The sequence below is a fragment of the Mesoplodon mirus genome (assembly GCF_964341445.2).
Source record: "Mesoplodon mirus genome assembly, chromosome: 4".
NCBI classification, from domain to species: Eukaryota; Metazoa; Chordata; class Mammalia; order Artiodactyla; family Ziphiidae; genus Mesoplodon; species Mesoplodon mirus.
The window spans coordinates 112,779,571-112,851,659 of NC_138979.1; the positions used below are offsets into that span (position 1 = coordinate 112,779,571).

Sequence of the window (72,089 nt, forward strand, 5' to 3'; positions counted from 1 at the left end):
GGCTGCCCTTACCATCTTCTTCACCTAATTTCTAATTAATCTTCAAAACTCAGTGCCGGTGTTGTGCCCTCCAAAAATACCTCCTCTCTACTGTATCCACACAGTTACCTGTAGTTTCCTTGATCACAGCTGTAAGTGCTATTTATATTTGTTAATATATTGTGCATTGGTCCATTTACCTGACTGTCTCTTTCATTAGATCACAAGCTCCCAAATCAGAGTAGCCCAGTATCTGGCCCAATAAACATACACATAGAGGAATAATTCATTCAAGTCTATGGTTGAAGCTCACATACCAAGTACATGGCAGTTATTATATCAGATTTTCATCTATATTTTCTCCTAAGGAAATGAAACCGTAAAACTTCAAAAAACTGAAGCTTCAAATCAGGAAGGAAGCACCAACTCATATCAGGAAGTGATCAGTTCCTCAAAACTGTGTTTTGAGTCTCACTGTTTCTTTAAGTAAGCTTACTCTCCCTGCATTTACAGTGTTATTGATACTAATTAAACAGCAAGTTTGAAAGTCTAAGAGTCTCATCCACACTGTCAACAGGAAGTTCATCTTCCAAGCCCTAGTCTTCTCTTTCCTAGGGTTCAGAACCCTTCCCCTTCCACACGCAGGCAGCCTTGCACACCTGGGAGAAGAACAACAGACAAAAGCCTCTGAGCCTGGGACTAACTACTGCTGCTGTTCTCAGCGGGAGCCCCAGCGTGGAGACCTGGTAAGAGCAGAAGCCCCCAGGGCTGGGGAGAGTGGCCAGTGAAGATGGCTGGGAGATCCAGGTCAAATAGATGGAGGGTAAATATTTCAGGAGGGAAGAGACAAGGTTTCTGACATGGGGACCATCAAACGCATGAGTGCAGGACAAAGAGAAGAACGAGATCTACCAGTCAGAGAAAAGATCGTCTTACCTCAAATTCCTCCTCACTGGGCTTTAGTTTCTTTAGAATTGTGAGACTCAAGTGAGAAAGAAGATGGTTAAAAACAAACAAACAAAAAAGAGCCATGAAATCTTAAAAGGCAGAATAAAAATCTAAATGGTTATGAGTGATAATTTTGCTCTTATTGTTTTTACTACTACCATTATTTTCTCTCTCCTGACACAGAAATGTTGGGGCCAGGTCTTCAGGGATGCTTTCCTCTCCTCCTATTGCTGCTGGGACTATGGTGGTCAGTGTGTCCACTTTGTGCTTTGCCTAAGCATCTCACCAAGGCTCAATGGTTTGAAATTCAGCATATACAGCCAAGGCTTCTCCAGTGCAACAAGGCAATGAAGGGTGTCAATAATTATACCCGGCACTGTAAGCCTCAAAACACCTTTCTGCACAACTCCTTCCAGGACGTGGCTGCTGTCTGTGATTTGCCCCACATCGTCTGTAAGAATGGGCTACACAACTGCCACCAGAGTCCAAAGCCTGTTAACCTGACTCAGTGCAATTTCACTGCGGGGAAGTATCCTGATTGCCGCTACCGAGATGATACCCAATACAAGCTCTTCATTGTCGCCTGTGACCCCCCTCAGAAGAGCGACCCTCCCTATCATTTGGTTCCTGTACACTTAGACAAGATTGTTTAAAGTTTCCATCATTTTCCCTCTCACCTGGCACAAATTCTCTTACGACCTCTTCTGATTTTTCTTTTCTTTTGTTGATTTTCCTGGTTCCCATAGAAGGAAAAAGGAGGGTATTGGAAAAATTAGAGTGATGAGGATAGACCAGAGTTGGGACAAAAAATATGTAGGATTCTTTTCTGCTTTGGAGCTCTAGGTTTTGAAGGAAGATAGTAGGGGAGAGGGCAAAGAAGGGTCCAGGCCTCCATATTTTCAGCCTTAGAACTTCGGCCAACTTTTGTTGTATTGTGTTCACAGAAATAAAACCATGTTCTGCTGCATTCTAACGAGTGTGTGTATAAGTGTGTTTGGAAGTGTGATCCTTTTCACATCATTGCCAGCCTGGAGCTATCTAGGCCTGCATTTGCCAGCATTCCAAGGAGAACGATTTTGGCCCTAGGCAACCTTTGAAGTTATTTGGCAACCTGGGGCCTCTGACACTCCCTCACCCCTGTGTCTCTGGGACTTTGGAGCAAGAAAGTTCTCCATCCCTTCAAACTCTGCTCATGGCTTTACATATTTCCCTTGAAACCATTGTCTATGGTTGTTTGGAGGTGGCACTGATCCTCAATGTTGATGGTATTTTCACAGATTCTAACGCTGGTAATTGAAGCATCCTAGATCTTAACTATTTGCCTCTATAATTAATCAGATAGTTTTAAATATAAATAGTAGTAGGGATAATAATCCACTGTAGCCTTAGAGTCAATTCTCCCATTATCTATTGGAATGGACAAAGAGAAAGCATAGATCAAGGGGGTTAAAAAAAAAAAAGTACTGGGACACTAAAAACATTCTTGCCCTACTCAAATAGTGAAATATCACAGAAACATTGGGGCTTTGGAAGAGGTATCTGATTTAGAGATCGAAGGACTGGGATTAAGAATTTAGGTCCTATGTGTAGGGGAGGAAAAATAATTTTTCATAAACCCTTCTAGGTTTTTGGCTGAGACACCCCCGTAATAAAAAGATAGATCAACAGGAAAAAAACAATTTTAGTTACATATGTACATATGGGAGGACTACAAAGATATGAGACTCAAAAGACACAGGAAGCCCTGAGGAGCGTCAGGGTCCATGTTTATAATGGCATCCTGGGGCCAAGCCTGGTGCCAGGAGGATTAGCCCTGGCTTAGAGATGCCAAAGTTCCCAGGGAAAATGAGATAAGTAGACAATTCAATACATATCTCTTACTCACAGGGTGTGGAAATAGAATTTGAGTATCAGGTCAGAGGACACTGTACTTTTTTAAAAATTTATATTGACTAGAGGATGTGGAGCCAGTAAAATATTATGCCCCTCTTACTGCTTTACTTACTGCCTTAGATGGATGCTTTAACTAGCTCCATTGGGGTAAAAAAGTATATAATCGAGAACTGTTTCATTGATAAATTCAATACTGTGAATATTCTTTAAGTCACCTTTTTAATTTATAACGGTTTGTGTTTTTCTTTTTTTTTTTTTTCTTTTTTCTCTCTTTTATTATTCTTATATTTCTTTTCCGTTTGTGTTCTTCTGTTTGGCTTTTTTGTTTTTTTCTGAAGATGCCATACTATCTAGACAGGGCTAATAGAAACAGAAAACGTGATGTCCATGTATGAGGCAAGCCTACAGAGGAAAGCCCACATATGGGGTGGCAAAAGCAAGGCCAAACAGCCTCACAGAAAGGGGGAAGCATACGCTCATGAGAAGGGGAATTCTTCTGGAGCTCTTCACACATTTTTTTTTTTTTTTTTTTTTTTAGTTGCAGTGATGGGGACTACTCTTCATTGCAGTGTGCCGGCTTCTCATTTCAGTGGCTTCTCTTGTTGCGGAGAACGGGCTCTAGGCGAGTGGGCTTCAGTAGTTGTGGTTCACAGGCTATAGAGCCCAGGCTCAGTAGTTGTGGCACACTGGCTTAGTTGTTCTGCAGTATGTGGGATCTTCCCGGACCAGGGCTCAAACCCATGTCCCTGCGTTGGCAGCCAGATTCTTAACCACTGCACCACCAGGGAAGTCCCTCTTCACACTTCTTGATGGATTTTATTTTATTTATTTACTTATTTTGACCACACCACACAGCATGTGGGATCTTAGTTTCCTGATCAAACACTTACCCCCTGCATTGGAAACACAGAGTCTTAACCACTGGACTGCCAGGGAAGTCCCTTGATGGATTTTATAAAGTCCTTCCCTTGTCTTTTCTCATGGGCTAATTTCATTTTTAATGTGATGAATTGCTTTTCAAAAATTAAACAATGTAAGGACTTCCCTGGTGGCGCAGTGGCTAGGACTTTGCTCTCCCAATGCAGGCAGCCCGGGTTCAATCCCTGGTCAGGGAACTAGATCCCACGTACATGCCGCAACTAAGAGTTTGCATGCCACAACTAAGGAGCCCATGTGCTGCAACTAAGGAGCTGGTGAGCTGCAACTAAGGAGCCCTGGAGGTGCAACTAAGGAACCCTGGAAACACAACTAAGGAGACCACCTACTACAACTAAGACCTGGCGCAACCAAATAAATAAATAAATATTTTTAAAAAATTAGACAATGTAGATAAATACAAACCAATACATAGCACTCAAAATAAATAAATATTGTTTTTCATTTACTTACTATCTAAAATATATATATATACATAAAAACATTGGCGTCCATTTTATTCCTCTCTCCATTCCCATTCCTCTTAACTTTTCTCAAATGAAATTATAAATTTAAAGTGTTTCCAGTCCTATTTTTATACTTATACTTCATGTATAATATCTTCATAAACAAAACATAGGGTTTCCATGTGCAATTTAAAAAGAAATTTATATAAATACTACCATATAGTACAAATCATTCTGCAACTTGCTTTTTTTGTTCACTCAACAATGTTTTTAAGACTCATTGATATTAAAATGTATCTTTGTTGTTCTTTTATTTTTACTGGTGTATTGTTTGTTCCTTTGTATTAATAAACCATCATTTATTTACCAGTCGTCTATTGTTGAATATTTGGGATGTTCCCAAATTTCCACCCTAACAAGCAGCATTGCAATGATATCTTTGTACATTTCTCTGTACAAAGAAACTTGTCAACTTAAAGAAAGACACTCAGCATAAGAATTGCGAGTTTAAGTTGTATTCATGATCTTACTGAGGACTAGAACCTTTTATGTTTGGGAAGGTGCAAGAATCAGGGGTCTTTGAAATTATTCCTGAGATACACATCTAACTATCTAGGAACCTGTTTTTCCAAAGCACAAAGTACCTCATCCTGTTTTTCATCCTCAGCTCCCTGCAGGGTGCCCTGTCAGTGGTCAACTGCAGTGGGTTGCAACTCAGTCCTTGTATAACTGGGTAATGAGTGATGTTCTTTGTTCTTCTTTGTTCACAAACTGATTGTAGCAGATTGTATTTTTCAGAGATGTCCATATTAACATATCCCATTCTACATTGTCTTCTTATAGTGTGATATTGACTCTTCCCTATCAGAAGGGTCTATGTTCCCTTTCCTTGAGTATGGGTTAGTCTTAGAAACTCCCTTCTAATGAATAGAATGGGGTGAAAGTCACACTGTATGACTTCCAAAGCCAGGTCATAAAAGGTGATACAGCTTCTGCCTGGCTTTCCCTCTCTGTTGTAGGACACCCACACTTGGACCCAATCATCATGCTGTGAGGAAGATGGTGCCACGTGGCATGTGGAGAGGCCTTGTATAGATATTCCAGCCAACAGGCCCAGCTAAGGTATCAGCCAACATCAACCATTCAACATGTGTGTGAATGAGCCTTCAGGTGATTCCAGCTCCCAACCTCTGAGTCTTCCAGCTGTAGCCTCAGACATTGGAACAGAGACAAGCTGTCCCCACTGTGTCCTATCTGAACTCCTGACCCACTGGGAGCATAATAAATTATCGTTTTGTGCCACCAAATTTGGGGGTAATTTGTTACACAGATAGACTAACTGAAGCATTGATTGTATAATTTCGCCAGAAACTATGGTATGTGAGTTTTTGCATCTCAATGTCCTGTCTCTGGCAAAACATGAGAGTATCATGCTCCTGCATTTTTGGCAACCTGATGAGTATGAAATAGCACAACATTGTCATGTAGGCAAAAAAAAAAAAAAGATGCTATTTGCATCTTTAGATCCTTGGTTCCTAGTACAATGCCTGACACTAGTGGGTTTCTTTTTATTTTAATTATTTATTTATTTATGGCTGTGTTGGGTCTTCGTTCCTGCGCACAGGCTCCCTCTTGTGGCGAGCGGGGGCTACTCTTCGTTGCAGTGGGCGGGTTTCTCATTCTGGTGGCTTCTTTTGTTGCAGAGCACGGCTTCTAGGTGTGCAGGCTTCAGTAGTTGTGGCACGCAGGCTCAGTACTTGTGGCTTGTGGGCTTAGTTACTCTTTGGCATGTGGGATCTTACCAGACCAGGGCTTGAACATGGTTCCCCTGCACTGGCAGGCAGATTCTTAACCACTGCATCACCAGGGAAGTCCCAGACACTAGTGGGTTTCTTTTTCCCTTTTTAAGTCTTTTATTTATTGATTTGTTTGTTTATTTATTTATTTATTTATTTATTTATTTATTTATTTTTGGCTGCGTTGGGTCTTTGTTGCTGCGTGTGAGCTTTCTCTAGTTGCAGCGAGCCCCTACTGCTCTTCGTTGCAGTGCGTGGGCTTCTCATTGTGGTGGATTCTCTTGTTGCAGAGCATGGGCTCTAGGGCACACAGGCTTCAGTAGTTGTGGCACAAGGGCTCAGTAATTGTGGCTCTCGGGCTCTAGAGTGAGGCAGTTGATGAAAGTTGAATACAGTCTGTGGATTAGATAACTGTATAGTTTCAATGCAAATTTCCTGATTTTGATAAGTATACTTATTTTAAACCCTTGTAAAAAGAATGTTCTTGTTTTTAGGAAATGCATAGTGAAGTATTTAGGAAAAGGGGCAACATGTCCATAACTTACTCTCACACATTCAGAAAAAAATTTATGTATCTGTACATAAATATGTGACTAATAAAGCAAATAGGAAAAATGTTAATGTTTAGAGAATATAGACAAATGATATACAGGAATTCTTTGCATCATTTTTGCAACTGTTCTGTATATCTGAAATTATTTCCAAATTAAAAGTTTAAAAAATTTTTCAGCACGGTCATTTACCACTTGTGCAAATTACCTATCTTTGCAGATAATCAGTTGCCTCATTTACTAAGATAAGATATTTTACCTACTCACTTTCATTTATAGAATCTACCAAACTCTACTTTGGCACCTTGCAAATCACCAGCCACAGAAAAATGAAAAAGACCGGGTCACTAGTAGCTTTCAGCTGAGTGGGAAAAACAACCAAGAAAACTGGAATGTCTAACAAAGAGTGATTAGTGTTAGTTCTCAGGGTGGTTTCAAGACCTGAATGACCTAATATAGATTTAAACATACATATAAAAGGGGCTTAATGAAATTCCTGGTACCTCATACAAGTAGTTCCATCTCCCCTTTGGATGATTACAAGCTTCAAGGAAAGTATTTTTAGCTCTCTAAAAAAGACATCCTCGGGCTTCCATGGTGGCGCAGTGCTTGAGAGTCCGCCTGCCGATGCAGGGGACACGGGTTCGTGCCCTGGTCCGGGAAGATCCCACATGCCACGGAGTGGCTGGGTCCGTGAGCCATGGCCGCTGAGTCTGCGCGTCCGGAGCCTGTGCTCCGCAACAGGAGAGGCCACAACAGTGAAAGGCCCGCGTACCGCAAAAAAAAAAAAAAAAAAAAAAGACATTCTCAAATAGCCCTCTTTCTAGCCAGCTCCCAACTTCCTGTCTTTCCCCCTGGGACAGTGATGGCACCCCTGGTGTCTCTCTGTGTTCAAATTTCCTCTTCTTATAAGGACACCAGTCGGACTGGATTAGGGCCCACCTAAGGCCTCATTTTAACTTAGTCACTTCTTTAAAGGCCTTAGCTTCAAATACATTCTGACTTACATCTTACATTTCCGAGAAGTTAAAGTTTGAACATAAAAGTTTTGGGAGAACACAATTCAGCTTATAACAGTGATTATAAAGAGAAGTTTCATAAGAGCTGCAAGGCCCTAAGCGATGGTGTGAGGCATCCTACATTTAGGTCTTTAATTGTAGTTTGGCAACTTTTCCGAGGAGAGGAAACAATAAGGATAAGAGCTGTTCCCTGCTCTTATGACAACTGTTATTTGGTGCCTACCAGTGGTTGTGGGGATTTCACAGACAGCAGCTTGTAAAGAAAGGTACTGAGGAAAGAACTGATTTTTTTTATATCTCCCATTGTCTTGGTTGACTGAAGGACTTGCAAGAGTACATGGAGGCTGTAAAAGCAGTAAGTACTGGGCATCACACTACTGAGCTTAAGTAAAATAGCAAGGCTTGCCATAGAGGGGGCCCACACCATTCCCAAAAGCCCAAGAAAAGAAGGTGGAATGCTGGGAATGCAGAGCTACATTTCCTGTGAGAAAAAAAGCAAAAAGAAAAACAGATTTTCCTCCTACTCCTAAGTGACCTGATTAGTTATAACCTTCCAGGTAGTCAACAGAACCAACTATGCCAACCCTTCTGGTCTTGTTTTCTCATCCCTTTTTACCTCTAAGTCTCATCCATACTTACTTCCTGACACCGTATTTATAATCCCTCTGTCTGACTCCTTCTAATCTCCTGTGCCTTCTTCATTGCCTGTTCTGTCCCAGCCTCAAGGCTCCCACCTACCCAGGGTCTGACTGAGAACAGATCCTGTTGGTGATTCCAGGACTGAGAAGCATATCATAGGTCTCTCCACCAATACAGAGCTTCCTCTCTGGAAAAGAGAGGGCAGAGGGAGGAAGGTTTAGGGTTTTGAAGTTAGGGGGCTTTTGTTTGTGTTTGTGTTTGCATGTGGATGTTCAATCACAATTTGTTGAAAAGATTATCCTTTCTTCCTAGAATCGCTTTGCACTTTTGTCAAAAATCATTTGACAGTATTTGTGTGGGTATGTTCTGGGCTCTCTATGCAGCTCCGTTGATCTATGTGTCTATTCTTCCACCAATTCACACAAAAATATGTACACAGATGTTTAAAGCAGCTATCTTCATAATCACCCGGAATGGAAACAATGCAAACGTCCTTCAACAGGTGAATGGATAAATAAGCCATGGAACATCCACGCAATAAAAGGCTACTCAACAATAAAAAGGAACGAACCACTGATCCACACAACTTGGATAAATTTCATAGGCATTACAGTGAGTAAAAGAAGCCAGTCTTGGAAGGTTACATACTGTGCAATCCTATTTGTATGATATTTTGAAAAGACAAAACTATAGTGACAGAGAATAGATCAGTGGTTGGCAGGTGTTGGGGTGAGGGGAGTGCATGACTATAAAGAGATAGCACAAGGGGATTTGGGGGGTGATGGAACTGTTCTGTGTCCTGGTAGTGTGCAATTCATTTATACGAGTTAAAAATTCATAGAATTGTATACCAAAAAGATCAATTTTCCCATATGATATTTTTTTAAAAAGAAAAAATAAAGACAGAAAAAGAAAGAAAATGTGGAAGCAAGGCACAAAAGCACACACTCTGGGAGTCAGCAGACCTGGTTTTCATCATTCCATACTTGGCTTCATGCCTCAGTTTCTCTTTTTTTTTAAATATTTATTTATTTATTTAATTATTTATTTTGGCTCCACCGGGTCTTAGTTGCAGCATGAAGGCTTTTAGTTGCGGCATGTGGGATCTAGTTCCCTCACCAGGGATCAAACCCCGGCCCCCTGCATTGGAAGCATAAAGTCTTACCCACGGGACCACCAGGGAAGTCCCTCTTTGTTTTTAAGGTGAAAGTTTTAGAGCCAGATTACAAAAGACCTTCCCTGCCCTGATGTTCCTTAATTCCACAGATCTACAAACATGATCACATTCATATTCAGCGTGTGCACACACACTCATGGTCCCATGCAAACAGATTTTGTCTCTATGTTACAACAGCCCAAGCTCTCCTTATCCCAGAGCCCTTCCCTTAAATAATTGTCTGCCAGTATTTATGGGAGAGGAAGGGGGAGCTTGAGGGAGGTGGCGAAGAGAAGCTGCCAAACATGTTGGCCTGAAGCAGGGCCAACTCTCAGCCTCTATGAGGAATGTTTCCAAGAAGCTCAGGAAATTCCTGGTCCCACTCCCACATTCTCTTGTTGTTGCCTTGATCTCGACTCCACATTACTCTCTCCCGTCTGCGGATCTGAGCCAAGCTAAAAACTTCCATGGGCTCTCAGGTCCCAGGAAGCCTAACAAGGCCTAGCAGAGGCTAGCTGCCAGCCTTGACTCTCAGAGGCTGCCTAAAGTTGCCTGAGAGGAAACTCTGTGCTAGAAGCATGTTTGAAGTCCACTGGGATGACCTAGACCTCTGAACATGGCTTTGTACTGAGAAGAGCTCTGAACCAAACCAGATCTCAATGATGTGACTCTTCTAGAGATGCCTACCCGCGAAGAGCCAGAAACTGCATGCCAGGGCTCAGCACTCACTGCTAGACATGGATGTTCAGCTAGAAGGTCCTAAGTGCTTCCCTGGTGGTCCAGTGGTTAAGACTCCCTGCTTCCACTGGAGGGGGCATGGGTTCAATCCCTGGTCGGGGAACTAACTGCCAAAAAAAAAAAAAATAGATAGGGAGTAGAAGGCCCTAAGCGTAAGGGGACTTTTTTTTTTTCTTTTTTTTTTTTTGCGGTACACGGGCCTCTCCCTGTTGTGCCCTCTCCCGTTGCGAAGCACAGGCTCCAGACACGCAGGCTCAGCGGCCATGGCTCACAGGCCCAGCCGCTCCACGGCATGTGGGATCTTCCCGGACCGGGGCACGAACCCGTGTCCCCTGCATTGACAGGCGGACCCTCAACCACTGCGCCACCAGGGAAGCCCTGTAAGGGGACTTTAAGATGACAAAACCCAAGCCCTGGGTTTTACAGATTAGACAACTGTGGTCCAGAGAGGGCTACAGAGTGCCTTAGGGGCACAGCACAGGGAGCGGATAGTAGGGCAAGGACTACATTAGGTGCCCTGGCCCAATTATCCACCCAGCTGCAGACTGAGGGAAGGTGGAAAAGGAAGGAAACTGACCCTGAATACAGGCCCTGCTCAGACTTGTAGCAAGAAGAAACCAGAGGATGACATACAGTAGTGATGAGCTTTAAAGTACAGTCACCACACTGGCTAGTAAAACAGGCCTAGTGAGACTCTGTCCATTCAGATGAACAACTCCTTCTCCATTGTTAAGTAAGAAGACAATAAGGGAGTCGGAAGGGAGATAAGCGCGGAGGGAGAAAGCTGAGATGAAACCATCCCACCTACACTTGCTGCAAGCCACAGAGAAACCTACAAAATACATGGGAATTTACTGAATGATCTGCAGAGGTGTTTGAGATTAGTCCCCTAGAAAGTGGCTCCTGGGAGACAGTTTTGAGATGCTTCCAGGTATGCCACGGTTTAGTCTTCAGGAGGTACACTTTCATTCTGAAACTTCTATGCAGGACCTCCATCATGCATCATGAATCATGCACATGGAGGACTGCCCCACCTTCGTGATCAATTTCCCAAACCAATATTGAGGCGCCTTCTGCCACGGGCAGGTAGATTCAAAGCCCTTTAGTGCTCCCACTTGCTCTGTGAGGGCTGAATCAGTCTCAGGAGGCAAGAGTGGCGATTGGGAGCAGCCTTTCACTTTCCAGTTAGACAGAAAGCGCAAAGTGCAAATACTGATGAGGCAGCACTTGGAAGGAAAGAACCTGATGTGATGGCCCTTTACTCTGTTCATTGAAGGTATGGGTGACCGATCTGTTTCAGGCTGGAAGACTATTGGCTGCTGGAATTGAAGGGGAATTTACCAGAGAGACAGGAGAAAATCAACATGTCAGAAGCGGCAGAAGACACTATGATTTTGTCGGTACAGGTAAAATTGCAGGAGTAAGGTGGACGCTGGGATGCATTTACCTGTCCACTGAGAATGCAGAATTCCTGAAGCTTGTTTGGTTTGAAGACTCTTCTGAAAATTAACATTATCCTTCTTAGAAGAATCACTGGATATGGTCATTTCTGTCTTTAAGCAGGTACCCATCTTCACATGTTAGCACCTCAATTTTAAGATTAATCTGCCTGGGTCAGTCTCCTAGAAGAGGTTAATACTCCTTTATTTTTGGGATAGCAATAGTCGCCCCACAGAACAGAGACCTCTGATTTGTCTCCCGGCCACTGGTGTTTCTCTCCTTGACTCTGCCTGGTGGCTCTAGGACAAGACTTGATCTTCCCCCTCCCAGAGTCCTCCTATTCAGAGCACTTTCCGCCCCACCTCACCCCCGTTTCCCTGGCTGTGCAGGTCTGCACCCGGACCATCCGCTAGCACCTATCACTTTATTCCCCGGGTGGAGACTCACAGTGGTCCCATGGCCAGGAAGGTGCATGGAACCAGTAGCCAGAGCTGGTGATTGTGCAGAATAGATGCAGCAAAGCTCCAAGTGAGTGTTCAAAAGAGATGTACTAAAGTGTTCTCTTAGCACTAGCAGGAGGGAAAATGAGGAGCTTTGGGTTTGGAAACAAGAGTGAGATGAACTTAAGAAAAATGCTATCTAAAGAAAACAGAACTAGAAACTTAAAGTTTCCCTTTTTCCCCCTCCTCCATCCTCACTGTTTGTAAGGAGTGAGATCCCCACCACCACCAAAATAGCTGGCCACCCCTCTGACCCACAGGCCTTCTTCCTCTTACAGAGGCCCCAGAGCTAAGCATTCACTTTACCTAAAAAACACAAAATCACTTCCAACATTTATAAATGTAGTACGCAAAGACAATGACAGAACTGGTCAAACTGGTTGGCAGTAGGACCTTTCTCTAGTTCTATGACCTTGTCTAGAGCTTGATGCGGGTGTAAACAGGGGGTCATATGAAATGATTAAGTGATGACAGAAGCCATGTTTAGGCTTTTCAATGGATGTAAGAGAGGGTTGCCAAGAAGTGAGCAGACTCATAGGCCAAGTGCCCTGGGAACCTGTGAGAGCCCCCAGCAAGCTCAGGTAGAGAAAGCCGTGACTCCACAGCACTCAGTGAAGGAGGGAGACTGGGGAATTGCCTTCTTGAGGAGACTCCAATAGCAGAGAGAGCAACGACAGGGAAGCCAGGAGACCCAAGGTCTAGTCTCAGTCGGACACTAACTAGCAGCTGCCGTAAGCAGGTCACTTAACCTTTCTGAGCTTCAGGTTGCCCCTCTGTAAAAGGCGGGGGTTACATTAGGTCTGGGATGGCCAGTGGGTGGCACACACACCCTCACCTCTCTCGGGCCTTCGGTAGAGGCCACTGTTCCATCACTTCACTGTTTAGATATTTTTCTACAGCATTCTAGGCAGGCACTTCCAATTAGAGTTGGTCCACAAGCTGAAATCTACTTATCCTCCCCCCACTTGATGATTGCTGATGTCCTTCCTAGCTCCTGAATGGAGGGTTCCAACTTTGTAAGGAAGAGAGGACCAGCTTTCTGATTTAGCAATAGCTCCCTCAAAAAAAGGAAAATGGAAATGTAGGGTCATAATTTCATACACTTCTCCTCCCCACCTGAGGCCGAGCAGGGTCTTCCCAGGATCACGCTGTCCTTCCTTCTATGCCAGAGATTTTTGTACCTGAGCTTCGCCCTCTGTCACCTCGCCCAGCGTGACACTGTCCCAGACCGTAGCTCCTTTTTATCTAAAATAGCCCACACTTTAAAACTATATTGGGCATCAAGGAACCTACAAAGAGAGGAATTATCTCAGGTCAGTGAAAATCAAAAGTCAAAAGAGGTGACATCTAAGGATTCCATTCGCCACTCACCAAAGCTAACCAGACTCACGGGTCTCACCCTTGTCAGGAGAGCGAGCACACAAACAGCACCTGGATGGGGACAGCATCAGGAATTCAAGTGGTTGCAACTGTGTTTTATTGAAAGAAGCAGTGAAGTGGTCAACATAGGCCCCATCTCACAACCCACTCTTCACCCCCCAAGCCACGCAGAGGCCAGCCTCAGGCCAGGGGAGCACACGTGTGTGTGTGTGTGTGTGTTGGATAAGAGCCCTAATTAACTTGAGTTATTGCCCTCAAGCCAGGGAAGCATGTGTTTATGTGTGTGTGTGTGTGTGCGTGTGTGCGCGCACACACGAGCACATGGAGGAGGTGGGTAGATAAGAGCCCTAACTAACTTGAGTTCTTGCCTGCAGGGCAAGGAAGCGAGAGGGGGAGAGGCGATAAGGTAGGGCATCTCTGGCTTCAGGTAGAGACCTACACAGAACCGTCAAAGTGGACTGGCACGTACGGGTCCCCCTCACAGGCCACGATGATGTGTTTCTCCTTCTGGCTGGTCTTGTAGGCACAGTTGGGGTACTTGGAGCTGCCTGTCTGGCGGCAGTCTGTGATGTGCATGGTGGAGTTGCTCTCATAGCAGTTGGGCCGCCCATTCTTGCAGGGGATGTTTTTCTGGGAGCAGACGGCCTTGACATCTTCCAGGGACTCGTGCACAAAGGTGTTCACCGGCTTGCACCGTCCCTGGGTCATTTTTCGGCGCATCATCATTTGGTTGCAGTAGTTGGAGTTGTTGCTTGGGGAGCTGCCGGAGTCCATGTGCTGCCGCTGGAACTTCATGGCCGGCGATTCCTTGCCCAGGGAAGGCTGGACCAACCCCAGCACCAGCAGCACCAGGACCAGCCATGGCAGCAGGACCGGGGACTTCCGAGCCATGGTGGTCTCACTGCCCTGGAGGAGCCTGCCCGGGAAAAGGGGGAGAGGAGGAATAACACTGCCTTAGAAAGAGAACCCCAGCTCCCACCTGTAGCCTCCCTGGCTTACAGTCTCCAGGTCAACCAGAAAGATGTCCCTCTTCCTGCGAGCTTTTCCAAGTAACGAGACAATCACATATACTCTTCTCCACAAACATTTGATTCCCACTCCCTACAGAGAGGCCGTCCTCCCCTCTGGGTGGTGACCCCAGAAATGACCAAAAATCCTAGCAGCCCTGTCTTTGAATACAGAAATATTTTTGATACAAAATACCTTTGAAACATAAAACACCTCCGTACCCAGCGCTCACACGGCTCATTAGAAGATGCTTTTGAATAAACCATTAAATAAATGATCTAAATTTTGAATAAGCCAAATTGTATCCCTGAGATAACCACCGAGTATTCATCCAGGATCACGGTGGACAGAGAGCCCTGTTGTCCTACAACACAAGGGAAACTCAGCCCCAGTGTTTTACACTGGCACTATAAAGCGATGCCATTGTGTTCCAAAGAGAGATGCTCTCCTCTCCCAACCTAGGGGCTGCTCCTTCTCCAGCCCCATGGGCTCTCTGCAGCCTACGTGCTCCATTCCTGACCCCAGCTCTGCCCCCTGCCCACATCTGCCTGGCCCGATTCTCAGGCTAGCCTCACCCACCCTGGCTCCCCCCTCTCCAACCCTCAGGCAGAAACAGCTCCTGTGTGCCTCTTGGGCTGCTTACCTGGGTCTCTAGCTTGGTCTCTGAGAGAGAAAAGGCAGTTTCTGCAATCACTCTATCCCAGGGGTATGGACTTTATACAGATTAAAAGGAGGCTTGGCTTCCAGGAAGAGACGGGTGGGAGGAGCATCTTGGTCTCGGTCCACAGGAAAACAAGGTCATGTGAGGAAGGGGTGGGGAATTGCCCAGGCCACCCTTTTTGGCCTGGGGAGGGCTGCTGGGGAGTGTGAGCCTTTGCCTATAAGAACCTTTCTTTCTATAAGAAGCAGAGAAAGCCACTAGAGCACTGATGCTCGAACCTCAGCCAAGTCCTTGTTATCTCCTTGCAAGCCATTTTCACCAAATAGCCCTTGGAGGTTAGCAAAATGCACATAACATGGGATCACGGGAAGGGGAGGGAAAGGGAGGTCCTCTCTTGCCCTGGGAGTCCTGGAGTTGCTTTGGCCAGAATTCCACATCTCCCACCAGCTCCTCTGCTGGGGGAGCAGGGAGAAGTGGCCAGCTGCCCCCAGCTGGAAGGCTTCCCGGATCTGGAGAAGAAGGGGGAGAGTACCTGAACACGGAGGAGTAGAAAGCAGCTTCGTTTGGCGTCACCTCACCCAGTTGTGGCCACTTCAACACTCCTGGGCTATTGAAGGAGGGTGTGTGGCCATTCCTATCTATAGTGACCTCTCATCCCATAGGCCAGAGTGGAGGAGAGGAATTAGGGATGAGCCAAACTGCAAAATCCCCTTTAGAGAAGAAATAGAGAATATTTGTTCGCAGTAAAATTTCAGTCTAGAAAGAGACGTGTATTTGCTGGAAGACAATTTTATTTTTATTTATTTTATTTATTTAATTTAAATTTTTTTTTTTTTTGCGGTACGCGGGCCTCTCACTGCCGCCGCCTCTCCCGTTGCAGAGCACAGGCTGCGGACGAGCAGGCCCATCGGCCATGGCTCACGGGCCCAGACGCTCCGCGGCATGTGGGATCTTCCCGGACTGGGGCACGAACCCGTGTCCCCTGCATCGGCAGGCAGACTCTCAAACACTGCGCCACCAGGGAAGCCCTTTATTTATTTTTAAAGTATAGTTGATTTGCAATATCGTGTTAGTTTTAGGTGTACAGCAAATTGATTCCGTCAGATAAAATGGAGGACAATTTTAATCCCTTTGGAGTGAGAATTATCAAAATATCTCTCCATGTTCTAGGTTTACACCATCTTAGTCCAAATTCTGGTTTAGCACCTTAAGCCCTGGGCAAGTTTCCTCATCTCTAAAATGGGGATGATAATAACATGTTCCTTTTAGATTTGCCATTCAGACAAAATAAGGTAAGATGCAGAGGTTTTAGAACAGTGCGTAGAAAGCCAATTATGGTTCACGTGGGGGTGGGGGGGTTAAGACCTCCCACAAGGAGTCTGTTTAAACAATACTGGGTGATCTCGGATTTGCTTTCCACAGGAGGCGGAGCCAAGTAACTGCCTGGCAAAAATTCTGTTTTGCTAAAATCCAGAGCTGAAAATAGCAGGCAGTTTCAAAGCCCTGGGGAGTGAAAGGGAGTGGGGAAGAGAGAGGAAGGGGAACTTGACGGGAAGAACAGAATTCTTTAAGGGGAAATTTTTAAATTGTTTTGCCACATGAAATCCAAGAAATTTTTGGTAAAATCAGCATTATTTTCTAGTGTGTATAAATTGGGAAGTGGAAGTGGGGTCAAGGAGGACGTGGTGAGGCATGAGCTTTTAGTCTCATGTTTTTGTAGTTTACCTACCACCCAGGTTTTCTTTGTTTCTTAGTCTTTTTTTGTGTGTGTGGTACGCGGGCCTCTCACTGTTGTGGCCTCTCCCGTTGCAGAGCACAGGCTCCGGACGCGCAGGCTCAGCAGCCCTGGCTCACGGGCCCAGCCGCTCGGCGGCATGTGGGATCCTCCCAGACCGGGGCACGAACCCGTGTCCCCTGCATCGGCACGCGGAGTCTCAACCACTGCGCCACCAGGGAAGCCCGCTTCTTAGTCTTTGGATCATACTCATACCATCTTGAGTGGTGTTGGAAGGAAAACTTTTCCTCTACCCATTTATGTTCTGCTCTGGAGGCCTGTGAATTAACTGACAAAAGACAGATTAACAGAAGAATTGACCAGGTTTATTCATCTGCATATGGAGGAGCACAAAAGAAGTAGTTCCCTGAACAGCTAGGGATAAAGGTTTATACATCAACTTAATGGGGGGGAGGGGAGCAAATAGGGACTCTTAAGGAAATAAATGGGTTTTTTTTAAAGGAAAGATAAATGAGCTTTGGGGGGAATAAATGGGACGTAAAATAATTTGTGATAATGTTTGTCTTTGCAAGTGTGAGTAGTGTGTCTTCGTCCTGGCTGCAAAACTCCCCTAAGGGGATTTATAGCAGCTTTACTCTCAGAAAACTCTGCCTTTATTCAGATGAGGGAAGCTCCAAAAAAGCTTCTTTCTGCATCTGCTGGGTTTCAACTATCTTCAGTTTAAAACAACCTTCATATTAACTCTGCAGATCTCAGAAGTACCCACAGTAACAAATTTAGAATTTGTTCATTTATTCATTCAACAGTGGGAATACAGAAATAAGTTACAGGGCCTGCCCTAAAGGTACCTGATAGGATAGTTTGTATTCATCAGGTGAGTCCCACCAAGGTGTCGGGCATGGCTGCACGAAACCAGTCATTCATTTGGCACCTTTCCAGTGCCAGAAGAATTCCAGGGAGTTGGTCCAACAAGAAGATTTCAGAGTCACAGTTCAAATATGAATAAGTTTTCTGTAACCCAAATAAGTTTCTTCAATAGCCTACCCCAGAGCATCCCAAACTATAAGAAGTCATTTTTGCCTGTTTGTGCATGGCAATCTGAACAAAACCCTTGGGGTTGTTTTTGTTTGTTTGTTTGTTTCTTTGGGCTGTGCCGTGTGGCTTGGGGGATCCCAGTTCCCCAAGCTCACACCTGGGCCCCCCGCCTCCCCCCTGCTCCCCCTCCCCTGCAGTGAAAGCATCAAGTCCTAACCACTGAACTGCCAGGGAATTCCCAACCTTGGGGTTTTAATTCAACTTCATGGAAACAATCAAAAACCCATCCTTGCTATAGCCTTACCCTTGGCCTTCTTGCCTTAGGGCAAGAGCTACAATTGCAAAAGTTGATGCTCCTGCTAAACTAGCTCTACGCGCCCTGTTTGATTCATGGTTCCTCATGCAGTAAGACATTACTACTGACTGAGAACACACAACACTTTCCAGCCAGTCCACTAACTCCTTGTAAGATTCTATTACTCTCTCCATCTCACATACTGTTCACCACGGAAGCACCCTGAATCCTGCCATTCTCCTCCTGCTACCAGAAGAGGGGGAGCCTCATGATCATCTTACGTTGGTAGGGAACTTTCTGTATCTCACTCAGATTTATTATAGACTCCTATTGAGAACCCTGACCTAATTTTATTTGTTGATGAATCATACCTCAAAACTGAAACTGGAGGTTATCAAGCAGGATATACTATCACTAACCTAAACTCTTCAAAATAGAGCTTGTCAACTAGCCAGTGACCAGCGAGTAAACATACAGACAGCAGGTATGCTTTTGGCGTAGTATATGATTTGGGGATGCTTTAGAAACAAGCGTCAAAATGGACAACAAGTTAAGGAAATTTTAGATGCATTCCTACTTCTTAGAGAGTGGTTATTCTAAAGATTGAGGCCCACATTAAAAGAGATGATATGGAAGGTAAAGGATTGCTCTAGCAGATCATTATGCCAAAGAAGCTGCTTTAACCAAGATTATGATTTTATCTAAACCCTCAAAGAATAAATCTCTGGAAGGATTCAACAAGGTCCTTATAAAATATCAAAATTTAGCCCCTGGAGGCTTCCCTGGTGGTGCAGTGGTTGAGAGTCCACCTGCCGATGCAGGGGAAATGGGTTTATGCCCCGGTCCGTGAAGATCCCACATGCCAGCGGAGTGGCTGGGCCTGTGAGCCATGGCCGCTGAGTCTGCGCGTCTGGAGCCTGTGCTCCGCAACGGGAGAGGCCAGAACAGTGAGAGGCCTGTGTACTGCAAAAAAAAAAAAAAAAAATTTAGCCCCTGGTTTTTGAAAAAGAAGAATGAAAAAATTCTGGTTGTACTCTTCACTTAAATAATCCCTGATGCTCTCAAGACAGCTGCTTGGTGACTTTCTTAGCTAGAGAGGAGAAGTCAATACCTGGCTTCAAAGCTTCAAAGGACAGGCTGACTCTTGTTAAGAGGTTAATGCAGCTGGTGACTTTAAGTTGAAGCCAGTGCTCATTCCCATTCTGAAAATCCTAGGGCCCTTAAGAATTATGCTAAATCTACTCTGCCTGTGCTCTATAAATGGAGCAACAAACCCTGTTGTAAACACATCGGCTTACAACATGGTTTACTAAATATTTTAAGTCCACTGTTGAGATCAACTTCTCAGAAAAGAAGATTCCTTTCAAAATATTACTGTTCTTTGAAATGTACCTGGTCACCCAAGAGCTCTGATGGAGATGTACAATGGGACTCATGTTGTTTTCATGCCTGCTAACACAACATCCATTCTGCAGCCTATGGATCAAGGAGTAATTTTTAATTTCAAGTCTCATTATTCAAGAAATACATTTTGTAAGGCTATAACTGCCATAGATAGTGATCCCTCTGATGGATCTGGGCAAAGAAAATTGAAAACCTTCTGGAAATGAGCCACCATTAAGAACATTTATGATTCATGGAAAGAGGTCAAAATATCAAATTAATAGGAGTTTGGAAGTTGATTTCAATCTTCATGGATGACTTTAAGGGAATCAAGACTTCAGTGGAGGAAGTCACTGCAGATGTGGTGGAAATAGCAAAAGAACTGAGTCAGGAGATAGATGGGGCCCAGGCTAAGCAGCTGAAATATGTCCCCTGTAGACAGATACTCCAAGATAAAGATAATGGCAGGAACAAGGAGAAGCTGAGTCCTGCCCAGATAAGAGATAAAGAGACCACATATTTCTCATTCTCGAGGTCAAGGAGACCTTCCCAACTACACATGTGCAGACAGGCTCCTCAGGGGCCAAAAAGGAAAAGGACACCACCCCATAATAGGCGGTGTCCACCTTCCCACAGTCCTCTTCGCTGGAATTCACCTTGGCTAAGAGATGCGTGCACACACAGGGGAGACTCTGAGTTGTAACAAATACAGACTCAGAGCCAGGCAAAGCAAGATGATTGGCCAGAGGGAACCCGGAAGAAATGCCCCATATAAGTGATTCAAGCTACCACTAGGGCACGACTCTCTCTCTGAGCCCGCCCCTGTGTGTCTATTCACAAGTAATTTATTTTTCCCCTTCTAATAAACACTTTACTTGTTTCACTACTTTCTGTCTCTTTGTTGAAATTCATTTCTACAAAGCAGACAAGCCAGGGCCTTGTCACTAGCCACTGACCCTCATGGTCTAATGGTTAGGATTCAGTGCTCTCACTGCTGTGGCCTGGCTTCCATCTCTGGTGAGGGAACTGAGATCTTGCTTCAAGCTGCTGCCGGCTGAGGCCACCTGAGAGCAGAACCAGAATTAGAAGCAGAGCCTGAAGATGTAACTTAATTGTTGCAGTCTCATGAGAAAACTTTAACAAATGAGGGGTTACTTCTGATGGGTGAGCAAAGGAAGTGGTTTCTTGAGATGGAATCTACTCCTGGTGAGGGTACTGTGAAGATTATTAAAATGACAACAAAGGATTTAGACTATGACATAAACTTAGTTGAGAAAGTAGCAGTTTGAGAGGATTGACTCCAATTTTGAAAGAAGTTCTACTGTGGGTAAAGTGCTATCAAACAGCACTGCATGCTAGAGAAATTGTTCGTAAAAGGACGAGTTAACTGATGCAGCAAACTTCACTGTTGTCTTATTTTAACAAACTGCCACAGCCATCCCAGCCTTCAGCAACCACCACCCTAATCAGCTATCAACATCAAGGCAAGACCCTCCACCAGCAAGAAGATTATGACTTGCTAAAGGCTCAAATGATAGTTAGCATCTTTTAGCAATAAAGTATTTTTATTAATGTATATACATGTTTTAAGAAATAATGCTTCACACACTTAGTAGACTACAGTATAGGGTAAACATAACTCTTACGTGCACTGGGAAACAAAAAAAAATCATGTGACTGGGTTTATTGTGATGTTCACTTTATTGCAGTAATCTGGAACCAAAGCCATAATATCTTCAAGATGTGCCTGTATACATTTTTTTTTGTTTGTTTGCTTCATCTACTTTTTAAATTTGGTTTTAGAATAAGAGTTTGCTAAAAATGTTTTCTCTTAAATATAGCCAATTCAAAGCATCCATCATCTGGCCATCAGGGAGTAGTAGGATCTTATTATATTCATCTCAAATAGCGACTCAAACCAATAAGTCTTTCCATGGCTTACCAAAGACATGAGTCATCTCAAAAAAAGAGTATGCAGCCTTCACAAGATCCAGAAAGTTCACACCTAGCGTTAGTCTAAGAAAGTAAAAGCCTTCATTGCTATAGGCGGTAAGAATGGTGTAGTGAAAATGGTGTCTCCAGTTTCCCAGGAGAACGTGGGATGCCTCCAGTTACAGACCCGCTAATCTGTGACACCAGGTAGGTGCTACTGGAATGGAATTTTTTGAACACTGAAAAAGCAACAAAAATTGAGATAACAAAGGCCCCTTAGGAACTGAGACTCCTTCTGACAAATTCCCCTGAGAGTTAGCTGGTTATTAGACTGGCCACCAAGTTGCACCTGGGTAAGTGCACCCTTTGGATAGCGGAGACCAAAGTGAATATTCTCGTTGGTTACAAAGCCAAGCTATCAGGATATAGAACAAGACAAAAGGAAAAACCTCATCTAGTCTTTACATAGAGGACCCACAGCAAAGTTTGCCCAAACAGATGCCATTCTGGCTAGAACCATTAACTCACCAGTCTGTGAGGCCAGCTTGAACAGCAGGTTTATAGGGTCTACACCTGTGTTCTGCCCCATGGGTTTCCCTCCTTATGACAAATGACAAAGACAAAGAAATACAGTGACTATCTCTGAGAGGAAAAGGAGCAATACCAGAGTCACTAAGTCCAGGAAACTAATTCTGAAAACATTTTTTCCTTCTAATTTAAATTTAGAAAGAGAGAAAAGGGACTCTCACAACTTTCCCTTCCACTGAACCCTGCCAGCAGATATCCAGGAGGCTGATGTGGTAAGAAAGCTCACCTTCTGCTAGCCTATCAGATGTCCCAGAATCTCTCAACTGCAGAAGCCTTGGGGGAAAGAGGGGTCCAGGCAGCATCATGCTAACTATGCCAACTGTTAGGGATGTCAGGGATGGGGACATCCTTAACAGCAGGGGGAAAAAACAAATTTAATTCGTGTATACAGAGGTCTCATAGAAGTGGGACCTAAGAAGTGTCCAAGGCAGGTAGCTTTTATGCTTTTTAGACAAAGAAACAATAAATTGCTGAGGAATTGACAGAGCAAAGAAACTTAGTCTTGGGTGCTTAATCGGCGAAGAATCTAAACAGAGTTTGGGGTTGGGGTAGTAAATTAGTAAAGAAATAACAAGTTTAGTCTATACAGCCTTCTTGGCCCTGATTTCCCAATCTCTGGTGATAAAGGTGTCTCTTTCTACCTCCTAGTACAGAGAGGGTACCTTTCACATGGGAAATTTATTTACTGCTTTCAGGGAGACAAAGGGGGAGGATCAGAGCGTCCTTTTTGCACTGGCTGTTTCTTAAGTAAATTTAATTCAAAATAATCAATATGCCACTTCGGCCTATTTCGCACCAGCCTGCCCTGAGCCCTAACAGGGTCACCTATTATGTGTCAACAACACAATTCTGGAAAAATTGTAAAGGTGGGACATGGCCATGAACCAAAGCCTCAAGAGCCTCTTGGATACCTTTAGACACTTACCTAGCTTCCACCCTCCATGGAATTTAAATATGTTTTAGTTATTGTATATCAATTTTCAGGATGAGTTGTAGCATTTCTTTGCCAAAGAGCTACAGCCTTTACAGTCACTAAAAAGCTGCTGATTTGTGTCTTCCACCTGGGGCATCCCAACTTTTATATCAAGTGATTGAGGCACAAGCTTTATGGTAGCCATTATAAAAGAACTCTCTATAGCGTTACTTCTTACTCAAAAACTGCAGGCAATTAAAGCAAACAAACAAATAACAGCAAAAAAAAAAAAACCCTCAAAAAAACAAAGGAAAGCTGTCCTTTCCACTCACAATCCTCTGGAAATGCTGAAAGGACTAATAGCATCCTTAAATTAAAATTAGCAATATTGTTGGATGGACCTAGAGATTGTCATACTGAGTGAAATAAGTCAGATAGCAAAAGACAAATATCATATGATATCACTTATATGTGGAATCTAAAAAAGGGTACAGGGACTTCCCTGGTGGTCCAGTGGTTAAGAATCCACCTCCCAATGCAGGGAATGCGGGTTTGATCCCTGGCCAGGGAACTAAGATCCCACATGCCATGGGGCAACTAAGCCCTCAGGCTACCCATGTGGCTCAACTAGAGAGCCTGCGTGCGTCAAACTACAGAGCCCATGCTCTCTGCAGCCTGCACGCCCCAACTAGAGTGAAGCCCGCGTGGCGCAATGAAAGATCCCCCATGTCGCAACAAGACACGATGCAGCCAAAAAAAAAGAAAAAGGGAACTTATTTACAAAACAGTAACAGACTTACAGAGTTAGAAAACAAACATGGTTATCAGGGAGTAAGGTGGGGGACAGATAAATTGGAAGATTGGAATGACATATACACACTACTCTATATAAAATAGATATCTAACAAGGACCTACTGTATAACATAGGGAACCCTACTCAATATTCTGTAATGGCCTATATGGGAAAAGAATCTAAAAAAGAGTGGATATATGTATAACTGATTCACTTTGCTGTACATCTGACACTAACACAACATTGTACATCAGCTCTACTCCAATAAAAATTGTTTTAAAATAAATAAATAAAATCAGCAATATTGGGAATTCCCTGGCGGTCCAGGGGTTAGGATTCAGCGCTTTCACTGAGGTGGAGCTTATTCAATCCCTGATTGGGGAACTGAGACCCTGCAAGTGGCGTGATGCAGCCAAAAAAAAAAAAATTAGCAATATTTTCAGAAACGCTTGAGCTCTCTTGTCACAGCTGCTCCCACCCACTCCTTATGGCTCTACAGGCCACTCTCTCAGGAATACATAGGTTATCCCCCTATGAATTGATAACTGGAAGGCACGTGCATTTGGAATTTCACCTCCAATTCTAGACTCGTCCCGACCACACATAGACAAGACAAAATACTGAGAGGGACTCATGTGCTATACCCAGCCCCATCACCAACAGGTTAAGGCCGTCCCCCCACAACATCTTTCTAAACAATTTCTTCATTATTGTCAACCAGGGGATTTTATCTATTGGAAGAGACATCAGAGAAAAACTGTTCTTGAACCTCATTGGAAGGGACCTTATCAAAATACTGTTAACACCAAATATAGCAGTAAAACTCCAAGAAATCAAGCATTGGGTTCATAGTTTACAACTGAAGACGCAATTCAGAATCCCAGGTAATTGGAAGGCTATTTCAATACAAGATCTCAAACTGAGGATTCTCAGAGATCCTTCAGAAACCGCTGATCTTCAGAAGCAGAGAGCTAGCCTAAGACCTGTGGATCACAGATAGTGGACTGCTTCTATCCAAGATGTTGGACCATGGGCCTCCCTGGTGGCGCAGTGGTTGAGAGTCCGCCTGCCGATGCAGGGGATACGGGTTCGTGCCCCGGTCTGGGAGGATCCCACATGCCGCGGAGCGGCTGGGCCCGTGAGCCATGGCCGCTGAGCCTGCGCGTCCGGAGCCTGTGCTCCGCAACGGGAGAGGCCACAACAGTGAGAGGCCCGCATACCGCAAAAAAGAAAAAAAAAAAAAAAAAAAAAAAAAAAAAAAAAAAAGATGTTGGACCAAAACTCCTATCCATTTCTTGTTTGTTTTCTAAATCTGCTTGCTTATAATTCTTCTTCTTATTATTTTCTATAGAAAATAATTTTTCCCCCACCTGGGAACCCTTAGGGAAAATTTTAAAAGACTGGTCGACCTATAGCTATGATCCAAAGACAAAAAAAAAAAATGGCCTGAAATGGGTCTCCTACAAGTAGATCTTTATTGCCACAGGATGGGGAAAATGGACGAGGTTCCCTTATGTTCAGGACTTTATGCCCCTTTTATTATAATCCGGCTCTAGGTGGCTCCATAATCAAAAGCTTAAGGAATCAGGGACTTCCCTGGTGGCGCTGTGGTTAAGAATCTGCCTGCCAACGCAGGGGACTTGGGTTGGTCCGGAAAGATCCCACATGCCGCGGAGCAACTAAGCCCGTGCGCCACAACTACTGAGTCTGAGCTCTAGAGCCCACGAGCCACAACTACTGAGCCCGCAAGCCGCAACTACTGAAGCCTGTGTGCCTAGAGCCCGTGCTCCTCAACAAGAGAAGCCACCGTGATGAGAAGCCTGTGCACCACAATGAAGAGTAGCCCCTACTCGCCACAACTAGAGAAAGCCTGTGCGCATCAACAAAGACCCAATGCAGCCAAATTAATTAATTAATTAATTAATTTTAAAAAGCCTAAGGAATCAGAAAGACAAACAAAAAACCCCCACAAAAACAAAAAACTCTCCTGACATTTTTTTTGATTTATTTAACATCTTTACTGGAGTATAATTGCTTTACAACGTTGTGTTAGTTTCTGTTGTATAACTGAAATATCCCAAAGAGAGATATTACACTAATTAGGTTCATTTCATATGTTAAAAGTATTGTCAAAAAAAAAAAGTATTGTCAAACGTGTAATAAATCTTCTTAGGTTATATTATATGGTGATTGTTACTGATATAGATATTCTAGAAATAGTATGGAGTTTCAAAAAAATTCTGATATGTCCTGGTAAAATGTTATCAGTCATAATTCTAGTTATTATCTTAAGTGTCATGTGTTACAACAGTAACCAAGTTACCTTGTTAATTACATTGTAATCAGATTTTAAACTTCCTTAAGTCTTTTGTCATTATAGACATGGTTTCACTCTGATGCCTTTGCAAAAATGCTTCCTCTTCAAGAAGTTTTATAAAAAGGACTTTTAGATAAATACAAGTTTCTGACTTTCAAACCATAATGCTAAACTCGATATAAAGAAGCTCTTCTCAGGACTTCCCTGGTGATGCAGTGGTTAAGAATCTGCCTGCCAAGGCAGGGGACATGGGTTCGAGCCCTGGTCTGGGGAGATCTCACAACTAAGCCTGTGCACCACAACTACTGAGCCTGTGCTGTAGAGCCACAACTACTGAGCCCACGTGCCACAACTACTGAAGCCCATGTGCTTTGAGCCTGTGCTCCGAAACAAGAGAAGCCACCACAATGAGAAGCCCATGCACCACAACGAAGACTAGCCCCTGCTCGTTGCAACTAGAGAAAGCCTGCACGCAATGATGAAGACCCAACACAGCCAATAAATAAATAAATTTATTTTTTAAAAAAAGTTCTTCTCCTCAAGCTACTTATGGTTTACAACAATTTGGTAATTTACACCTATGGGTAAAATTAAAACATTTAACTTTTCTCTCTATCTGCTTCCTCCAGAGACTGGAAACTCTTGGGTCCCCAGAAGCTTTAACAGATAAATTAGGAAGGCTACCTCACTAAAAGGTACAGAAATCTCAAGGTATTTTCAGGAACTTGAAAAGGGGGGAATTCACCTAGATTTGGTAAGTGAAATCTGTGACAAGCCCTTGGTGTGACTTTCCTGAGAGGTCTTTTAAAAGTTCAGTCTGAGACTCCTTAAAAAAGTTTCAGCAAGCAAAAGGCCTATATAAATTATCAGGCCAAGTTTATTGAGACCAGATTGAAATTTGGTTCTCTCTGTTAAGAGAACAAAGTTTTCTTGGAATGCTGCTTTAATAACAGACTATGTATATTTCCTTGCCTTTAAGTGATTTTCATTTGCTTTTAAAATCTTTTGTTACTTTGGTAAAGTAAGTATTCACAATGATCTATAAAGATTATGGCACATATAGATAAAGTTCATTCTGCTTCTACAAAAATTAACCCCTCATTGTCAGACTTTTGCCATCTTGATGTCCTTAAAACATAACAACAGTCTACTCCTAAATCAGGGAATTTAAAATGGGTAAACAATAGCCATCAATCAAACAGGGTTATGGGAAATCCAAGACAGCTGCTTGGCTTTTTCCAGTTCCCTGACAAACCTCATATTTTATTTGGTGGGATAAAGCCTTCCCTGGCTGCAGGGTTAATGCCCTTACAATAAAGAAAAAAATATATGTTTTACTGAATATTAAATTCTAGTTTTGTTAATTAAGGTCTGTGTTTACCAAGACTCACTTCCCAGATAGTTCCTTGCTATTATGTTATATTGCTAAAAAGTTTAATTGAATTATTAAAGGCCACTCTAAGTTTGTTTCTAAAGCGTATCTCAGTAATCTGTCTTTGGATGAAGATCAGATGCCCCACGACCTACAACCAGGGGATTATACATACTGGAAAAGACATAATTTAAAGGACTCTCTCCAAACTGGATGGAAGGACCCTTACCAGGTATTCTTAACTGGCTCATACACAGTAAAATTAATGAGAATTAACTCTTGGATTAATTTCCACTCACAAAGGGCCCCTGCACTGGACTGGCCTATAGAGAGGACAGCTGACCTCAAAATCACCTTAAAACAGTGCTCAAACAGAAGGGAAACTACACTCACACCAAGATGAGAAAAAGACAACATCAGAAATAGCTTACCCAAGATCCTGGACCTGACTCATATTCTCCTTTAGAATGTTTTCTTGACTTCTTGGGCCTTTGCATATGAATCAGATGTTTTTCTATCATAGGCATGATCCTATGCTAGTTTTAAAAATCAGTCCAATCGTTGGGTTTGTGGCCAATTACCTATGTCTAGTACTTCTGGGTTACCTGAGTGGATTTCTCCAGTCCAAGGCCCTAATTGGTTGACTCTTAGGAAATTTATCTTAAAAGGAAAATTATAGTCATGTTCAGGCCACTATTGGTATTACTAGATGAGATCCCCTCATCTGACCAATTAATAATACCTGCTCTGACACTGACCATAAATGTGAATTTTCCTCTATTACTCAAAGTTCAATCAGAGCAACAAGCAAAATTTCAGCCAAGGAATAAAACCTCCCACAATTATGGGATGGATTTGTGTAATTAACACCAGGCTATGGTAATTTAAAGTTAAAGGTTCCTCTATGCTGGGAACAATTAAATCATACTAAAGATAATCAGTCTAGTAACACTTGGAAACTGGGCTGAGCACCTTATGGACAATGCCAATATATAGTTTCCCTGAAGAATAGGGACTGGTACAGAACAGACTAAGTCAGATGACCTGGGATATACTGGGCTACACCTAATGGAAGTTCTTGGCTTAATTCTTACTTATGATTTTACTAATACTGCCAGCTATGCTATTTGTATTTTGCCTATTTCAAAAAAAATTATTGTTTCTTACATTACCAAATGTGTGACTGAACCTCTGATAAAATGATGATATATAGTTCCATATGAGATCAATGATTGCAATAGTCTAACTCTAGGTGTGAGAAGCAGCAACAAGAGAGAATATTGTCCTGGACCATACAAGATTAGGAAGACAGGTGGTCCAGAGACTTCTGGATACTAGTAAAGGCCTAGTCCAGTAATAGCACATGGAGCGGCTTATCAGCAAAATCTTCGCCAGACCTGGGAATGAGCATTCCTAGCTCTGTGGGACAAAATGGTCATGAAATGCCCCAAACCATGGTTGAAATTATGACCATAAAGGGGCCCTGCTGACTGAAAACTGACACTTGCCATCAACTTCTACAAGGATTAAACCATGAGCTGCTGTAGCTGTTGACTTTCAACACCCCCTACAAGGAGTTCAGGGTGGAGATCTTAAATGGTGCACTCTGTGCTCTGGGAAAAACTGACAGGACAGGCCTTCAAATAGTTAAATACTTTCAGAAGATTTTATGAGCCCCAATTCTTGCATCTTCTCATACCTAGAGAAACACTGACATCATTAACAATGACACTATGGTGTGATTTTAGGCAAGTCCTTTTATTGCTAAGAACTTGAGTTTTCTGAGCTGTGTTAGATTTGGGATGCCACCAGCCATTCTCAAAACAATGTCTGCTGGCAACTGGTACCTGCAACCTTACTTCTTAAAGGTCTCCTCTTGTAACTATTACACTTTTAGATGATAACATTGCTTTAGATCATATGTTAACAAAAAGAGAAAACACATATGTAGTGACCAACAGCTCCTGTTATTTATATGCTAATACCACATCAAAGGTTAAAACCTACTTTGATGAAACTAAATAACCAGCTACCTGGCTACAAGTTTCCCCAAAGCGCCAGGCCTAGACTGGGTTTCAGGCTTATTCTCCTAAAAAGAAATGAGATCTGTTTTGTCTATTAACGTTTAGGTTGTCACTCCTCCAAATACTTCTAAGAGTCTGTTACACCTACATCAATCACACTGGGCTAATAGAAGAGGACATAAAATTATATATATGACCAAATGGCTCGATTCCTTTAGACAGGGTAACCCAAGCACTGACTCTGTCTGGACCAGGATCAACTACTACCAAACGTAACATGGCTCTTAATCATGCTTGCGCTCCCAGCCTCAATAATTCTTTTACTAATCTTTGGCCTCTGTTTTTTTAAACTACTTGTTAAATTCTGTCTCTACCAGATTACAATAGGTTCACATCAAGATAATGATAATGCAAAGATTCCAGCCATTTCTCAGAACAGATCCTGCCAAAACAACAGCAGAAGTCACCCACCCTGGGGCCCTTAATAAGACAAGGTGAGAGCTCCATGACCCCAACTAGGTTGGGTCTACGAGCCCCTTGCCAGCCTGAAGAAGCTACAGAGGACAGGCCGTCATCCCTCATCCTCCCAACAAAGATTTCTTGGGGTTCACGTCTCTTGTGGGGGGGCAATTTAAAATAGGAGATAGATAGGCCCCTGGGCCGGACAGCTGGTGTTTGTCAAGTGGAGCAAAACTAAAGTTTTGTCCTCAGCCAGACAAGAACGACGCCTGTTTCCCTTCCTCCTTTGATATGGAGGGAATGATCTAGCAGTGGGGAATCAGTTTGCAGCAAAAATAGAAATGAAGTTTTCCCTCTCCTGAGAACAAGGAAAATAAAGGGAGCAGGCTAGAGAAGAAACATAAACTGGCCTGAAAGAGTTAATCACTCCTAGTTTGTTTGTTTGTTTGGTTTTTAACTGTTACTAATCTGTAGTGTCTGTAACTAGATTTGTACTTCACAAAGCTAACCTATTACTCTTTAACACTATGTGGATTGCATCCTGCACTCTCTTGTAGCAAATCACCCCTTGTAGCATTTGCATTTCAGAACAAAAAGTCGCAGGCCAATAACCCAGAGACAAAAGGACCCAATTACCAGGCTGCCTGATGCCAGCTGTGACTGTTTTGAGATAATGCAGGAAGAAGAAGAATTCAGGACCTTCACTATTTTGATCCTTATCATATACCCTGCGGGCCCCACATATAAAATCCTCTCTGATTCCCGAAGGAGGGGGGGGCACTGGTCTTGAGGCGCTAGCCTGCTGTGTCTTCCCTTCTGCCTGGCAGAAAAATAAAGCCGTCTCTCTCTTCCTCCAAAATCTCTGTCTCCGTATTTCTGTTCAGCATCGGTGCACAGAGAAGCCAAGATTTCGGCAAGAGCCACACCACAACACTTCACCTCACATGACAAATCAACTACAAAAGGGCAAAAAGCTTTCAAGGCTGTGCAGGTTCCTGTTGATTATCCCCATTTTATAACACTTTCCATTTCCCCTTCTGTCCATCTCACCCACATACACCCAACCGCACACACTGGGAAAGAAAGGGGCTCCAACATCTGAGCACAGGCTGCCCTTTCCCAGAGGGTGGCTCTGACCTGTGTGTGAGCCCGCCAGGTGCAGTCAAGTCTGGACTCCAGAACACACAGAGACAGGCCCCAGTCTCCCACCTCCACCTCCCAGCCTTCCCACACTATCACAGGGTTCCTCAGCCCCAAGGACAGAGCGCCTTCTCCATATGTCCTTTCCCACCCCGATTACCAGCCCTGGGTCTTCTTAAATGGAGGCCAGATATTGCCCAGGGTGTCTGAGGAAAGACAGAGACTTGGGTGTCTGGGGTTCCTGATTGGAGAAGACCTAATTACCTAATTACCCTTTAGCCTGGGTTGGTCAGTGGTCTCTTGGTTTCAACCATTTTAGGAGAGTCCCCGCACCCCCTGCTTCCCTTCTAGAGCAAGCCCCAGTGCCCTCATCCCTCACATAAGGGATAGCCCGCTTGTGCCAGCTCTTCTGGTGGCTTATAACTGTGGCGTTAATTGTTGACCAGGACTCCTGTGTGAAAGAAAACAGCTGAAAAGAGAGGAGGGCAGGGCACCCGAGGGATGTGGGAACCTCAAAACCGCAGCCTCCACCAGAGCTACATACCTTTTCTTCTCCTGAGAAGAGCTAAGCAACTAAATCAAGGACTATGTTTAAGATCCAAGTGCTGAGAATTCTCTCCAACAGAAGCAGCCTCTAGAGTTGTAACATAAACCCGACCCTGAGAAGAGCTCCAGTAGAGATGAGGATGGAGTTATTTGGAAGCAACAAGAGGAAAGGGGTGGAGTGAGGGGGAATCAGGGAAGGTTTCAGAGCAGAGGTTACCTTAGGGAAGACTTTTAAGGATACAGAGTTTTGTTTTGTTTTGTTTTCCCCATTAGGGGGAGGGGAAAAGTAATTCAGACAGAAAAAAAGGCCAGAAAGTGATGTTAGACACATGGAGGAGTACTGTGTGTTTAGAAACTACCAAGTTTCTCCATGTGGCTGGGAGGAGGCAGGGGATGGCACAGAAATAAAATTTAGACTGGGGAGGAGTATCTTTTTTTTTTCATGATAAAATCAAAGTTTAATATCCTTTCTTAAAAATTTAATTTTATTTTTTTATACAGCAGGTTCTTATTAGTTATCCATTTTATACATATTAGTGTACACATGTCAATCCCAATCTCCCAATTCATCTCCCCCCGCTCAGCTTTCCACCCTTGGTGTCCATGCGTTTGTTCTCTACATCTGTGTCTCTATTTCTGCCCTGCAAACCGGTTCATCTGTACCATTTTTCTAGGTTCCACGTATATGCGTTAGTATACGATATTTGTTTTCAGGGGAGAAGTATCTTGAATGCCATGCAAAACACTTCAATTTGTAAAAGATACAGTTCCCTTGAACTCAAGGAGGGACCGGACACAAGCAAAGCAAGGGACCTTCCTCCAGGCGTCCCATTATACACCCGAGGAGACTGAGGGCCCGAGTGGACCCAAGGTCAGAGATCTGAGTCTTGGCAGCAGAAGCAGAAACCAGTGTCAGGTCCTCAACTTCCAGGGCAGCATTCTCACTAAACTGGGCTGGCTGGTGTGCTGTGGGTCAGGGAACCCACCCTCGGGATGGACACCCAAAGGGTTGCAATTTCTCATTGTGAAATAACCCCCTTCTTCTTCTAGCCTTGGATTTCCCCCTTCTAGATCTTCCTGCTGCACCCTGTGGTGGGAGAAGACAGCGGTAGCTTTGCTGCTCCCCCCACCTGTGGAGTTAGGGGCCTGGAGACTCATACTGGGGTACAATCAGGGGCACTTCCATTGAAGCAGCTGGAGTAAAGGGACAGGAGGCAGGGGAGCCTGTTTAGGAGGAAGAGGCCCCCCAGGAAAACAGCTACTCCAAACAGTACCCCTCCCTTTCTTTAAGAGGCATCACATGCTGGTTCCACCAAGGAAGCAAGGTCTTGAGAAAAGTCATTTGCTTAGAAATTTCTTGGGTCACACATCATCCGTCTTCTGCTTTCCTCCTGGTAGTAATCATCTGGACGGTTACAACCAGCACAATGGTGCTTCTTTACCCACAGGCGGGGGATTTTAAAGATTCAAACCACGTGGATTGGGAAGTTGATTCCGGAATATCAAGTGAAAAGAGTCAGCTTTATCGAGTTTAGGGGAAAAGTCTCACATCTACTTAAGTGGAGTCTTTTATGGGGTCACTAAGTTCAGCCTCTTGACCTGCTGGCTGACCTGCTCTGAGCTTTGAATTAAACAGTCCTGATGCCTTCCCTCATTGCGATCTGATCCGGCCTGAGTTCCCATTCCCTGAATATGGGTTTCATTTCCCCAGAAAGGCTAATCCTTAATCCCTCTCTGCTTCCCTGGTTCTGCCCCCAACTCAACTTTTTAATTTTTTCTTTGTAAGTCATTTTATCTCTCATAAAGCAGCTATCAAAGCAGACCTCAGCAGGGCTATGGTTATTTTCTATGAGCAGGAGAGGGTATCCCACACTCAGTACACACGTGTGTGAGGAAAAGTGTGGGTGCTAGACAGTCTGTCCCCCTCCACCAGCTGGGTCAGCGGACTTCTGTCGCTGTACTGTGCAGTGACTGTGGCCAAGTCATGTGATCTCTCTGGGCCTTAGTATTGTTTTCTGAGAAATGAAAGAGTGAAGAAAGATGATCTCTAAGATCACCCTGAGCTAAAACATTGTTTTGTTTCTTTAAAAGTATTTTCTTCTTCTAAAGATCTTCCACTCAATATTTCCCAGGAAGAAAGGCAATATAAGATCTCAATAGGGCTTCCCTGGTGGCGCAGTGATTGAGAATCTGCCTGCCGATGCAGGGGACATGGGTTCGTGCCTCGGTCCGGGAAGATACCACATGCCGCGGAGCGGCTAGGCCTGTGAGCCACGGCTGCTGAGCCTGCGTGTCCACAACGGGAGAGGCCACAACAGTGAGAGGCCCGCGTACCGCAAAAAAAAAAAAAAAAAAAAAAAAAACACATCTCAATAGAAGATCTATTTTCTTAAGACTTTTATGTTTTTCACAGAGCCGAAGTTGCTTTTATGGATCTATTCACCAATTGCCTTTGGTTTAACTGAAGAACAACTCATTCACACACCATAGTCCAGAAACACAGATACACAGAAAGGGAGAAGAAAGTTCTCACCTATACCTGCCATTCTTCCCCAACTGAATCCCTGTCAAAGACCAGCAAGAAACGGGTTTTGAATATTTTCACACAATACACAAATTCCTATCTTCCTATGAAAAAATTAAATGTCTTCAGTATATTCACAGATAAGGGGAGTTCAGAGAAAGCATCGTCCTGTGTTTGTCAATTCCCAAATGTCTTCAGCTCAAAATAATCCTCATGCCATTGTAACACATTCTAGAACTCTTTAGGGATTTATCAAATACATAATTATTTTAAGAAAAATCAGATCCAGGTTTGTCATTTAGGAGATGAGAGTTCCAAACGTGGAAGACAAGAAACGAGAAGGAACCTTGTGGTGTTGGATTGAAACTTGAGGGAACAGTGTCTAGTCATGGTTTTTGATATTAATATAAAATGGAGATGTAAATCTGTGTGTGTGAATTTACATTCATCTAGTTCCTTGATCTGTTCACTCAAAGAGCCTGAGAATAGCAACACCCCAATAGTGACAAGCACACGTAGATTTTAGCCAGAACATGGCTTTTAAATATCATGTACTACCCTTAAAAAGAACCTTGGAGAAATGGCTCCTTGAAGAACTGGCTGATCCCAGGGCTAAGACGGGGAGCATAGGAGATGATACTAGAATATCTTGTGCCAGAAAGCAAGGAAGTACCCAAAGAATGATAGGGACATGTCAAAAAGGCCACAGAAGCCACTTTAAGGGGCTCCCAAAGGCCAAATCTGTGACAATTTGAGAATGAAGATAAACAATGAAAATAACAGATTATATAACCTACTAAAAAATGAGAAACTCTGAGGCTACACTGATACAATAAATAAATTGAAAGTTTGATGAGGAACAGGATATTGACACAGTTTCAAAGTACAATCTCCCCCAACATTTATTAATCACAAAGGAGAAAACAGTAACTATACCAGAGGAGCCTGGCAGACACTACCTTAATAAATGATCAAAGTGAATAACATAAGTTAATAGGAAAATAGTCTAAATGTCACATGCCACCTAATAAGGTACAACAAGAAGAAAAGAGCACCACTTCCCTGATATTTCTATCAAAGATGCACAAAACTTGAATTTAATCATGAGGAAACATCAGGCAAACCCAAATAGAGAAGTATGCTACAAAGTAACTGTCAAAAGTCATGAAAGTCAAGAAAATGCTGAGGAATTATTCCGAGTTGAAGAAAAAGAGACATGACAACTAAAAGCAGCAGATGGTAATCATGTACCAATATTCATTTCCTGATTTGGGTGGCTATTGATGATCATGATTAAGTAGGAGAATGTCCTTGTTTGTATGAAATACACAGTGGTGTATTTGGCAAGGGTGGGAGGGTGGCAGAAGTGATGGGCATCATGTCTTCAACTTGGTTTATGTCTCAATTGGTTCAAGAAAAAGAAAGCTCTTGTAACTACTTGCAACTTTTATGTAAATTTGAAAATTGTTTTCAAAATTTTTAAAAAATAAGTAAAAAATATGTCACAGTGGGAAAGTCCAGACAGAGGACTTCTAAATCTAAGAGGACCTGAGTCAAAATTTCTAATGCAAGCATGCTGCAAAATATTCAAAACCAGGCAGGCGAATGGATAAAGAAGATGTGGCACATATATACAATGGAATATTACTCAGCCATAAAAAGAAATGAAATTGAGTTATTTGTAGTGAGGTGGATGGACCTAGAGTCTGTCATACAGAGTGAAGTAAGTCAGAAAGAGGAACACAAATACCGTATGCTAACACACATATATGGAATCTAAAAAAAAAAAAAAGGTTCTAATGAACCTAGGAGCAGGACAGGAATAAAGACACAGATGTAGAGAATGAAATTGAGGACATGGGGAGTGGGAAGGGTAAGCTGGGACGAAGTGAGAGAGTGGCATGGACATATATACACCACCAAATGTAAAAATAGCTAGCTAGCGGGAAGCATCTGCATAGCACCGGAGATCAACGCGGTGCTTTGTGACCACCAAGAGGGGTGGGATAGGGAGGGTGGGAGGGAGATGCAAGAGGGAGGGGATATGGAGATATATGTATACGTTTAGCTGATTCACTTTGTTATACAGCAGAAACTAACACAACATTGTAAAGCAATTATACTCCAATAAAGATGTTAAAAAACAAAACAAAACACCAGACGTGAGAATGAACACAAGAAAGTCTGGGACAAAAGGGTATGAGTGAGATGGTCTCGAGTAATCACTTAAGATACTTGTGAGGACAGGCTAGGCTATGATACCTGGGTGATCTGGTGTTAAACGGCCAGAGGAAGTGAAAACAGAAGAGAGGGGTAGATGTAGTCAAGAAACAGCGCACTAATTCTAAGTAACATTCCAAGCAGTGCTGTTAAAGCTCTGATTTACTGTTTTGACTTGAAATTAAAGGGATGATAAATAGCACTCAGCCTGGAGTCGCATGAAAATCACATGAGTCTAATCTCATCTCCTGCCTCAACAAGGTAGAATTAGGAAATGCAGGGAAGATTTTGCATCTTTACTTCAGCAAAGCATTAGATAAAGTCTCTCAATACAATGGCTGCCTTCCCAACTGGTTAAAGCAGGTCTGGTGATGCTGTGACAGAGCTGACTCCTCAGGCCTGTCTTGTTCATTGTTCCAAACGACTTAGATGAAGATGCAAAATTTCATCACAGTAGATGGCATGACGGACAGATGACAGACAGAGAGAGAAAATAATATGGATGATAGAAAAGCTCTTGCCAGGCTGAAGCAGTGGATTATATCCAATAAGAAAAAGGATGAAATTTCACAGGTATGAATGTTTTGCTTTGGGGAACAGAACACCAATTGCGTAAATACAAGATGGAGGTGGGGTGGTGATGAGTAGCTTATCGGCATTACCTTTGTTCATGTACATTCATTGAGTGCTTGCCCAAGAGTGAATTAGACAGAGATCCTGCCCTCAGTGACCTTGCAGTCTAGTGGGAGATGTAAACAAGGAAACGGGAAATTAAAATGCTACATGACGGACTTCTCTGGTGGCTCACTGGTTAAGAATCCGCCTGCCAACGCAGGGGACACTGGTTTGAGCCCTGGTCCAGGAAGATCCCACATGCTGCGGAGCAGCTAAGCCTGTGCGCCACAACTACTGAGCCTGCACTCTATAGCCCGCGAGCCACAGCTACTGAGCCCGTGTGCCTAGAGCCCATGCTCTGCAACAAGAGAAGCCACCACAATGAGAAGCACGTGCACCACGATGAAGGGTAGCTCCCGCTCGCCACAACTAGAAAAAGCCTGCGTGCAGCAACGAACACCCAACACAGCCAAGAATAAATAAATAAATTTATTTTTAAAAATGCTACATGATAATGACTATTAGTGCTAAAGAGCACATAGGAGGCAAAGCAGTGAAATTCAGCTCTGGTGGAATCTGGAAATATTTCCTAGAGTAAATCACAGCTGAGTGGGGACCCAAAAGATGAGTAGAAACAAAGTAATTTTGAGGGAAAGAATTTTCCAGGCAAATGCAGCAGCAAATCAAAGATCTGCAGATGAGGGAGGGCATGGCTCACTGCACCTTGAAAGCCCTGGAGGTGCCTCTGTGGCTGCAGTTGGAGGCTAGAGGAGCTGGAGAAGACATCAGGGAAGGACCAGAGGCAATTATCGTAAAGAGTCTAAAGGAAATGATGATGGCCTGAAATAAGTCGTGGGAACAAAAAGCAGTAAGTAAACAGTTAAAGATATGAAGGAGGTGAAATATGCAGAGATTGGTGATTGATTAGTTTAGGGCAATGAGAGAAAGGAAGGCATCAAGTAGAACGCCAGGATTACACTGTCCTGTGTAGCAATTTAATTTTTCATTTAATACTTTCAATAACACTAAGAAATTGTTGGGCTACACCCCACAGACCTGCAAGACCTGTACTTGCCCAGCCTCAAGATCCAAGAAAGAGCCGATAACAGAGACATCAATGGTTTAATGGATAGGGGCATCTTATATCTCTGAAGCAAGGTCCTAGAGTGACACCCCGTCTTGTGCAGCAGACAATGGGGAGGACAGGGCAGCAGTCTCAGAGGAGGAAAGTTACCAGTTGTAGGGGGAAGACGTCAGGTTTGCTCATCAGTTACCAGGGAAACCAGCAGAGGAGCACACCACTTTGATAAACTATCATAGTGGAGATAGTTCTGATCTAAAGATTAGAATATGACTAGTTGGGGCAAGGGGGAAGTATGTAAGCTGTGATGAAGAGGGAAGGTCAGTCAGGTGAGTGGGGTGTAGGTGAGGCAGGGACTGGTTGAGCAGAGGATGTACAGAGGGCAAGAGAATAGCCATCGTGGGTGGCCTGACCTTACAAGATAGATGCTATTATTATATCTACAGATGAGCAAACTTGAAGTTAAATAACTTGCCAGAGTTAAGGTTAGAAAGTAATAGATTTGGTATTCAAACTCAGATTAATGAAAACACAACAGACTGGGCATTTATTTTCACATATCAGGTATAAGACATAAATAAGAAATAAAAAAAATTTTAATATCAATTTCTATTTAACCTTAAAAGTTTATGACTCTACCCTATTTTCTGAGTTTCAACTTTTTGTCCATAGGTGTTCATAGATGTCCAAAAGTGTTGACATTTGAATGTCCGATCATAGCAACAAGGATCATAAAATAAAACATCTTCTAGGTCCTCCTTTGTTACTAATGGAATGTCCAACAGCATAGGAGTGCAGAACTCCTCGGAATTGATGACTCTAGGAATTCTGGCTTAGATTACTCATTTACGAGACGAAGAGCACAGATGGAATACCCAGTATTATGAGAAAGATAGACTATGAGTTTTCTAAGATTGTCTTCAGAAGAATGACAGGCTGTTAGCTGACTTAATAGAGACTATGGAAGCCAGAAAACAGAGGACTATAATGTTTAAAGTACTGAAAGAAAATCATGCCAATCTAGAATTATTTACCTGTCACTTTAAAAAGAAGGTAAAATAGGGGCTTGCCTGGTGGCGAAGTGGTTGAGAGTCCGCCTGCCGATGCTAGGGGACACGGGTTCATGCCCCGGTCCGGGAGGATTTCACATGCCGCAGAGCGGCTGGGCCCGTGAGCCATGGCCGCTAAGACTGCGCGTCCGGAGCCTGTGCTCCGCAACGGGAGAGGCCACAACAGTGAGAGGCCCGCGTACCGCAAAAAAAAAAAAAAAAAAAAAAAAAAAGACGGTAAAATAAAGCATTTTCAGACAAAAAAATAAAACTTTATAGAGTTTATAACTAGCAACACTTCACTAAAGGAAATTTCAAAGCATGTATTTTAGGTTGAAGAGAAAACTACTAAGTGGAATTCTGAAATTCAGGAAGGAATAAAAAACAAAGAGCATGATAAATATGTATGCAAATATTTTAAAACCACCATATAAAACAATGCGTCCAATTAAAAAGATAAAATTAAAATGCACAACATCAATAACATAATTTGGAAGTGTTATAAATTGTCAAGTGTTCAACAGATGACTAAAAGGTATTGATTAAGTTTAGACTTTTGTATGTTTAGCATGCATTTTGGAACTTGTAATGTAAACAAGGAAAAGAACAGAAACACAGTGTATGAATTCCAAACTAACAGAGAGAATAAGTGGAATGTGGATCAGTTAGGATAGGCTGGGTTGTGCTGCAGTAACAAACAACCTCAAAAATTAAGTAGTTTAAAGTTTATTTTTCATTCCTGCTATATGTTCATCCTGGTCCAGCCAAGGGGTTCTGCCCACTGTAGTCACTTGGGAACACAGGTTGACACAGGCTTCAACTTGACATACACTTTCACAATCACAGAGGGAGAGGATAGAGAACATGGCAACCCGCAGGTCAGCTTTTAACCCTTCTGGCAGAAAGGACACTTGTCACTCTACTTACACTTCGTTGACCAGAGAAAGTCACATGGTCACATCTAAGTACAGGGGACAGAGAAGTATAATCCTTTTAGGTACCTGGAACAAGAGAACTAAACATTTGTGAATAGCCTTAATGTTTCTCATAGAATGACTGGCAGGTACACAACTAATCCAAAAGAAGGAAAGAAAGGAGAGGTAATAGAAACACCAGACAAATGAGACAAATAGAAAAGACAAAATAAAGATGGTAAGCAATAGCACAGGGAATTATAGCCATTATCTTGTAATAACGTATAATGGGGTATAATCTGCAAAAATACTGAATCACTATGCTGTACACCTGAAACTAATATAATATTGTAAATCAACTATACTTCAATTTAAAAAAAAAGAACTAGAAAACTCAGCATCTCTATAACCATTAAAGAAATTGAAATAGAAGTTAAAAATAGTCTCAAAGAAAATATCAGGGCCAGACAGCCTTACAGATGAGTTCTGTAAATAATAAAATAACATATGATTCCAATTACAGAAAATACAGAAAGAGGGAATATTCCTCAACTCACTTCTGAAGGCTAACATAGAATCTGGATACCAAAATCAAACAAGATATTTCCAAAAAAAATTTCAGACGAATTTCATTCATGAACATAAATGCAAAAAACAAAAACAAAAAAAGACAAAAAAACCCTTAAGTATTAGCAAGCTAAATTCAGTGATTAAAAAAAAGAAAATTTAGCATAACCAAAATGAGTTTATCCCAAAGTTGGTTTAATATTCTAAAATCAATTAATGCAATTCACCCCATTCACTGATTAGGAGAGAAATAGTATATGATTTTATCATTGGATGAAGACAAATCTTCAATAAAGTTCACAATCCATTCAAGAGTGGAAACTAGGAGTAGAAGGGAAGGAAACTTTCCCAACCTGAAAGTGAAAGTCTACAGATATCCACAGCACCAACAGGATCTACCACAATGGCCCTTTAACATTTTATTGAAAATATTTTTATAGCAAGCATTAAGTGTGGAAGGTCACAAACGACTGTAACACAACTACAGCTCCTGGCTTCAGAGGAGAAGATGAAAATAAGAGTATCCAGTTTTGTCACCATTATTCCAGGAGGGTAAAATCCCCAGTTTACTCCATGAGCATCTAGCCAATCAGTCCATGGATGGCTGCCCTAGAGTCAGGTGCCCTCCTTTGATTCAAAGCCCTGTCACCATTTTAATGGAGTCTCAGAAAACATGGTCATCTATGGCTGCTCCTTCTTGTGGGTAGAAAAACTTCCTTCAGAAGAGGATTGTATATATATATATATATACATATATATATGTATATATATATGTATATACATATATATGTACATATATATATGTATATACATATATATATACACATATATATGTATATACATATATATATACATATATATGTATGTACATATATATATACATATATATACACCCATATATATATTTACACACACACACATATATATGTATACATGTATATAATGGATTCCAAAAAGAAATAGGCTCTTTTTTTCCAGTGCAGCCAAACTGCAAAGCTTATAATACAAGTAGGTGCTCTATACTTCCTCTATACCTGTGGTGCTAGAATGTAAATCTGTAGGCAAGTTAAATACTAAAGAGTAGGAGAGCGTGAAAGTTATGGTAAACTCAGAAATCTGTGTTTTTGAAAGTTAGGCTGTATTTATGCTGGCTGAATTTTCTGTTTAATCACCTGTTATCCTCCATTCCCGTGTCGGTAACCAAGAAACTTCCCACCCATCTCTCCCCGTCTTGAGAGAAACCCGGAAAGCAGCTCTGGTCTCTTTGGCCCGGGGTCTCAGGTGGCGCAGCGCCCCCTGCGGGCCAGTCGAGGCGGCGCAGGCGAGAGACGCCGAAGGGACCGCGTGGTGTGGGAGCCGCCCGGCTCCGTGCCACCTCTCCTCCAGGTAGCGGCTCTTTCCCGTGCTGTGTCCCCCGCATCAGGGGTCTGTTTCTATAAAGGAAGCGGGTTTCCCTCACGGGAGTCGTCCCAAATCCCCTCCGCAGGAGCCCACTGGGGAGAAGGGAGCCGAAGGTCCCGCAGGAGGATCCTGCGAGGCGGGCCACTCGGGGCTGAACAGGGCCAGCGCCATCGGGAGTTCTTATTAGAGCAGCTCGTGGGTAAATCAGCCCAGCCAGCCCGGCTTGTGTAGCCGCTCCGGGGGAGCAAGGCTTTTCCAGAGGTAGATTCCCTTTGCGAGGTAGCTTTCTCCCCAACTCCCCAGCCCCATCTTGTCCTACACCCAAAAAACCGACTCCATGGCAGGAGTGTGGGGCGGAGTGTGGAGTTAGGGTCGGGGGAGAGGCTGTGAGAGAGATGCTCGTGGCTGGGAACAATGGGGGATCCAGATGCAAGAGAAGAAGCGTTTACAGGGAAGACTTTGGCAGGGCTTCAAAGATCTGGAGGGGTAGGGTGCAAGTCACTCGGCTTCCCACGTCGGGGCTGGGAGAAGACTAGCCGTCCAGGTGAACAGGGGCCCCCTCCTCACAGCCCACGCGGATGGGCCTGGTGGAGTCCTTCTTAGAGCAATGGCAGTGCGGGGGCCTGGTCCCTGCTTTGGCAAAGCAGTCGGTGACGCTGACATTGTGAGTACCGTTGTGGCAGCTTTGCAAGGAGCGGCTGCTGGTACAGGGCACAGATGGAGCTCTGCAGAAATCTGCTCCGGTGGCCAAATCCTCGTGAATGAAGGTGTTGATCTGCTCGCATCTACCCCTCCGGATCAGCCACCGTCGCCTCATCATCACGTCACAGTATGGGTGGTGTCCTCCAGGGACTCATGACCTGGGGTTGTCTATACGCCATCTTGAGAAGGGCAGGCCTGGAGTGAAGACAGTTGGCCCCAGGAAGAGGAGGAGAAGAAGGGTCCACATCAGATTCATGACCCCTGTGAAAGCAGGTCGAGGAAGAGTGGGGTCAGGGAGCAGGCTGTGGTCCCTTGCCCCCAAGGTACCTATTGTATTTCTAAGAACTCTCGGCCCAGACAATTCATGTCCCCCGCTGGCCCCTACCTACACTTCTTGTACTCACAGCAACTACTGTTCTCACATTCTCCTTCCACCTCACACCCCTTCTTTTCGGGTAAGAAGTGGGAAGAGAAGAGAAGGACTTGTGAAGAAAGGAGGTGCCTACCACCCACTCACCCCTTTATAGGCCTGACATACAAAGGTATTTTCAAACTCCGAAGTGATTTTTACTCCTCACTTGAGTAGTTAACCGAAAAAAGTGTTTGCATCTAATCAGCCACCTGATTCCACAGCCTATGAATGAAGCAGGTGTCCCTGCCAAACCTTTTCTACAGTGGGTGAGCTCACTACAAATCCATATGCCTTGCACCTTAGAAAATATTTCCACTTCCTTAAATACCTGTACCTGTTTTAAATGCTATTAAAAAGAAAATGGAAGCATTTCAGTTCTAAGGGAGTAGACTTCATGTTTCCCCCACAGGTTCCTCTGCCTCAGAATAAAAATTCCTAGCTCCTCAGGGCTTCCCTGCTGGCGCAGTGGTTAAGACACTGTGCTCCCAATGCAGGGGGCCTAGGTTCAATCCCTGGTCAGGGAACTAGATCTCACATGCCACAACTAAGGAGCCTGCATGCTGCAGTAAGACCCAGCATCTTACTTATAAATAAGTACTCTTAAAAAAATTCTTGGCTCCTCTATGTATAGGGCCTGTCATCATGAAACTTCCCAACTAGTGCCCAGGGAGTCTGAGTAAAGACTGAGTGTGTATTCTGACTCTTTTACTGAATAACTGGGAGTCACAGGGCAGGGTTTTTGCAGAGCAGATGACATCCACAGAGACAGATATGTCCCTTTCAGTGGTGGATACTCCTAGCAGAAATGGAACCTCTGTTGCCTTCCCTCCTTCCTCTAATCCTATAGGAATTACATTGTGGATATTTTCTTCCCAGACCTTAAGGGGAAGGCCATATGGAAAACTCTGAGGTCTGTCAATGATCTTAAACAGATTGCCTAGTAGGACCAATTTCATGTTTACTATTTCACACCCACAGTCTTTACCAGCATCACACAGAGTACCTATGACATCACCACACATATGAAGAAAAAAACCTGCAGTTTGGTGACTGTCACTAGCTTGCTATTATTGGAGGTGGGCAAATCACCTCATCCTTACACTCTAAAGTGAAGGTTATAGACTAAAGATCTTTTTCACCTCAGTCATTCTCTTTCACTCCTTAACTAAGCATTACTTGTGTGTATGAGTCCATGTGTGATTTTCTGTGTGTACCTATTGTTTTGTACATGTTCAGGTAAGCAGAAATATTTTGTTTGCAAGTTGGGTTTCCATTTGTGAACTGTTAATCCAATTAAATCTAATTTTTCTTTAAAAAAGTTGTTAATGAATCTAGGCAAAAATAAATAAATCAATCACTTTTATGTAAAGATTACATTCTTTTTGTCTTCACAATTTAAACTGTGGATGTTCTTATTATGGGAGAAGCTGCCTGAGACTTGGGTCTGCATTTCAGTAAGGTAAGGGAAGAAATCAGTACATATGCCTTTCCAGAGCTCCAAAATCAGTTATGTTAGGGGACCTGCTAATGAAGGTGGTGGCAGGGGCACATAACAGTCAATCAACAAGTTGTAATATAAGTAGATTTCATAGGTCTTATCTTGATAGGTCTCCCTGGCAGATAGGCCTCAAAAGCCGTTTGTCTGATTAGGCAACAGAGCAAAGGCTGACGGACAGTTGGCAGGAAACTGAGTTGAGATCTAATAACTAGATCTCAATATCCTTTATAGTTGGCCAAGAAAAGAGGAACTGCCTTTTTTGGAACTTCACTATGTTTAGCTATTCTTGTTTAATTCACACAATAGTTCTAACAAGTATGTGTTATTATTTATAGGTTTCACAGGTTCGTGTGTTCATGGCCCTGCATAACTGGCCATTGGGCTTAAAGTATCCAACCCTTTGGCCAAGTGGTACATATAGGGTCTCACTTCTCAGAATTAGTAGAGCTCGGATTCAAATCAAGGTCCTTTATCTGACCTTAACTTTTTTTTTTTTTTTGACCTTAACTTTTTGAAGAGGGTATGTGGCAGGCCGCAGGACAAGCAAAGATTTAGAAATTTATTCAACATGAAAAAAAACTTGTCTTTATATTGAGGGAAAAGTTACCTTTATAGTGAGACACTAACCTAGTCGTCTGAAAACAACCAAGAGGAAAAAGCACATGACCTAAAATGATTAGTTGTGATTAGTGGCAGTTACTGAATGATATGTAGATTAGCCAACAAAAATTTCTATGAAGAGATTTAGTGTAAGGTAAATATGCATAGAGGAAAGCTATGTACGAACCAATCAGGAAAAGCATAGAAAGTGTGCTCCAAATACAATTTTAAAGGTGGAGCATGGTTGCAGATTGGGCATGATATTGGGTGAGTCTCTTCTCAGGATGCTTGTGATAAACGTGATGGGCAGTATCTGAGTGAACAGACAGGATGTGATCAGTAGGTAGGAGTAGAGTGAGTGAAAACCCCTGAACTATTGCCACCTTCAACAGAGGTGGGAACTACTCAGCTCTAGTTGATCCCTTGTGGTAACGGAGACTCAGTGCACCGACAACATCTCCCGATTTTTAAAGATAAGACAGGAATGCAAATTTTTCTGCGAACTATCCCAATTTGAAGTGTTAATATTCCAAAACCCAATATTAAAAGTAAAACTATATGCTGATCAAGAACAGGTTTTTGAGCCAGATGCACTCCCTGTGACTGCAGTGTATGATTTTTAGTTCATATTATAGACACTTGAGTACAGGTCCTTCTACCCAGTGTGGTTGTCGGTATCACAGAAGGGCTAAACTACACCTAATTCATTTTTACATCCTCATCTCTCATGAAAATGCTTTCCACAAAATATACATGAAAAAAAAACTTACTTCATGGTAAAAGATATGAATGCCTTTTAGGCAGAACAGGATTTCAGGCAGACTCCTATTAGCACTGCACTGAGTCCTATCCAGTTCACCGTTATGTCCATGTTTACATAACGACATCAGTGGTAAAATAATTGCATTTCCACATGACAGAAATATAAGAAGGTAGTTTAAAAAAATGTGGATTAATTTTCTTGGAGGGTTGTACAGTACCATTTGAGGACCTAATCCAGTTTTCTTTTTCTTAATTTTATTTATTTATTTATTTGTTTGTTTGTTTATTGGCTGCGTCAGGTCTTCATTGCTGTACGCGGGCTTTCTCTAGTTGCAGCGAGAGTGTGCCACTGTGCCATCAGGGAAGCCCCAGTTTTCTAACTAAGCGGTTAGACCAGGGATTTAATATCTCTTATCTGGAGGCCTTTCCTACCTTGATACACTTTCCCTGTCTGTACAATGTCCCACACCATCTTCTTAGCCTAGAATGCTCATTTCTTCCCTAAAGTCCCTCAACTCTGCTTATCCTTTATGGGCCAGCTCAAATGGACATTTCTTCTGGAACCCTTTCTTATCCCATGAGGCCAAGTAAGACCCTTCATCCCCAGTGCCCCCATAAAACCATCTTCACACAGTGTTATTACCTCTATAACATTGTAATAAAATTATAGGTCTACAATTATTTTCCTCTGCTTCTCTGAGAACCAAGAGTATGTTTCACGCATCAAGTTACATACTATGACTTCCATAATTTCAGGAATACAGTGTCCTATCCACTGATGCTCATTTTATAAATTAAAAAATTTTTTTCCTTTTAACATCAAGAAATGAAATGTAAAAAAAAAAAAAAAAGAAATGAAATGTACTAGTAAGATAAATGACAACTCTAGGACAGACTGTTTTGTAGAAAATAGCACAGATTGAAAAGAACACAGGAATTCAAGCTCTAGCTTGGAATCCCTTACATGACACAAAATGTTCATTCTCTGTCAGATTTTACAGACTTTCTTCTGGGTGTTTTTAGGTCATGCTACTTCACAGGAAGTGAAGGCAAAAACTGGGCCAGGGCTTCCCTGGTGGCGCAGTGGTTGAGAGTCCGCCTGCCGATGCAGGGGACACGGGTTCGTGCCCCAGTCCAGGAAGATCCCACATGCCGCGGAGCGGCTGGGCCCGTGAGCCATGGCTGCTGAGCCTGCGCGTCCGGAGCCTGTGCTTCGCAACGGGAGAGACCACAACAATGAGAGGCCCACATACCGCAAAAAAAAAAAAACTGGGCCAGGGTAAAAACAAGAGAAAGTGAATTCAATGCACAGGAAGCAGGAAAAAAAAAAAAAAGACAACAGCAATTACAAAAAATCATAGATTCGTCACAAACTAATTACTTACAGGATTTTGAGCAGTGAGAAATTCAGAGCTCAAGTTTCCAGCACAGGGAAGTGAGGAGATAAAGAACATTTGGGTGAGAAGGAACCAGGGTGATTACTAAAATGAAAGGGGGGCCTGGGTTCCTCTGGTGCAAACAAGCCTCCTGGCTCTATTTGTTCTGAGTACCGGGCCTGCCTTCATGTACTTCAGTCTTTCAGTGTGTTGCCCCCAAGTTGAGTTATAAAATCTATAGCCACTCTGGGACTTCCCTAGTGGTGCAGTGGTTAAGAATCCGCCTGCCAATGCAGGGGACACGGGTTCGAGCCCTGGTCCGGGAAGATCCCACATGCCATGGAGCAACTAAGCCCATGAGCCACAACTCTTGTGCCCTTGTGCCACAACTACTGAAGCCCACGTGCCTAGAGCCCATGCTCCGTGACAAAAGAAACCACCGCAATGAGAAGCCCGTGCACCACAAGGAAGAGTAGCCCCTGCTCGCTGCAACTAGAGAAAGCCCGCGCGCAGCAACAATGACCCAACGCAGCCAAATCAATCAATCAATCAATAAATAAAAATCTATGGCCATTCTGCAGCCAGTGATATTTTTCATTTAGGAAATCCAGACCCAGTGGCAGAGCTCTGCCCTGCACAGGATGCCTGGAATTAGATTTGTTACAACAGAAGCAGCAGTGGTTCATCCCTGGGTATGCACTGATCAGCAAATGATAAAACAAAGGGCTCATTGCATAAGTGGACCATGTCCTAATCTGTGCGTTTCTTCATGTCCTAGATTCAGAACCCTCCTTGTTCTGCTCGCCCCACCCACAGGGGCTGCTCTATATCTCCAGTCCCAAGAACCGGGGGGAAACCAGCTGCCCCTGAGCGCCAGGCCCACCAGCTGGATCTGTTCTCACAGGAGCCACAGCAGAGATACTGGGTAAGACAATGAGCCCCCGAGCTGGAACAGGAAAGACAGCAATGAAGCAGCAACTGGGGGAGCGGTGAGCTGAAGTTAGTGCCCAGGACACATGACAGACTTTGGGGAGCGGAGGGGAAAGGAGCTAGAACCACAGTGACAGCAGGGGGCCTGCAGGGTGAGTGAGGAGGGAGCGTGTTATCTGTGGGCCGGGATACAGAAGATACCCTTCTTTTCACAGGAAACATGGTTCCAAGACAGCAGAATGCCCAGCTGCCTCTCTTTTTGCTGTTGGGGCTCTTGGGAATGGTGATCTCACTCCATGTCCCACGTGGTACTTTAACCTGGGCTCAGTGGTTTGAGATTCAGCACCTAAATATGGCCCACCCTGGATGCAATGATGCAATGCGGGTGATTAACCGTTACAGAATGGTATGCAAAGGTAAAAATACTTTTCTCCACACAACGTTCGCTGAAGTAGCTGGTGTTTGTACCACCAGAAATATAACCTGCCATAGATCATACAGGACGAATTGTCATAGGAGCTCAGTTCAAGTGCCTCTAACCTACTGCAACCTCACAAGACGTCCACCAGATTATAGGGACTGCCGTTATAGACAGACAGAGGCACGGATGATCTACATCGTCGCGTGTGACAGCAGATCACCAACGGACAGTCCCCTGTACCCCGTGGTTCCGGTTCACTTGGATGCGATCGTCTAAACTCTGGGCCAGCACTTTGGGCCATGCTCATTTGCCAAGCGCCACAGTCCTGTCCCACCATCCACCCCAGATATCAGCATCAGTCCTCATCTCACCAGCCTCCAGGTCCCTTTAAGCTTTGCTCAGCTGAAGCTCCTTGTGCAGCACAGTAAACTTTACAGAATTGCCTACAAGCCTCCATGTGTCTGTTTGTGCTCTTCGGTCATGTAGTTACATTCTGGTCTAGCGGCTTTTCCCCTTCTTCTAATCTGAGATTTGTGGAAAAGAGATGTGAGGATAAGAGGCTCCTTGTGTCATGAAGTTGTGCAGACTTTTCCTTCTCTCTGCTTTAGGCCAGGAAGCTGAGGCTTCCACTCACAGCTGCCTATTTCATTACCAGGAGGCAAAGAGCTCCCAGTAAGTAGAAACAAATGTATTTGATTCTGATTTAAGAACCATACATTTTATGATAGAAGAGAACGATATGGTGTAAAAACAAAAAGGGGGAAATGCCATAATTGTGATAAGACCCAAAGAAAAAAGCAAATTTTAGCCCCAGAGATTTGTTTTTAAATAAGTGTATCAAATCTTCAGATATTAATGGTTATCCTAGGGGTGGATCCAGAGTTTGAGTCTAATGTGGAATGAGACAAATTGTTCAGGTAGTATATGGACAGATTCCAGTACTACCTGGAGAAGAGGTGAAACTCTTTCCTGGCGATTTCTGTGTCCTGGAGAAGGGAGCAGCTGGTCATCTGGTAGCAGAAGGTAAGGAAGGAGACATGGAATTGGGATCTCTCCCGAGGATGAATCAGTGGCTTGTTCACATTCAGGTCAGGAAGGGGCACAGGCTCCAGGATTACAGAAATGTAGACAGACAGAAAAGGGGGCGGATAATGACAGCCCCTACTCTGCCTCCATCACAAGGCTGCACTCAGGAATCAGTGAGGAACAGGAAGGGAAAACTCTTTGCAAACTGTGGTCAGATGAAGCATTCAAGTGATTGTTCGGGGGACAGGTTGGGTCTTTTGCAGCACCTGAATCAGAATAGAACGCAGGTAGCATGTCATTAAGTCTGTACCTCTGTCCTTGAGTCTGGGATTCCTGACCTCCTATTTTTCAGCTCCTCTTCCAGGCCCAGATACATAGCAATTTCCATTCCTCCCACCCTCCATATGGTCAGTCATTCTTGCTCTTGGTAGTACTATATACGGTATCTGCACTTGAGCATCTTCTCTGGAGAAGCCACTGGAGGATTTGTTCCTCCAGGCAGGTCTGTTGACTCAAGCTATTGCATGGAGATACTAGGTTTGGAAAATTCCAGGGCTCATCAGAATCCACTGACTTTAGATTAATACAGAGGGGCATGAAATGAGCTTACCCTTCCAATAGGCTTGGAGTAACAGAAGGAGAAGGTGGGATACCTCCAGGCTGGAGTCACATTTGCCATGATGCAGTGAACCTTCCTTGTCTCAGCAGATCATATGTCACTTCCCAGCCATGGACACAACATCTCTAACACTGTATGGTAGAGGGATTAGCCAACTCAGCTGCCCCATCTCTCTCTGCCTTGTGTCGTCATCCCCTCTCCCATCATTCATTCCTGCATTCATTCATCATTCATTAATGCAGTAGTTAACCCATGTGCAGCTGTGCTCTAGGCAGATTTCTAAGGTCGTGAGGATGCAGTGTAAACAAAGACATATTTCTGCCCTAGGGTGCCTATTCTACTGGGAAGAAAATGAACTTACGAAATTATTTTTCCAGGTGATAAGTGTCAGGAGGAAAACTGCACTGAGGAAAACAATGTACAGTCATCTCTCAGTATCTTCAGGGGAGTGGTTCCAGGAGACTCCGCTGATATCAAAATCCACAGATGCTCAAGTCCCTTATATAAAAGGGGTCATACCGTTGGCCCTCCACATCCGTGGGTTTCACATCCACACAGAGGGCCATCTGTAGTGGGTCTCGATGAGTCCATAGAAGTGAATCTGCAGTGTGGTTGGTAGGGGCCCAATGAAGGAATGAATTCTGAACAATATGAGAAGCAGCTGGTCATGCAGAAACTAAGGGGATAGTCTTCCCGAGAGAGACAGAGACAGAGAGACAGAGAGAGAACATTCAAAAGGCCTGACATGAATGTAGATTAGTCATGTTAGAAAAATGAAAGTTAGTCTAGCAGGACAAGAGCTTTTTTTTTTTTTTTTTTTTTTTTTTTTTTTTTTTTTGCGGTATGCGGGCCTCTCACTGCTGTGGCCTCTCCCGTTGCGGAGCACAGGCTCCAGACGCGCAGGCTCAGCGGCCATGGCTCACGGGCCCAGCCGCTCCGCGGCATGTGGGATCTTTCCGGACCGGGGCACGAACCCGTGTCCCCTGCATTGGCAGGCAGACTCTCAACCACTGCGCCACCAGTGAAGCCCAGGACAAGAGCATTTTAACCATGAGCATTAATGATAGAGGTTATTGAGGCTCAGATGCTTCATACCTATGGAGATGAAAATAAAGAGTAAATTTCCTATGGGGTATAAATGGAGCATGTTAGATAACAATGTGACCTGAAGATCACTCTGGCAGCTGTGCAGGGGCTGTGGGGACGTCAGGAACTCGTGGTATCCAGGCCAAATCCCAGCGGCATGGGATAAGGTAATAGCAATAGGGCAGAAGAAAAAGTGCAGGTTTAGGATTGTGTTTCCAAGTTCAAATCATCAGGCTTTAGTGAAGGATTGGAAGTGGAGGGAGAGGGGAACAGAAGAGACTTCTTCATGTCAGTAAAATGCACCTTCATCCTCTCACTCAGTAGCATCATGCTGTTCCCCCTCCCTGAGGCCATGCTTCCCCACTCTCTTCCTGCTTTTCCTCTGTTCTTTATCTTCCGCAGTCCCTGTGCTGAAGATTGGGCTGGGGTCAGAGGGAGCTGGTGGCCCTGAAGCTTAGAAGTAGCTTTTCCCTCCCGGGAGGCAGGAGGATTCAAAGCAGAGCAAGGAGGATTCTGTGCTCTGTGATGACAAAGCCGTGGCTTGGTGCCCACCACCCTCTGTGATAGACACTCAAGATCTGGCTGCACTGAACCTGAGGCCAGCACTACAGTGGCCACTATTAGAGAAGTTAATTGTTTACGTCAGCATGTTCCAAGGACACGTTCCTTGCAGTCCACTTCTCTTCCCTAAGCCTCCATTTCTAACTTTGTAAAATGCTCGCAATAGTACCAAATCTCAAGGAAGTCTTGGAGGAGTGAAAGCAGTTAGTGGTTGTAACACACTTTGTAAGGTACAGCATGAAGTGAAAGGGCCGTTCACATTGTTATTGTTTCTACTTTATGTTTTAACATCAGGAGCAGATTCCTCTGTGTGGGTACGAAGCAGGTTGCCTCAAGTGACCCTCAGATCGGGGAGAGAAGGCCCCAGGGTCAGATCAGGAGATGTGAGAGGAGAGCAATCTGATCTAAACCTTCTGATTTGTTTTTGTCTGCTATTGAGATTTTAGGCACTGTTTCCATTTGAATCACATAAGGGAGAGAGACTGTGACAACATGGATGGACTTGGAGGGTATCATGCTTGGTGAAATAAGTCAGACAGAGAAAGACAAATACTGTATGATTTCACTTATATGTGGAACCTACAGAACAAAACAAATGAACAAGAATAACAAAATAGAAACAGAGTCATATAACAAACAGGTGTTTGCCAGAGGGAAGCAGGATAAGGGAATGAAAGAAATAGGTGAGGGAAATTAAGATGTAAAAACTTCCAGTTATAAAACAAATGAGTCACAGGTATACATTTACAGTGTGGGGGAATATAGTCACTAATTATGTAATATCTTTGGTAACAGATGACAACCAGATGTCGTGGTGTTCATTTTGAAATGTATAGAAATACTGAATCACTCTGCTATGTACCAGGAACTAACATAGTGTTGTAGGTCAATTATACTTCAAAAACAAACAAACAAACAAACAAACAAAACAAACTCATAGAAAAAGAGATCAGATTTGTGATTACCAGAGGTGGGGGATGAGAGGGAGGGGGAATTGGATAAAGAGAGTCAAACTTCCAGTTATAAGATAAATAAGCATTGGGGATGTGATGTACAACATTTTAAATGCAATTAACACTGCTGTATGTTATATATAAAGTTGTTAAGAGAATAAATCCTAAGAATTCTCATCACAAGGAAAAAAATATTTTCCAATTCTTTAATTCTGAATCTATATGAGATGATGAATGTTCACTAAATTTATGGTGCTAATTACTTCATTATGTTTGTAAGTCAAATCGTTATGCTGTACACCTTAAACTTATACAGTGCTGTATGTCAATTATATCTCAGTAAAACTAGAAGAAAAAAAAAGAGAGTGAGGCAATGAGTAGGGAAGGGAGCACAGAAATTCTGTTCCCATCCCCAATTCAAATTACCTATGAAAAATAGCCTTTTTCTGAAGCTAAAACTTTACTTATGTTATTAAATTTGCCTCCTAAAACACACATAGAAATGTGGCACAGTTAACTGTTATTCATGTCTCAAGTCTGAGTTATAATAATAACATAAGAACAATGCCTAGGTAGCTCCCATCAGGAAACTTGCATAAGCCTCTCAGATAGCCTCATCCACCAGAGGGCAGACAGCAGAAGCAAGAAGAGCTACAATCCTGCAGCCTATGGAACAAAAACCACATTCACAAAAAGACAAAATGAAAAGGCAGGGGGCTATGTACCAGATGAAGGAACAAGATAAAACCCCAGAAAAACAACTAAATGAAGTGGAGATAGGCAACCTTCCAGAAAAACAATTCACAATAACAATAGTGAAGATGATCCAGGATCTCGGAAAAAGAATGGAGGCAGGGCTTCCCTGGTGGCGCAGTGGTTAACAATCTGCCTGCCAATGCAAGGGACATGGGTTCAAGCCCTGGTCCGGGAAGATTCCACATGCCGCAGAGCCACTAAGCCCATGTGCCACAACTACTGAGCCTGCGCTCTAGAGCCCGCAAGCCACAACTACTGAGCCCATGCACCACAACTACTGAAGCCTGCATGCCTAGAGCCTGTGCTCCACAACAAGAGAAGCCATGACACCCCTGCTCACATCTAGAGAACGCCTGTGCACAGCAAGGAAGACCCAACGCAGCCAAAAATAAAAACAATCAAATAAATAAATAAATTTATTTTTAAAAAAAAGAATGGAGGCAAAGATCGAGAAGATACAAGAAATGTTTAACAAAGACCTAGAAGAATTAAAGAACAAACAAACAGAGATGAACAATACAATAACTGAAATGAAAACTACACTAGAAGGAATCAATAGCAGAATAACTGAGGCAGAAGAACAGATAAGTGACCTGGAAGACAGAATGGTGGAATTCACTGCTGTGGAACAGAATAAAGAAAAAAGAATGAAAAGAAATGAAGACAGCCTAAGAGACCTCTGGGACAGCATTAACTGCAACAACATTCGCAGTATAGGGGTCCCAGAAGGAGAAGAGAGAGAGAAAGGACCCGAGAAAATATTTGAAGAGATTATAGTCGAAAACTTCCCTAACATGGGAAAGGAAATAGCCACCCAAGTCCAGGAAGAGCAGCGAGTCCCATACAGGATAAACCCGAGGAGAAACACGCCGAGACACATAGTAATCAAACTGGCAAAAATTAAAGACAAAGAAAAATTATTGAAAGAAGCAAGGGAAAAATGACAAATAACATACAAGGGAACTCCCATAAGGTTAACAGCGGATTTCTTAGCAGAAATTGTACAAGCGAGAAGGGAGTGGCATGATATACTTAAAGTGATGAAAGGGAAGAACCTACAACCAAGATTACTCTACCCAGCAAGGATCTCATTCAGATTCGATGGAGAAATCAAAAGCTTTACAAACAAGCAAAAGCTAAGAGAATTCAGCACCACCAAACCAGCTCTGTAACAAATGCTAAAGGAACTTCTCTAAGTGGGAAACACAAGAGAAGAAAAGGACCTACAAAAACAAGCCCAAAACAATTAAGAAAATGGTCATAGGAACATACATATTGATAATTACCTTAAACGTGAATGGATTAAATGCTCCAACCAAAAGACACAGGCTTGCTGAATGGATACAAAAACAAGACCCATATATATGCTGTCTACAGGAGACCCACTTCAGACCTAGGGACACATACATACTGAAAGTGAGGGGATGGAAAAAGATATTCCATGCAAATGGAAATCAAAAGAAAGCTGGAGTAGCAATACTCATATCAGATAAAATAGACTTTAAAATAAAGAATGTTACAAGAGACAAGGAAGGACACTACATAATGATCAAGGGATCAATCCAAGAAGAATATAACAATTATAAATATATATGCACCCAACATAGGAGAACCTCAATACATAAGGCAACTGCTAACAGCTATAAGAGAGGAAATCGACAGTAACACAATAATAGTGGGGGACTTTAACACCTCACTTACACCAATGGACAGATCATCCAAAATGAAAATAAATAAGGAAAAACAAGCTTTAAATAACACAATAGACCAGATAGATTTAATTGATATTTATAGGACATTCCATTCAAAAACAGCAGATTACACTTTCTTCTCAAGTGCGCACGGAACATTCTCCAGGATAGATCACATCTTGGGTCACAAATCAAGCCTCAGTAAATATAAGAAAATTGAAATCATGTCAAGCATCTTTTCTGACCACAACATTATGAGATTAGAAATGAATTACAGGGAAAAAACATAAAAAAACCACAGACACAGGAAGGCTAAACAATATGTTACTAAATAACCAAGAGATCACTGAAGAAATCAAAGAGGAAATCAAAAAATACCTAGAGACAAATGAATGAAAACACGACGATCCAAAACCTATGGGATGCAGCAAAAGCAGTTCTAAGTGGGAAGTTTATAGCTATACAAGCCTACCTCAAGAAACAAGAAAAATCTCAAATAAACAACCTAACCTTACACGTAAAGGAACTAGAGAAAGAAGAACAAACAAAACCCAAAGTTAGCAGAAGGAAGGAAATCATAAAGATCAGAGAAGAAATAGATGAAATAGAAATAAAGGAAACAATAGCAAAGATCAATAAAACTAAAAGCTGGTTCCTTGAGAAGATAAACAAAAATGATAAACCATTAGCCAGACTCATCAAGAAAAAGAGGGAGAGGACTCAAATCAATAAAATTAGAAATGAAAAAGGAGAAGTTACAACAGACACCACAGAAATACAAACCATCCTACGAGACTACTACAAGCAACTCTATGCCAATAAAATGGACAACTTGAAAGAAATGGACAAATTCTTAGAAAGGTATAACCTTCCAAGACCGAACCAGGAAGAAATAGAAAATATAAACAGACCAATCACAAGTAATGAAATTGAAACTGTGATTAAAAATCTTCCAAGAAACAAAAGTCCAGGACCAGATGGCTTCACAGGTGAATTCTATCAGATGGCTTCACAGCTGAATTCCTCTCAAACATTTAGAGAAGAGCTAACACCCATTCTTCTGAAACTCTTCCAAAAAACTGCGGAGGAAGGAACACTCCCAAACTCATTCTATGAGGCCACCATCACCCTGATACCAAAACCAGACAAAGATACTACAAAAAAAGAAAATTACAGACCAATATCACTGATGAATATAGATGCAAAAATCCTCAACATAATACTAGCAAACAGAATCCAACAACACATTAAAAGGATCATACACCATGACCAAGTGGGATTTATCCCAGGGATGCAAGAATTCTTCAATATACACAAATCAATCAATGTGATACACCATGTTAACAAATTGAAGAATAAAAACCATATGATCATCTCAATAGATGCAGAAAAACTTGACAAAATTCAACACACTTTTATGATAAAAACTCTCCAGAAAGTGGGCATAGAGGGAAACTACCTCAACATAATAAAGGTCATATATGACAAACCCACAGCAAACATCATTCTCAATGGTGAAAAACTGAAAGCATTTCCTTTAAGATCAGGAACAAGACAAGGCTGCCCACTCTCACCACTATTATTCAACATAGTTTTGGAAGTCCTAGCCACTGCAATCAGAGAAGAAAAAGAAATAAAAGGAATACAAATTGGAAAAGAAGAAGTAAAGCTGTCACTGTTTGCAGATGACATGATACTATACATAGAGAATCCTAAAGATGCTACCAGAAAACTACTAGAGCTAATCAATGAATTTGGTAAAGTTGCAGGATACAAAATTAATGCACAGAAATCTCTTCCATTCCTATACACTAATGATGAAAAATCTGAAAGAGAAATTAAGGAAACACTCCCATTTACCACTGCAACAAAAAGAATAAAATACCTAGGAATAAACCTACCTAGGGAGACAAAAGACCTGTATGCAGAAAACTATAAGACACTGATGAAAGAAATTAAAGATGATACCAACAGATGGAGAGATATACCGTGTTCTTGGATTGGAAGAATCAACATTGTGAAGATGAGTATACTACCCAAAGCAATCTACAGATTCAATGCAATCCCTATAAAATTACCAATGGCATTTTTTACAGAACTAGAACAAAAAATCTTAAAATTCGTATGGAGACAAAAAAGACACTGAATAGCCAAAGCAGTCTTGAGGGAGAAAAATGGAGCTGGAGGAATCAGACTCCCTGACTTCAGACTATACTATAAAGCTACAGTAATCAAGACAATATGGTACTGGCACAAAAACAGAAACATAGATCAATGGAACAGGATAGAAAGCCCAGAGATAAACCCACGCACCTATGGTCAACTAATCTATGACAAAGGAGGCAAGGATATACAATGGAGAAAAGACAGTCTCTTCAATAAGTGGTGCTGGGAAAACTGGACAGCTACATGTAAAAGAATGAAATTAGAACACTACCTAACACCATACACAAAAATAAACTCAAAATGGATTAGAGACCTAAATGTAAGACTGGACACTATAAAACTCTTAGATGAAAACATAGGAAGAACACTCTTTGACATAAATCACAGCAAGATCTTTTTTGATCCACCTCCTAGAGTAACGGAAATAAAAACAAAAATAAACAAATGGTACCTAATGAAACTTCAAAGCTTTTGCACAGCAAAGGAAACCATAAACAAGATGAAAAGACAACCCTCAGATGGGAGAAAATATTTGCAAATGAAGCAAGTGACAAAGGATTAATCTCCAAAATATATAAACAGCTCATGCAGCTCAATATTAAAAAAACAAACAACCCAATCCAAAAATGGGCAGAAGACCTAAATAGACATTTCTCCAAAGAAGACATACAGATGGCCAAGAAGCACATGAAAAGCTGCTCCACATCACTAATTATCAGAGAAATGCAAATCAAAACTACAGTGAGGTATCACCTCACACCAGTAAGAATGGGCATCATCAGAAAATGTACAAACAACAAATGCTAGAGAGAGTGTGGTGAAAAGGGAACCCTCTTGTACTGTTGGTGGGAATGTAAATTGATACAGCCACTATGGAGAACAGTATGGAGGTTCCGTAAAAAACTAAAAATAGAATTACCATATGATCCAGCTATCCCACTACTGGACATATACCCAGAGGAAACCATATTTCAAAAAGACACATGCACCCCAATGTTCATTGCAGCACTATTTACAATAGCCAGGTCATGGAAGCATCCTAAATGCCCATTGACAGATGAATGGATAAAGAAGATGTGGTGCATATATACAATGGAATATTACTCAGCTGTAAAAAAGGAACGAAATTGGGTCATTTGTTGAGACATGGATGGATCTAGAGACTGTCATACAGAGTGAAGTAAGTCAGAAAGAGAAAAACATTGTGTATTAATGCATGTATGTGGAACCTAGCAAAATGGTACAGATGAACCAGCTTGCAGGGCAGAAATAGAGACACAGTTGTAAAGAACAAACGTATGGACACCAAGGGGGGAAAGCAGCAGGGGTGGGGGTGGGGGTGGGATGAATTGAGCGATTGAGATTGACATGTATACACTGATGTGTATAAAATTGATGACTAATAAGAACCTGCTGTATAAAATAAATAAAATAAAATTTTTAATTAAAAAAAAAAAGAACAATGCCTATTTCAAAATTCTCAGTATTTCAAAGGTATATTGGATTTAGAATTAGTGAATGAAAGTAGCAGGGTGATTACAATGGATAATAGGTACACCGAGTAGATCAAATCGTTCACACATTCCCACTGAGTTAGAAAATATGATCCACGGTGCACCATCTGGACATTACCAAATCTGGCAAAAGACATCAGGACCCACCTATATTAGGCCAGTGTACTTCTGAATTTACCAGAAATTCAGTCTTGCCTGTGAGGTGAAATTTGTCTGGAGGGCAGTCAAGAACCTAGGACACAGCTAATAATGAGAAACAACAAATTCTTCATTTGCTTTCTTACAAAATGCGAGAGCTATTTGCCACAATCCTTTCATCATGAGCAGTTATCTAAAAAACAAAGAGATTCAAAACCAAGTGGAGGATTAAATTAATTCATTTATTCATCTATTTTAATATCCTCTACACTTTCCCGTGGATTTTGACCAGCTTGTGACCAACAGGGTCCTCCACAGGTCTGATTGTTTCAGGAGCTCCTCCAGCCACAACGGTGTGCTGAAACCCCTTGCCTCCACAAGTACTTGGCCTTGCTGATGATGTCCTAACAATCTGCAAGAACAGTTAAACTGTCCTGAGAAATAACGATTGGGCTGTTACGGCTTAATGTGCAGCTTATCGGAACTCAGATGATGAAAAGAGAACCAAAGTTTCTCTCTCTTTCTCCATTTCCATCTCTCCTAGATCTTGGTGCACATTTCAGGCAAATTTCTCTCACATTTTTGTAAGGTGACTGCAACAACTCCAAACCGTATACCCTCTCAGGAATAAGTCCAGCAGAGGATGGCCCTGTCTTCATATGCCAACATTCCCCTCAAACATATCTGACTGTGTTAAGGGTTGATCTCAGAATCAACCACTGTGACCTAAGAAATGAGAGATGCATGCACTGATCAGGTCAAGTATGGTTCGAGGAACCTGGTGGTCCCACAAATCCTTTCACAGTATCTATTAGGTTCTTACCTTTCAAACCACATATCTATGTGAGGCCAGGTTCTCTTTACATAGTTTAGCAAAACAACATAGTACAATGGATGAATGCAAAAGCAGATGTGAGAATCCAGCTGTCAATATAGAGTCAGCCATTAAAGAAAATGTGAAACAACGGCATTCTTCTTATTACTATTTTTTGTTTTAGAAAATAAGTTTTTTAAAAAATATATAATATATATCAACATTTAATGATTCAATATTGTTATTAAATGATTTTTGAATTAATTACTAAGCATTCTAAAATTTCTTGGTTCAAATTTCTAATACAGTAAATATAAATAGGTATAATCAACATAAACAAAAGTTCTTTGCTGTTCTCAATAACTTTTAGAGTGTAAAGTGATACTGAGAGCAAAAACTTTTAGTCTTGCTGCTACGGAATACTGGGCAGAGTTTGGGGTGTATGGTCGAGGTGAGGTTGTCCCATACTGAAATCTGTGTTCATACCCACCCTGCTGCTCTCCTTTGACATTTTGTGAGGCCAGAAATCCAACCATGGTTTTTCTGGTATCAAGCTATTATTCTAGGCAGTGGATATTGGTCATAGCCAACCAATATATACACCATTGTATCTGGTCACTCATCATGACCTCCACAGAGTCTCAGAATGGGGATTGTTTTACTGAGAGGTCAAATGAGGTTGAATTAGTGGGCACTTTCCATGGTCTTTATTAAGACTCCTTAGAAGAAACTAAGGCACTGTGGTGATCACCGATACCTAATCTTTGTGTTCCACTGAGTCACAAAGTGAATCTTGCCTATGCCCTTGTTCATGTAGAAAACTGCAGAGTTTGGGAGCTCAGGAGTCAGCATTTCCAAATCTTTCTTCAGGTGTTTCTGTTGTAACCTGTCCCCAGCCTGGCATTTGGGACTCACTTTAACTGATTCTGACTTCAGAAGCCTATGATGGAAATTGATAGTGTCTCGATATTGGGGCTATTCCAAGGTGAGAAGAAGTGGAGGTACCATTTGCCTTGGGAGCCCAAGACAACTCCAGCTACAAATACTTCTAATCATGCACCTATATCCTGGATAAACCTGTGTTAACTTGACCCAATCATCACCTGAGTGCACACAACTGACCTACCTGTCATTATGACATTTTCCCGTTGAATAAAGGGAGAAATGATTAAAGGTTTTGGCTGAGACCCATTACATAGAATAAAAGGCCTCAGTACATTGCTACATCCCTTGTGCCTAGAATAGTACCTGGTACCGATCAGATGTTAAGTAAAGTTTTTGAAGGAATGAAGACACATAGATCGTATCAATTTTTCATTTTTGCATAATAAATTAATGAAAAGTTAGCAGCTTAAAAACAACATATAATTATTATCTCATGGTTTTTGTGGATCAGGAATCCAGGCACAGTTTTTCTGGGTCCTCCACTCAGGGTCTCACAAGGCTGCAATCAAAGCGTTGGCCAGGCCACATTCTCATCTAAAGGGTTGATTAACAGAGAATCTATTCCCAAATTCATTCAGATTGTTGGAAGAATTTATTTCCTTGCAGCCATCAGGGTCCTTGGACCACACTTTGACAACTGCTTTACTAGAGTGCAAGTATTATACTATATGTTATTGCAAATATCCAAAAAGAAACACACGTTTACCTAAATTAAGGAGGAATAACAGAGGCTAATGAAACAACTGAACAGAAAGTATCTATGCCATGGTAAAACCATTTAACTCAGGTACTCAAAAGTATCACATAATAATTATACATATAATATATATATATATATATATTATATGTGATCAATTAAAATGGCAAAAAATAATTTTATTACTTGTGTTTATAAACATAGCTTCTGCATGAAGGGAAAATAACAAGGGTCCTTGGGGGTATGAAAGGTGAGAGAACCATTAGAATGGAGATTCACATTCTATAAATACATTTTACTAAGGAAACATTATTACCTAGGAAACAAAACCCTGACATACCTGATGAAGCAGGTATTTCAGCCTGGATGATATGCCCATCTTAGACAAGACACTCAAAGGCCAACTGAATGGATGAAACTTACCTTAAACCTACTATGCATCCTGCCTCCTTCTAAGAAGCAGCCAACAATGAAGGACAACATCATGCTTTGAAGGAGCCACTTGTGGCTCTGCTTCTACCTGCTATTACGTTCACTCTTTGGGCCTCAGTATAACCTCTAAAATGGGGATAATTATACCTGCCTTCTGGGCTATTGTGAGGGTCAGTTTAAATAAAGAAATTGTTTTACAAATGAGAACTTTCAATTTGCTCTAGAATATATTCAGTGTGAATATAAAAATAAGTTAGTTATCTATCTTTGCATCTTAGTTTGTCCTCCATATATAAACATGGTTATTATTTTAACCCTCTCCAGTATTAAAAGACCAAAGTTTGATCCAATTGATACTGACTCCTCAGATTCCCGTTACAAGAAAAAATAACTGAGTTGTGCTGAAAATGTTCACTTTCCCTAGGCTTCATTAGATGCAGTGACACCATGTGCATCTGGAAGGCTTTTCTGTTGTCAGGCCACAGCATTCCCCACCCTCCACCCATGCAGGAGCTTCAGCACATAAGGCCCTAGGAAGCCCATGACAAGTATATGGGGTGACTTGCCAATAGCACATGCACTATAAGTAAACACATGGTGCTTAATGTTGCTGCTTTGTTCCACTATAATCATTCCAATTTGTTTATACTAGTAAAAGTTTGGAAACAAACAGAATATCCTGAATATGGGACTGGATAAAATACAATGGTATATCCTTACAAAAGAATACTATACAGCCACTAAATAGAATAAGGTACGCTCTTGCTATGGGCATGGAATATGTCCAAAATATATTGTCGCTAGGAAAGAGGTAATGGTGTAGAACGCTGAATATAAAATGTTACTATTTGTGGGGGGAAAAAAAGAGGAGAGAAACACTCGCATCTATACTCATGTCAACAAACTTATAAATGTGTTTAACATGTGTAGATTATATAAAGACTGTAAAAGTATACCAAAAAAAACCCTGAAAAATTATTGCGTCTGGAAAATAAAATTTGGGCCTATTAGACAAGGACCCGACGAAGACATCCTTTTTACTAGATTTGCTCTCAACGTTTGAATTTACGTCTGCCATTTGCAGGTACAACGCATCTGTATTTTGAACGGAAAAAGCCAAATAGGCTACCTCACTGTAGCCCTTTCTCAGTCGAGTAAGGAAGGGTCCCTGGTCATAGAAAGTTCAAACAATGAAGTGATGAAATAAAACGTAAATTGCCTTGGTGATGCAGCATAGAGCTGACCTCGAAACTCCCACCTCTCCCCGCGAGGCGGAGAAGCAGAGCGCCACAGATACCCCTCCTTCCTCGCCCGGCCCTCCTTCCGCAGATCAGCCACCTTCGTGATGGAGAGTTCGTGGTACACAGTAGGCGCTCATTATCTGAAGCCTACTTACTTATTATCCTGCGGTTTTCCTCAGTGATTGAAGGAGGCTTTTGAAAGTTCGAAGCCATCACTAAGAACCAGGAGGTAAAAGTTCCTGGTCCCTCTCGGCCTCCGGGGTCCAGGCGGCGCAGCGCCCCGTGCCGGCCAAGGCGGCGGCCGTGGAAACCCGCCTGCTAGAGCATAGGCTAGTGGAGAGGTGGGGTCGCCCCTACTCCGCGCCCCCTCCTCTCCTGGCAGCGCCTTGTCCTCGGGCTGTGCTTGCAAGTCTGAGGTTATTTTCTATGAAGGAAGCAGAGACCCTCGGGGTAGAGCCTCCAGACCCCTCTCAGGAGCCCGTGATCTGCCCCCGCGGTGGCAGGGGCTTTGGGGGTGAAGAGACTCGAAGGAAAACGCTGTGGGCCCGGTCACTCGGGACTCAGGGTCAGCACCATCGGAGTTTTATCAGAGCGGCCGTGCGCACATCTGTCAGTGAGCCCGGAGAGCATCATCCCACGGTGGGAGCATGGCTTTCCGACTAGATGCCCACCGTCCCATCACCACAGTCGCGCGTACGCAAGAGCTTGCTGACTCTCCGGGCCCGGTTTTCTTCAATCCCGCCCAGGAAGAGGGCGCGAGGAGTTTGGGGAAGAGGGGAGAACTAGCCAAGAAAACCGGCAAGGCTGGAGCAAGGCGCGAGCCCAGCACACTATTTCGCAGCAGCACCTGCCCTCTGTTGGCGGGAAGGCGCATTTACACATGGCTCCGCTTTGCAGTCAAAGGCCCTCAGCCATCGGAGAGGCTGTGAGAGAGGCAGCCGGCTGGGGTCAGCGAGGGGTGCGGATTCCGGAGAGGAAGCGTTAGAAGGAAAGACTGAAGTTCACCGAACAAAAGGGGATTGGATCACCAGCACTTGTCCTACTAGGAAAGGGGGTGTCTACACCAGATCCCTATTAGGCCTCGTGGGTGATCAGTGTGGAGCTTCAGTTGCACAAGCAGCTAGCTGGTAAGGGCTGGCATGGAGCCTAAATCAGTCAGGGACCTTGACATCTCAGGAATATTGTGTCGTGGCAATTGATTTGAGGAGGCTTATTCAGCAAACATTTCTTGAGTACCTATGTGTGAGACACCGTTAGAGGTATGTGGGAGTCATCAGAGAATACAGCAGACAAAAAAGAGACAATAAACATAATAAATATGTAAGTTATATAGACCGGGTGATGAGCTCTATGGGGGAAATAGAGCAGGAAGGAGAATGGAGGGGTGGGGAAACTACGGGTAGCATTTTATTTATTCATCTGCCAGGGCAGCTTGTGGGATTTTAGTTCCCCTACCAGGGATTGAACCCAGCCGCCCTCGGCAGCCAGAGCGCAGAGTCCTAACCACTGGACCACCATGGAATTCTCTACCTGTAGCATTTTAAATTAGGGGTCATGAAAGAGCCAGGAGACAGTGGTGTCCCAGACCCAACATGCAGATTGACACGACTATCTGTCTTGAGGGCATTGGGACTGATCTCACAATGCTTTTCACCCGTGTTTGTGTCACAAGAAGCCCCGTTGCCAGGTCAGCCTCATCAAGGAGGAGGGACTGATCAACCACGTCTGATGCTGCTGAGCCTGGAGAATCAACCCTACTGGGGTGGGGAGGTCTGACTTCAAATGCAAGGAGTGCCCCCTAACCCTTACTAATGATGCTGAGGAGTCATTTGAGGAAATTTACAAAGTTCTTGGCCTAGAAGAAGACTGTCTTGTCCAGAAGTGAGTACGAAGAGGATACGCATCTGAGTCATGTTCTCTGTCCTAGAAGAGGGAATGGAGAGATAGAAAGTAGGGCATCTCTGTCTCACTTCCCCTAGTTGCCAGTCCCTCCTCCTCCAGACTCCAGGCCCTCAGGACTCTTCCTTTCTCCTCTTCCTCACTCATCTAAGTACTCATTTGAGAAGTTCACTTTGTCATACTTTCCTTCCTCTTGTGTATCGAGTTCCAGCTCCTCCCTCCTTCCTTCCCTCTGTGCCACTACCTTGATTCTGCACGTTCTCCTGGGGATCTCTACAGGTTGTACATAGACCCACCTTGTTTTTTAAATAGCCACGTAGTACCTATGGAATCCTTGTTTCAAGGAGCCATGTGTTTCCTTCCCAGTACTATCTCTACTTTTCTGTGTCAGCTAGATAAATCACTCTACCATTCTGGTCCTCAGATGTTAAATGAAGGACTTGGAACAAATGTCCAAGTTCCTTCTAACTGAGACTCTTGTAATTCTCTGAATTCCTGATAAAGGAGTAGGGTTGTGTGTGTGTGTGTGTGTGTGTGTGTAATGGAATGTCTACAGAAAATGCAATCCTCATTTCTGAATTTTTCTACTATGTAAATCTTTTTTTTTAAAGATTATACCTAAATCCAGAAGAAATAGCTCGATTACCTGAAATAAAATATATGTATGTATATGTGATGGTTAATTTTGTGTCATCTTGACTGGACCATGGGGTGTCCAGATGTTCAGTCAAACACTATCTTGGGTAGTTCTGTGAGAGTGGTTTTAGACGACATTAATATTTAAACTGGTAGATTGAGTAAAACAGATTGTCTCCCTAATGTGGGTGGGCCTCATCCAGTCAGTTGAAGGCCTGAATAGAACAAAAAGTCTGACCCTTCCCCCAGATAAGACAGAATTCTCCTGCCTGATGGCCTTCAAACTGGGACATCGGCTTTTTCCTGCCTTTTGACTCAAACTGAAACATCAGCTCTTCATGGGTCTACAGCCTGCCTGCCTGTCTTTGCATTAGAACTACACCAACAGCTCTCCTGGGTCTCTAGCTTGCTGACTCACTCTGGAGATCTTAGAACTTGCCAGCCTCCATAATTGCGTGAATTAATTCCTTACTACAAATCTCTTTATATATTTTTAATAACATTGGTTCTGTTTCTCTGGAGAAACCTGACTAATGGAGCATGTATATTTATTACTGTTATTGTTGCTTTACTATTATCGAGAAAAACATTTAACTATTATATTGCAGGCAGCATGCAAATCCCTACCCCTCAGAACTGTTGTTTAATTGAGCAAGATAAAAGATCATCACAGAAGACTACAGGGTGATCTTAGGCCTCTGAGGCTGTCTAGATGTGAAGACTGGCCAACTGGCTAATGCACTTGGGGATACCTGTCAGTCAGCAAACATTAATGGAGTAGTTCCGTTCTTGGCACTCTCCAGTGAGGTTCACCAACCTCTGGTCTATGAGGAAAACAGAAGACCTAAAACTTATTAAACCTAAGAGAAAGCTTTGATGGGTGCTATACAGCCTAAAATATCTCAGCATCATTCACGATATTTATACCTTATGGAGTGTTGAAAATAAATGCAAAAAGGGTTGAAAATAACAAGAAAGCCACCACCTTATGATGCACCTATTTCATACAAGGCAATTGGGATTAAGCCTCACAATAATGCTGTCCAGTTGGTAACACTTCCCACACTTTCTAGTGTTTTCACCGGTGCTCAACATCCAGCATGACCCACCATCAGACTAAGGATGTCTGTGTATCCAGAAAGAATTTTACTGCTTCCCTGGTAGAAAAGGGAAGGCAAACTCCTTGAGTGAGGTCACATGGTTGGTGAAGACCAGAGCTGTGAGTCAAACTCTGATCTGTCTTTTTTTTTAAAGCTCATGCGCTTTAACAGACAAACAAGCTTGTTCCTCTCACGTGAGGCTGAGGTGAAGTAGGAGATAACATTCCACACAGGAAAATATCCTGGCTTTGGAGAAAGAACATACCTTAACAGTTAAGAGGCCCAAAATTAGCCTGAATGGCATCAAAAGGAAAGCCTTAACTACTAAAAATTATCAGCAGTAATGACTATTGTTGAGAAACAAGTGGAATAGCTCAAACTGAGAAACAAGACAATTAGGGCATAGACCCAGGTAAGCCTGACTGTTTATCTCAGGGTTTCCGAGACATCAGATATCCTGCACCATAGCTCCATTCCATCTGTATTATTAATATTTCCTTTTTATCAACTCAGTTTTTCACACAGTTTTGTTCTAAGCAGTAATACATATGAAACCACAGAGTTGACACACTGATAATTCATCACATTAAAATAAACCCATAACAATTAACACCTTAAATATTTCTCTGTGTACTCCATAACATCAGTCAGCTCACTTCTCAGCAGTTGTACACTTTTCATACTTTATACTTCTATAAACAGCTTTCATACTTTTATACTTTTATAAACAGCTTCATACTTTTATAAACAGCCGTATCTTGAGGTTTAAGATACTTTTAAAAGCAGCTGTATACTTTTCATACTTTTATAAACAGCTGTATCTTGAGGTTTAAGTTGAAAAATTCTACCTGGAAAAATGCTTTCACAGAAGAATAAAAAACCCAAGGACAGTAGAAAAAATGAAGCCCCAAATCAAAGATTTGGTCATATTTAATCAACTCTGTCCAAAAGAGAGGCTAAACCAAGCAGTGTTTATAATTATAAAATGTTATTACCACTGCATTAGGAAAGCCGTGTGCAGAAAGGAAATGTCAGTTGGCATCTCCCTTTCAGCAGGTTAAGGGCACACATCGCAAGAGTACCCTGGGGGTACTAGCAAGGGCTAGACATCAGATGACTTTGAGAAACCCTGTGGCCAATGTCCTCAACAGTTGTTTTTACCACAATGCAGAAGACTGTTTCTCAAGACTATATCTTACAATGCCCCTGGATTACAAATAATGGCATAATGACATTGGCTGATAATTCAGTGGCTGTTGATGTGGTGATTAAACTAATGAAATAACAGAACAAGCTCACATTTAGCAGTGTTTTGATTCTAAAGACAAAATCATGCTGAGAACCCAGTATACTTTCAATATGGGTTTGCATTCATTTCTTTTCAAATAAACAGATCCTCAGCCCAAGATCTTTCCTGTCAACTAGGTCATTTGGATTTAATTTGAAGGCAATGGAGGGCAATTAAAAATGTGCAGAGGGAATCTATAGAAAAAACTATCAGAAAATGTGTTTGGGGATGTTCTCTGAATACAATCTAAAGAAGAATGGTCAAGGATAGGGTAGAGTATCATCTAGACTTCTCTCAGGACACTTAACAAGTCTGATGGCTCATAAACACAAATGTCTACAGGAGCCAGATAGGTATCATCACTGAGTGAACAGACAGTATGGGAGTCAGGAGGGAGGAGTGGAATCAGGGAAGAGTTCTTGAGCTTTTTAGAAGTGGCAGTTGCTACTCTGCTCTAGCTGATGGTTACATGGCCACATTTTGGTGGGCTATTTTAAGGCAAACCAGGGATCCACATTTTCTGTGTGAGAATCCCTGTTGGGAAAGGTTATCATCAACTCCAAAAATTATTTTTAAATTATTTTAGATTGTTAACAACAACAACAAAACCCACTGACTAGGCCAATCAGATCAGCTCTTGAGCCAGGTAGACTGCTATGACTGTAGTATATGGGTTTTGCCTCATATTAGAAACACTTGAGTACAGCCTTGCTGCCCACTGAGACACTAAAGCATCTCAGAAGGGGTACAATATACCTAATTCACTTTTATACCCTCATCACCTATAAAAATGCTTAACACACAATATATATGAAAAAACGTGCTTAATAGTCAAAGGAATTAAGGAATTCCACAAAATAACATGACAAAACAGAGTTCTACTAGCTTTGCCTTCAGTCCTGTCTAGGTCAACATTTGTGTCCATATTTGTATAAGGACAACAATGGTAACAGGATCACATTTTCAGATGAGAATATAGAAAGGTAGTAAAAATTATGTGGATTAATTTTGTTGAACGATTATAGTATGCCAGTTCAAGAGTCTAATTCCAATTTTTCTCACCTAGAAGCTGGGCCAGTGATTTAACCTCTATCTCTTAGCACTCAGTCCTTTTCCACCTTTGTGCATTGTTCCACACCAATTCCTTCACCTAGAATGCCCAGCCTTTCCCTAATGCTGAGCAAACCCCTGCTTATCCTCATGGCCCTGCTCTGATGGAGTCTCCTCCTGGAAGCCTTCCTGGACCTATCAGGGAAAGTAACTTCCTCCACCCCTTGAACTCCCACTAAGTCATGTTTATACAAGTGATATTACTTCCATCACAAAATCAGTTTCTCTACTTTCCACAGGCCACTTGGGGATCTAGACTACCATTTCATGCATCCTGATATACCTTGTCGGTAACACAGTTTCAGGACTAGAGTACACTGTCCGTAAATGGGTGGTTTACAAAAAAACATAAAATTCCCAATTTACATAGTGAAATACAAGCACTAAGAATGTACATGACAATTGTGTAGAAAACAGCACATGTGTGAATAAATGCAAGATTCTAGAAACCTAGATTGGAGTCCTTTATACAACACCAGATATTCATTCTTTTACAGATTTTACAGAAAGACTTTTGTGCTTTTTCAGGTTGTTAGTTGACATAGAGTAGAAGCAATGATCAGGTCCAGACTGAAAATTAGAGAAAGTAAATCCAATGCAAGTGAAACAGAGGAAGAAAACTCAAGAAGTACTTAACAAACTGTTCTAACACTTTGCAAAACTGAACAGCAAAAAAAATCAAAGACTCAAGTTTCCAGCATCAGGAGGTGATGAGATGCAGAATGTTTATGTGAAGAGGAAACAAGGGGCATTACTAAAAACAAAAAGGAAGCTGGGTTTCTCCTTTGCAAACAGCCTCCCCTGGCTCTATTTGTTCCAACTATTAGAACTCTTTTTTTTGTTGGCCGCACCGTGGGGCTTGCGGGATCTTAGTTTCCCAACCAGGGATTGAATCCGGGGCCTCAGCAGTGAAAACGCGTAGTCCTAACTACTGGACCACCAGGGAATTCTGGGCCTCTTTATATATAACATGGCTCTTTAGTGGGCTGGAGTAGGATTAAAGAGTTGAAGGGGGTTGGGGGAAGACTGAACTGACCTGTAGAATCTTAGGAGATTTTATTGATATCTGATGCCATAGTACTTTCAGAGCTTGAATAAAGGCACCTTACTGAGTTCAAAATGGAAATTTGGGGGCTTCCCTGGTGGAGCAATGGTTAAGAATCCGCCTGCAAATGCAGGGCACACGGGTTCGAACTCTGGTCTAGGCAGAGCCCACATGCCGCGGAGCAACTAACTACTGAGCCTGCGCTCTAGAGCCCGTGAGCCACAACTACTGAGCCCGTGAGCCACAACTACTGAAGCCCGCGTGCCTAGAGCCTGTGCTCCACAACAAGAGAAGCCACCGCAATGAGAAGCCCGCACACCACAACGAAGACTAGCCCCTGCTCACTGCAACTAGAGAAAGCCCGCACACAGCAACGAAGACCCAATGCAGCCAATAAGTAAATAAATAAATGTCCCTTTTTAAAAAAATAAAAATGTAAATTTGGAACAAGGTTTGTACAAGAAAAAGAAGATAGCACCTCCCATAACACATTCCACTCCTCTCCTGGTTTTAGCCCTTAACACAAGACTTGGCACATCTAATGCAGTCAGTAAAGGATTCCACTAATTCAGAAATGAAAAATAATTTCCATATCATTAATAAATATATTTTCTCATTATATACCTTTCTCTCTTCTCTTTTTCCTCTCTCTTTTTCCATCCCTTTCTTCTCACATTTCTTCTTCATTTTCTAGACAACCTCCTGGGCTGAGTAGCTAGGTTGCCCATGTTGGTTCCTAGTGATTCTCAAAAACACTGACAGATCCTTCCAGAATTCTCTCTTGAATTAGTTCCTGTTGCAGGGCAGTATATTAGAAATGGTATTTCTAGAAGGCATGGAGAAGTTAATGATGAACCCAAGTTTCCTGGGGATTCCTCTCCGGAAACTGGAATAGAAACTGCTAAATAAGTAAGTTGTTGAACAACGGAGCCCCCTGGCCCAGATGACTACATTTGGGATAATTTTAAGATTTCCTTCAGAGAGTCATGAACTGAGAGCAGGAAGACTTCTACAGCCTCTCACTGCCATGGCCACTCTGGTGCCCATGTCGAAGTCCCAGGTCCTTAGGAGAGATATGGGAGATTCCCAGTGGGTGTCCAATCCTTTGTACCTCTAGAGAAGCTCCTATATGAGCAACACTCATGTTCTCAGGATGTCAGGTATCCATTCATGCCATCCCATGCAGAGATGAGCACTGCTGTGACACTATGTGGACTGGAGTTCTCCTACTCCCTTGTCCTATATCTGTAGGGAGCCCTGGCAGGGTCTACCCATCCAGTTTTTTTTAAATGTATGAGCCCTCTGGAACCAGCTTGTTCTCTTCAACATAGGTTTTTGCCAAAGGAGATACCCTAAACATACGGTGCACCCCAGCGCCCTCTTCAGAGGCAGCCTGGAATAAATGGGAACACTTGGCTTTTGAGGGAGACACTCCTGGTTCTGCCGCTATTGTCTGTTAACTGTGTGGGCCTCTGTTTGATCACCTTTAAAATGAGAATAATGGGGACTTCCCTGGTGGCGCAGTGGTTAAGAATCCGCCTGCCAGGGCAGGGGACACGGGTTCGAGCTCTGGTCCGGGAAGATCCCACATGCCGCGGAGCAACTAGGCCCGTGCGCCACAACTACTGAGCCTGCACTCTAGAGCCTGTGAGCCACAACTACTGAGCCCAAGTGCCA

The 72,089-nt window shown here is 42.7% G+C and overlaps 3 protein-coding genes across 3 annotated transcripts; 2 read left to right on the forward strand and 1 right to left on the reverse strand.

Annotated features, from left to right (window-relative positions):
• The first annotated feature begins 498 nt into the window (after window positions 1-498).
• RNASE6 (ribonuclease A family member 6) lies at window positions 499-1,894 on the forward strand. The gene is made up of 2 exons (XM_082619955.1): window positions 499-725; window positions 1,111-1,894. Exon 2 carries the CDS (start codon window positions 1,113-1,115, stop codon window positions 1,578-1,580), a length of 468 nt encoding a protein of 155 aa, XP_082476081.1. The 5' UTR covers window positions 499-725; window positions 1,111-1,112; the 3' UTR covers window positions 1,581-1,894.
• Window positions 1,895-13,501: 11,607 nt separating this feature from the next.
• On the reverse strand, window positions 13,502-15,197 carry RNASE1 (ribonuclease A family member 1, pancreatic). The gene is made up of 2 exons (XM_082618844.1): window positions 15,073-15,197; window positions 13,502-14,337 (listed from the first exon to the last, which is right to left on the reverse strand). The coding sequence occupies exon 2, from the start codon at window positions 14,310-14,312 to the stop codon at window positions 13,857-13,859; it is 456 nt and encodes a 151-aa protein (XP_082474970.1). The 5' UTR covers window positions 14,313-14,337; window positions 15,073-15,197; the 3' UTR covers window positions 13,502-13,856.
• Window positions 15,198-48,489: 33,292 nt separating this feature from the next.
• On the forward strand, window positions 48,490-49,008 carry RNASE2 (ribonuclease A family member 2). Its single transcript, XM_082617318.1, has one exon. The coding sequence runs from the start codon at window positions 48,495-48,497 to the stop codon at window positions 48,969-48,971; it is 477 nt and encodes a 158-aa protein (XP_082473444.1). The 5' UTR covers window positions 48,490-48,494; the 3' UTR covers window positions 48,972-49,008.
• The last annotated feature ends 23,081 nt before the right edge of the window (window positions 49,009-72,089 follow it).

Excerpts from the sequence above, each read along its gene's own strand:
- RNASE6 (XM_082619955.1), top strand. The coding sequence starts at position 1,113 with ATGTTGGGGCCAGGTCTTCAGGGATGCTTTCCTCTCCTCCTATTGCTG.
- RNASE1 (XM_082618844.1), bottom strand. The coding sequence starts at position 14,312 with ATGGCTCGGAAGTCCCCGGTCCTGCTGCCATGGCTGGTCCTGGTGCTG.
- RNASE2 (XM_082617318.1), top strand. The coding sequence starts at position 48,495 with ATGGTTCCAAGACAGCAGAATGCCCAGCTGCCTCTCTTTTTGCTGTTG.